This window comes from Coturnix japonica, chromosome 10 (genome assembly GCF_054131305.1).
Source record: "Coturnix japonica strain WE chromosome 10, WE-NBRP24, whole genome shotgun sequence".
NCBI classification, from domain to species: domain Eukaryota; kingdom Metazoa; phylum Chordata; class Aves; order Galliformes; family Phasianidae; genus Coturnix; species Coturnix japonica.
The window spans coordinates 14706500-14777243 of record NC_140672.1 but is presented as its reverse complement, the minus strand read 5'-3'; the positions used below and the strand labels follow the sequence as shown (position 1 = coordinate 14777243).

Below are 70744 nucleotides of genomic sequence, written 5' to 3'. Positions count from 1 at the left end.
GCTTGAGACTGCAGGAGATCCTAGAAACAACTCAGCTGCTCAAACCTGTAGTCTGGCTGAATATTTTATTGTCAGTTTTGGTCAGGAGGAGATGCTTGAGTAAGACAAATAAAAGGTCATGGGTAAGTTGGTCCTTCTTGTGATATACTTCTAGGCTTTCTTCAGGGAAAAGCTTAATTAGTCCAAATAATTATAGCAGAAACATCACACCAAGAACATGTGAGTGATATTTCAAATTTCTTGACGTGACGGTAAATTTTACCCCATTCTGCCATTCCCCAAATGTTTGTTTCCTTATGACAAGAAGAACTTTGCAAAAGTAATTTCTTTTCAGTCTTGTGTGCAACACAAAAAGGGGTAAAATCTAGGAGGCCACCTGAAATGTTTTTTCCATATGGAAGGATCCATTTAAGAGCACCCATGGACCTGGTTATGAACAAGTTTTCTTCTTTGCAAAGGCTTTTGCTTAATTAGCAGATACTGTACCTGGGAGAGGAAGAGGGAAGTAACTTGTTTTGGAAGTCCTGATGCTATTCAAGCATTCAAGGCCGGGCTGGATGGGGCTTTGTGCAATCTGGTGTAGAGGGAAGCATCCCTGCCTACAGCAGGGGGGGGTTGGATCTGGATGATCTCAAAGGTCCCTTCCAACCTACACCTTTCTCTGATTCCTTTGATAATTCTATTTCTCAGCTGCTGGTGTGAGATCTCCAACCTGTCCCCATTGTCTTTCAGTGCGGCAGATAAAGCTGGTGAAAGGTCTGCAGCCCCTGGAATTCCCTGAGAAGGGAACTGTCACCTTTTCGGTGGAGGTGTCCCATGAGGATGTGGAAGGGACTTGGCAGAAGGACGGCGTGCGGCTGAAGCCTGCACCAAATATCACGATGGGTGTCCAGGGGAAGAAACATTCCTTGACACTTTCTTCTGTGACCCTTGAAGATGCAGGACTCATTTCCTTTAAAGCAGAAGGCATTAATTCATCGGGGAGGCTCACTGTGACTGGTATTGGTTGGTGCAAGGTGTCATTATCTGCTCCTGTCCCAGATTACTTGAACAGCAGAACCAGCTTTCCTTCCAGCTGCAAAGAATGTTATGCACTGGGCCATTGCCACCAGAATATCCCTCCAATATGAAGAGGATTGTTGTAACATGATTGTCCCTAGCACAAGTAATGATAATGGGCTCAAAACTGCAGGTTTTATTGTTGTTAATTTCAAGCTCTAATAAGCATGGAGAGTAGGCACTGCCTTTCATTATTCTTTATGCCAGATGCTCCTAGAGACCTCATTCCCAACTAAATACACATCCTTCTTTCTACTTCTCAGAATTGCCTTTGTAAATCAGCAAACCATTGGCAGACATTAGCATCACTCAGAAGGACAAGGTCACATTTGAGTGTGAGCTGTCCAGGCCCAAGGTGGACATCAAGTGGTTCAAGGTATGGCATGTAATGGAATTTTCCTTTCTGACTTCTCTGGAAATGAATGAGAGCCTTTAATTTCACTTCCAAGGGATGCGAGTCTGAGCTTTTGCCTGATAGCTTTTGCACTGCTCTCTTTTCTCTATGGTCTTTTACTTGCCCAGATCAGCACTCTTTGTTATTATGTCCTGAGTTCATTTATCAAGTTTAAATTGAAGTTTGTTTTGGGTTTCTTGTGAACTCCTGAGGTCTTGCTGTACAAAATATTGTTGGTTGGAGTAGAGTCTTGAGCTTCAACTCTAACACAGAAATTGTCAGCCAGGATTTTGTAGCCTTGTTGTGAACTGGGTTTTAGGGTGAAATCTCAGTTTTCTTTGCACCTGACAGTGTGAGAATTTGCTCTGGCACTTTGTGTACCTCCCTGGTGCTCAGTTGTTCCTTCCCTTACTTGGGGATAACGTCATTTATTCAAGATGATGTCCAAACGAGTTTGTTAACAGTCCTCCACAGTGGTTTAAGCTGTCATAGGTCAGCCAGAATTTCTGAATTTTCTATAGCCATTCCTACATGTTGAAAACACTTCACTGTGCTTAAGCTTCAGCATATGTGCCAGTAAGCACAGTTCCATTAATTCTAGGGGAGTGGGTGAATTAAGCATAGATCTGAAGGCTGCCTTTGCCCAGTGCAGAGATGGAAGGACTCATGGAGATCTGACTTGATATTTTCCCTTCTAGGATAGGAAAGAGCTCCATCAAAGTAAAAAAAGGGGGCATTACTTCCCAGGGAAATAAGAGAAGTCTCATTATTCACAAGTGGTGAACTCTCATTTTCTCTCTCAGTCTGCAACCAGGTTGGGTTGCTGTTTCAGTACTGGCTGTTTTATGCAGGAACTCTGCTCCTGAGGTTAATCCAAGTTGTATCCGAGCCCTTCAGAATGAAAGGGAAATAGCAGTACAGAAATATGGTCTGATTCTGACATACATAAGTGCAGACCTGGAGATTTAAAATGGATTGTGTGATGTTCAAGGGATTTTGAAGCAAAGACGTCCCCTGGGTAAGATTTGTGGCTGACATTCCTCATACATAGTGGGCACACAAGCTAAGGAGAGACTAATGATGAGCATGCAGAGAAGCCAATGGTTCAGACAGGTTTGTTGTTTGGAAAATAAAGATGAGGTGATTGGTGGTAACCAATATGGCTTCATCGAGGTCAAGCCATGCCTGACAAACTTGGTGGCCTTTCATGATGGAGTAACAGCATCAGTGGATAATGGGAGAGCAACTGACATCATCTACTTGGACTTGTGCAGAGCATTTGATCCCGTCCTGCATGACATCCTGGTCACCAAACTGGAGAAAAATGGTTTTGATGGATGGACCAGTTGCAGGATAGGGAACTGTCTGGATGGTCACACTCAGAGAGCAGCAGTCAATAGCTCAGTGTCCAGGTGGAGGGTGGTGTTGGGACCAGTGTTATTTAACATTTTTGTAGGCAACATGGACAGTGGAATCAAATGCAGCCTCAGCAAGTTTGCAGATGACACCAAGCTGAGCGGTGCTGTTGATGTGCTAGAGGGAAGGGATGCTACCCAGAGGGAACTGGACAGGCTGGAGAGGTGGGCCCTTGGCAGCCTCATGAACTTGAGTATGGCCAAGTACAAGGCCCTGCACCTGGGTCAGGGCAATCCCAAGCACAGGCACAGGCTTAGAGGAGAATGATTTGAGAGAAGCCTTGACCCTGTTAAGAAGAGTTGGTGTGGAGGGAGGTGTCCCTGCCTATAGCAGGGGCATTGGAACTAAATGACCTTAAAGATTCATTCCATCCTATTGTTTTTCTAACCTTAATTTTGCTTGAAGAGTTTTAGAATAAATGAGATTCTGGTTTCCGTGAAAAGTGTTTGCAGGGAGCTCCATTGTAGCTAGTAAGTCTATCTTTAAGTTCAAAGGCAATAATGCATTTACCGTGTTGAAGAGAGAAATGACTCAGGAATGGATGATGGTTTAGAATAAAACATAATCCTACTTATTTTCCAAGCAAATATGTGTAAGGAAAAGATGCTGCACTCAGTTCTGGAAATACCCTGACAAATATATCTCTAGTGTTTCACAGCTGGAGATATCAAGATTGTTAAACCACTGGAAGATGTGGAAGTGAATGAATATGGGAGTGAATCTTTTGTCTGTGAGATTTCACACGATGAGGTTCAGAGCCAGTGGTACAAAGATGACGACAAGCTGAAGGCTGATGACAACATCAGAATGCGGCAAGATGGTAGGGTGTAAGAGGGAGATCTTTCTCCTGAGTGGGGGGTGGGTTGGAGATCAAGCAGAAAGGACATCTGAAATGAAGCGAAGAAAGTTCAGAAGGGAGTTCCCCTTTTGTTTTGGGACTGAGGTTATGGTGGAACAAGTGACATGGTGGGAAGCTTAGTGTGGGAAGTGTGATGCTATCCCACCATCCCACACTGCCAGGAGCAGGTAGGAAATGAGTGCAGTTCTTTCCAAAGTGGGGGTGACCAGGGCAGTCAGTTCACCTCTCCAAAGAGGTTTTGTCTGACAGTGAGTGTGATCCTTCTGTCTCAGGTACTTTAATGGTGACGGTGGCCGCATTCGGTCAGTCCTTGTAGAAGCCATGTTTAGATTCCACTTTGGTGGGGATGTGGATGTGGGGGAATGGGTGGTTTCATTGACATGAGAGAACAGGCAGTGATGCTGTGAAACCAGATGGGTGATGCTCAGCCTGGCCATGTGCCTCAGAACTCTTTGCTCAAGGAAGCCAAGTGTAGTTGTGGGTTTGCTCTCAAGAGCACAGTTTGGTAGGGATGAGTTGGAGGTTGGACTAGACGACCTTAGTGGTCTTTTCCAGCCTTAGTGACTCTGTGGTTCTCTGCTTCAGTAAAGACCTACTTGCTGACTTACACACGTGTCCAAGTCAATGATGCAGCAGAAATTGAATTTGTAGCATAAAGGGCAGAATCTCGTGCCCATCTTACAGTTAAAGGTAACTATGCTTCTGATGATGATTTCGCTTAAATTATGTTATAAACCAGCTAACATCCTTTGCTTTAATGTCAAGGAAGTTAAACACCACCAGGACCTTTGACAAAAATAAAAACTCCTACCTACCTACCTTTGTGCCCACAAAATCTCCAGCTTGTCTTTTGGGATTTACTTTTGCTAAGTAAAACAGATTATTTTCTTAGGAGGTTGATTTTCTACCTTTAGTCTTCAGATTTGTGTTTGAATGTTGAGGGATAAAAAACATAGCTTGACTTTTTCTTCATTTTCTCTGTCTGTTTCAGAAGAGCACAGGTTTTGGGTTTTTTTTAATATATACAATGTTAGGGTATATATATGATGTTAAGTGTGATAAAGAAAATGGAGACATTTGAGTTAGCACACTACTCAAGAGTTCAGTCCCCAGCTTTGCCACTGTTAGAATGGTAAGGGCAAGAACATCCTGGAAAAGGAATTTCTCCTAAGTTGAGTCATTACATTTGAGCTACAGAGACCTTTACTAGGAGAAAACTTGTTGTTCAGAGCTAAGTTGCTGTATTTAACCAAAGTATTTATCAGTGTTCGTGTTTCATTGAACCTCTTTTCCATTTTGTAATGCGAGGAGTTTGATATTGGGATGGGAAGGTCATGGTTTGATTTGGATGTTGAACTGGGAATCAGAAGATCTGGGCTCTCTTCAGGTTGTCAGTCTTATTGTCTGACTTCTTAACAACATTCCTTTCTTTCTATTATTTTTTAATGATTTTTTAAGGCATTTTGAGCTGATAGGTGTAGTGTTCATGTGCAGTAATGCTGACGTGAGTAAGTAGGGTGATAATGTAAGAGTTTTTTACATTCTTTCTAAATATCTGCTTTCTCTTGTTCCATCCTTCTTAAAGAGCAATCCATTAATCTAGTAAAGGAGCTGTGTGATGAGGATGTGACTGAGCCTGAAGAAGCCAAATTTGAATGCGAGATATCCATTCCTTCTGTGAAACCTCCCAAGTGGTTTCTACGTGGGGAAGTCTAACAGGCTGGCAGAAACTTGATTATGCAGCAAGAAGGACAGCCCTCCCGCCCACGTGACCGCTACTATCCAATCACCGTCTCCGCAACCCCCGCCCCTCGTGGTGCCGTGCTGTCCCGTGGTGCATTGTGCGGTGTCGGTAAGATGGCGGCCGTGAGTCTGAGGCTCGGAGACCTGGTGTGGTGAGTTCAGTGCGCTGCGCTGCGGGCGGAGCGCGGTCCGATCCCATCCGATGGAGTAGAAGGACGCTAAAGCCAAACATGGGGCAAAGCAATGGCAATGGCACCTGCAGCACGGACACCCCGCAGCTCTGCCCGGCCCCGCACCTTCATAGATGATCCCGCATCCTCCCCGCTGGGTGGGCGGGGAGGAACGAAAAGGGATGGGATGGGATGGGATGGGATGGGATGGGATGGGATGGGATGGGATGGGATGGGATGGATGGGGTGGGATGGGATGGGATGGATGGGGTGGGATGGGATGGGGATGGGGATGGGATGGGATGGGATAGAGATGGGATGGGGATGGGATGGGGTGGGATGGGATGGGATGGGGAACTGGAGGGAATGGAAAGGAACGTAAGGGCTGTGCCAGCAATGCCGCCGCCAGAGGCCGCCCAGGCCCCGACCACCGGGGTGCCACGAAGCCACGGTGGCTGCTGGGGCCGCTCCCTGCACAGCGGTTTTGCCCCCAGCTCCTGAATCCCCCGTCGTTGTGTTCCCCCATGAGCCCCTGCCCTGAGTGCTGTGCTTCAGCCTCAGTTATTGAGCCCACTGTTACTGCCTTCTCAAAGGGTTGCCCAAGGAATCAGAACAGCAGAGCTCCCATTGGGCCCAAGGCAGAGTTTTGCTGAGGGTGAAGGAAGGAGGAAGTTTCAGCCCTGGATGGACGCCATTCTGTGCCCACAGAGGAGCTTTGTGCCCTCGATGCTGAAGCAGCACCCAGAGCTGGCGGCGGGTGCAGGACCTGAACTCAGAGCCACAAGGAAATCAGAACAGGATGCAGTCAGTGCTGATTGTCACTGCTTTGACTCGGCTTTAAGACTGTGCAGAGTCTCAGAAATACCCACAGAGTAACAACAAAAAGGAGCAGGGCTGGAAAGGAACAGGGCTGGTTTTAATTGTTGTTGTTTTAAACTGTCCAATCAGGCGATGGTGTTAAGCCGTCATGTCGGACAGGTCCAGAAGGAGCTCATCCACATCCTCAACGTCACATCAGTTTCTCCTTCCAGTTCTTCTGTGAGCTCCATCAGAAGCTCCTCAAGGTTGTTGTCTTCAGTGATGGCTGCTTCCCCCGCCCCTGTGCAGCTCAGCTGCTAATTTTCTGCCCCTTGTGAGGAACATGATGTAGTGTTGGATTCCTCTGGCTGTGCCATGGGGTCTGCATGGCTTCCTGGGAGCAGCTCCAGACTTGTGGGAAGGAAAAGAACAATCTACGTGACATTTCTGAGATGTGCTTTCAGCTCTGAGGTCTGTAGTTGACCCTCCCGCCCCTCACACCCACATAGGGATGGTGATTCGATTAACCTGCGGCTGCCTTTGGAGTTAAGGAAACCAGCAGGTGCCTTTTTCATCTGTTCAAGTAGAGCAGTTTGAGTCTGGCAATCAGGGGCTGGGCTTTGTAGCAGAAACACATTGCCACCCTCAATGCTTTGTCTGTAAACATGTCAAGAAATCTTCCTCTGCAAAATCCTGCTTGCTGGCTGAGGTACTTTTCCCCATGAACTCAGCAGAGGTTTTGACAAAGCAGTTTCAATGATCTCAGATGACCTCTTCCTTTGTTGCATTATGCCATGACACATCTCAAACACCCCATTTTCCCCCAGTGTGAAAGAACTTCTGTCTGATGGGATAAGGGCAATAAGGAAGAACAAGTTGTGGTCATCACCTGCTTGGAAGCTTTATGACTTCGGTGCTGAGCACGGTGTATTCGGGCGGGACTGAAGCAAGAGTCTCCTAGGAAGAAACAAGACAGAGTATGAAGCACAGGTCAGAGTTTCCACAAGTACCTTGTGAGACATCTGCTGCCTTCAAGGGAAACAGAAGAGCTGTAGAACACTTGGAATTTCTTCCTTTTCTTCAAGGGCAATGTAAACCTTTCATATCCACTACTGCTTTTTCCACTGCTCTTACCATTGGTAGTTTTTTAGCTGGGGGCTCATCCGCATCCTCAGCAGCAGATGGATGAATTTCTGCTGCTTTTCGTTTCTGTCTCCGCGTTGGGGGGAAGGTGTTTTTCCAATCAATGGGCCTCACAGAGACCCTGCGCCCACCTAAAGTAAAAGGAAGAGAGAGCTGGTACTGTCTTGCTGCGCCTCAAGAGAGATCAAGTTCTCTTATCAGTCCCACCACCCTTCCACAAAGTTAAATACATTTGGCCAGTGGAATTGCAATGCCCTGTCCGGGATTCTCAGCCATGTTTTGCACACGGTCATCTCTGTGTACCAACAACGCGTACAAAGGAACAAAGAAACCCAATAGCTGCACTCAGTAATAATCCAGGGCAAGGAAAAGTCTGACAGAGAGCAATGCAAAATGACAGCACTGCTTTTCTGAGGCACCGTAACGAGTTCCTCGTGCTCACCTTTAACTCTTTTCTTGCAGGGCGATTCCCCCGCTTTTCCCTTCTCCTCCTCCGACCGTTTTCGTTTAAGTCCAGCCGGGCCATGGGAGGAAACTGGGATGTCAACTGCAAAGAGTCCCGGGAAAGAACAGTCAGATCTCAGTAGAAAAACAGAGCATCAAACCCAGGAGCCTGTTGAGTATCTGTACCTCTCTCTGGTGCCTTGTCAACCTCTGTCTGGTTCCCCAGACTTTTTGCAAGGCCGCTCTTTGGAGGAAGGCCACTGGTGTCAACTTCTGGCAGAAAAGAAACAAGGAATGATTGATGAGCGTCTCTTTGGGGGCAGGTTTGAGCACAGTCAACCACAAGCTTCACATTTTCAAGCACTGTTTGTTACATTTGCCTTCCGCTGCCCAAATGCTGTGCAGTCAGCACAGACCTGCAGTGCATCTTCCTCACTCCAGAAAAAGCCCAGCGCTGCTCTGACAGCCAAAGCACAGACGGATATTTCACTATCACGACTCTCCCCTGCCACCCCAATGAATGGTGACATGCATCCCGCACCCGCTCAGAACTGACATTCAGAATTGAGCCTTTCATGCTTCACGCCATCGGACACTCACTGTGGCTCAGCAGTGCAGTTGGTCTGTTCCCACCGCGTTCCTTCAGGTGACGAAAGGCGCAGTGTGGTTTCTGGCAGCCTCCGGGCTGGTTCTCCCAGAAGCAGGGAATCAAACTGCGCTGCTTCTGCAGAGAGAAGGAAAGGAAGGGCCATGGAAACAGGCACATCAGGTCTGCAGGGAGATGCCGCGCTCCAACAGCCATCAGAAACCATTGTGTGGAGCCTTAGCTCTGTACCCTCATTTCCTGCCCCTCCTTTCACTACTCCAAGCAGCCAGAATGAACTGCTCTGGAGAAATCCAGGATGGAGAAGGCCCGATAGGGCACAACCGAGCCCTGCTGGCAGGAGGGCAGTGCCACTCTCTCCTACCACCCAGCTCCAGCAGCTTTAGGAGGCTGAGCAATGCGAGCTTTTTGCATCTGGGGAGAAAATGCTTTTGGCTCCTAATGCAAACATCTCCCGCTGTGATATACCTAAGGCACTGATTTCTCTGCCTTCTTTACCTCCTCCCAGTCCCCTCTAGAAACAGAAACCAGTAAGATTTTCACAGCAAACATATCCAGCCTGCAGAAGTGCATTCAGCCCAACCACAGCCATGAAAAGTGGTGTTGTAGACTAAGCTGGAAAGCACATCTTTAGGCAAACACTCACATCAATCCTCATGTGACGGAACTTGCAGTTACTCCTCGAGCAGCCACCCTCCATCCACAGTCTGCAGACTCGTTCGCTCCCCAGAGCCGCTTCACAGTGGCGGAAGGGGCAGCTGTCTCCCTGCAAGCACAAGGAAACCACAGGAAAATAAGAGCACAGCCTGAAACGTGTCCATGCCATTAGCCCAGGCTGTTAGCAGCGCTATGAGGGTAACATCACCAGCAGGTCTCCCCTGCTCCACCACTTTCTCTTCAACATGAGGAAATGGAAGAAAACCTAGGCAGAAGAAAGTCAACCGTACCTTAGTGCAGGTGGAGTAGAAGTAGAAGTAGCAGTCGCCTCTTTGCTGAGACATGGTGAAATTCTTAGAGCCCGTCTGGGTTATCTCCAGAGGAATTCCCTGCTCTTGCAAAGAGACGGTTGTGCTCGAACTGCTTGGATCCCCAAAGAGTCCTCTCGGACCGGAACCCTACAGGAAGTGCCTACAAGGGAAGAATCATGAGGAATAAGCATTTTCCCAGCTTTCTTTTGATGCAGTTTGGGCTCTCGAGGAGGGCAATGCCTTGGAAGCAGCTGATTGCAAGAACTGTGCCAGCTCTGGAACCAATGTGTGTCTAAGTGCCATGACTTCCCCAGCAAGTGCTGTTCTCCATCCCACCAGCAGTTATATACCTTGCAGCATACATTTTGTGTTCCTGCCATGAGAAGGACTCCATCATCTACCCTTGCTGCAGCTGCAGTGGATGCAGCGCTACCACTCACACGTTTGAGAAACCTCCAGTTCTGGCTTACCCGGGCACAGCTGCAGTTCTCCTCCCTTCCAGCTAACACACCAGTGCAATGGCTGGGCAACACCGTCAGTGAGAGCAGGTAGCACCAGCAGCCACCACCACCGTCACTGCCAGCCGGGACAAGGGCTGACACAGCGTGTCCACACTCTGCGCAGCACTCACGGCTCTGGCACTCACTGGTGGCAGCCGCGGCCCCAGGCAGCGCTTGTGAGCTCACTGTGCTTGTGATGTCACTGCACAGCCCACGGCCCAGCTCAGCACCTGGATCTCACCAGGACTTCAGGGGGTTCTGTTAAAAATGTGCTGGATCCGGGGGTCAATAAAGCACAAATTGCACTCCATGAAGTCTGTGCTCTCCTTCCCTTCTAATGTCTAAAACAAAGGCTGGGGACCAGCAGCAGTTCTGCAGGGCTGTAGCAGCGATGCTCAGTCACGGCTTGAAGCAGAGATTGAGCACCTGGTGGGATGGCAGGGCCAACCCAGGGCAGCTCAGGCACATGCAAACCCCTCCCAGACATCACTGAAAGGTTGGCAGTGCAGGTGAGGGTGTCTGACTGGAGATCACTGCCTGCCTGAGCCCTTCCAATGGTCAGCAGTTTTTTCCTTCCTTTCTGTGCCCCACAGCTGCTGCACTCGGGCTTATCCTCACCTGCTGCAGCCCAGGACTTTGATACCCCATTATCACTGCTGTGCTTTCCATTGCACTGCAGCATCACACAGGGCAGTAATGGCAGTTCATCATCCTCACCAAAACGTGTGACAGAATCTCACAAGGAATCAATTTCCCCTGCAAACAGCCACTCTGAAGGGCCTCCATTGAGCTGGGAGCTCCTCCCCAGCCCAGCTGTTCTGCTCAGACTCCTTCCAGCAGCCGCCCAGCACCAAACCCAGCTCACCTTATTGGCCTGGTCAGTCCGGGCTGTGCCCAGCTCACACACACGCCGCAGCGGTGCCTGCAGTGGGCTCCCAAAGGATGATCTCCAACAAGGAATGCTCACAGCTCAGTGTCTGTGTGCAGTACGCTCACCAGAGCACCAGCTCTGCTCGACAGCTGGGGGCCAAACCCTCCCAACCCAGCAATGACTGTGACCTCACACAGACCCACATCACTGCTGCTCTTTCATCATAAACACAGGCAGCCAGCACCTCCTAGATCCAATTGTAAGAGACCAACACAAGGGTCACCCAGTGGGGTTATCTGAAGTAAAGTAACAGAGAACTGAGGTGACTCTTGTCACAACACTGGGAATGGGGACCAAACCTTCAGGCCAGGTTTCTTGCAGTTAAGATTCCTCAGAGGGAGGTTTGCAGTCCCAGAGAAGCCCATGAGCTCCTCTGCACGATGCTCGGAGCAGAGCTGCCTCGTGATTCATCAGTGCTCCATTCCATAACTAAGTACATCTCAGATGAAATAATAATATTTCATGGTCACTTCTTCCTTTCTGTGAGACAAGCCTTAAATGTGTCTTTTTAAAGTCGTCGTGCACCGAATCTACAGCATGCTAGCAATATAGGTATAATGACATCACATAGAATGGAGTGTTTGCAGGGCTTAAGGCCGTGAATCACGGGTGAGATGTGATATTCCCACTGCAATGATGCTTTTAGGGCAGGTTTAAGTGCCTTCCGCTTTGTGTAACGTGGAGTCTGTAGGATGACAATAATGATTGTGGAATCACACTCATCTTTGAGCTCTAACTCACATCCACGTCAGGAGCCTTCCCAGAGATCAGGCCCTGGTTTGCCTGCCCTGCTGGGCCCAGCTCAGTGCAGGACAGGAGATGGATTTCTGCTGTCCCTGTGCTCAGACTCCAAAGCCCAAGATAAGCTGCAGCTGAGATCTCACAGAGCACTCTGAGGTTTCTCTGCAGCTGTTTTCTGCTGCTGTTACACAGCACGGAATAGCTGAGATCCCCCAGGCACTGCCCTCGCACCAATAACTCCATTGTGCTCAGGATGTGCCAATGTGCTGAAGTCAAACTGTGCCATGTGGGTTTCACACAGATCGAACGCAGGCTGCAGATCTGCTGGCAGCCCTCAGGAGCTCCCCTGCCCTAATCCCACTCTTGCACTCCTTCCCTTCGTGCTCTTGTGGCCTTTAATAACACTGTGACACCTGACAGCCTCCTCCTGTCTGTAAGCTGTCATTTTATGCAGCCGTTTCTCTTCCGTTTACCCCCCAAACTGAAGATGTTTCCCTGCAGTGAATAAGCGATGAGGTTCTTTTCACCTCTCCTTGGACAACTTCCTTTATTGTTTTTTCGGAGCATTAGGGACTCTGAGACCCTGGAGTGTGTCCAGAGAGGAGCAATGGAGCTGAGAAGGGCCTGGAGCTCAGTGGGGTCCTATGGGGGTGACCAAGGGGACGGCAGGCAGCCAGTTTTCCCTGTTTTTCTCTCTGGATCCATCCCCGCCTCAATGGGGCCATCAAACCCTTTTGCTGCAGAACCCGCAGGCACTTCACCTTGAAGGATCATTACCTACATTGAAACTACTGTTACATGCAGGCGCACAGGAGTGCCCTGGTTTTCACAGGCTCTGGGCAGAGACGTTCAGGTCTGGAGGCGTTTGGGGCATCACTAATTGAGCTGCAAAATGAGCTTATAGCTCCTGACTCCTCCCATCCAGAAATATCGCTCCTATATCGGCCCGCGCTGCCGGAGCTCACGGGACTCGGCTCCCCGCCGCCGGGATTGGGTGGTGCGTGCGGGGCTGGGGGTCGGGCTGTATTGTGCTGTTGTGTTGTGTTGTTGTGTTGTGTTATGTTGTGTGTTCCCGGTGTTCCCCTGCCGCTCTCCAGCTCGGCTCGTTCCGGCCCCGCATCGTTCTGTGACTCCCCCCCCCCCGCCCCTTGGCGGCTCCATACATGCACACGGCGGCAGCGCGGCCCGCACGGCGCACACGGGGATGCCGCAGCTCCGCCCCACCCCGCCCGGCCGCAGCTCCGTCCGCTCAGCGCCGCGTCTCGGTGTCGGGGCGGCGCCGCGCGGCTCATTGGGTCCCGTTGGCGGGCAGAGCGCGGTGGGTCTCGGCAGCGGCGGATTGGAACGGAGCGGATCGGAACAGAACGGAGCGGATCGACGCGGGGCGCAGCGCATCGCTGTGGGGCTGGCACGATGCTGGAGATCCAGCTGGATGATGGCGGCGTGGGGGGGTACCCGGGCAACGACTATTGCTCGGGGTCGGTGATGTCGGAGCGGGTGTCGGGCCTGGCCAACAGCATCTACCGCGAGTTCGAGCGGCTCATCCACTGCTACAACGAGGAGGTGGTGAAGGAGCTGATGCCGCTGGTGGTGACGGTGCTGGAGAACCTGGACTCGGTGCTGACCGATAACCAGGAGCACGAGGTGGAGCTGGAGCTGCTGCAGGAGGACAATGAGCAGCTGCTCACACAGTACGAGTGGGAGAAGGTGCTGCGCAAACAGGCCGAGGAGGTGAGTGAGAGCGGCCCAGCGCCAACGGGGCCCGGCATCCATCTTGTGCGCGGCGCCAAAGGCCGGGGATGTGATGCAATGTGATGCGATGATATGATGCGATGCGATGTGATGATGTGATACGATGTGATGTGATGTGCTGCGGCGGTACCCGCATCGCAGGCGGCACTCCCGGCCCCGCTCCATCTGCTCCGCACAGCCCGTGCGGAGGGGAAGGGGAATGGCTGGGAATGGCTGGGAATAGCTGGGAATGGCTGGGAATGGCTGGGAATAGCTGGGAATGGCTCCGCGTTGCTGCGCTGCCCCAAGCTCGAACACCGGCTGCATGGGGATGACTGGAGGATTCCTGCCGGTTTCGGGTTTAAATGCGGCCCTCAGATGGTTGATGTCTTCCCTGTACTTCCCCTGCCCTGGAGATGGTTCCCTGTCTGATCTCAGCGGCCTTTCCCCGAGTGCTGCGGGTCCCAGATCCCCGGGGCTGCGGCAGGTGCTGGGAGCGGGCGGCATCGGGGCACAGCGCCTCATGCGGGGACAAAGGAGCCGAGCTGAGCACGCTGCTCCGCACTGAGCGCTCGAGTCCGCCGACACCACCGGCATCTTTCTGTCCATAGGCGCGGCCGGGCGGCTCCGGCCTCCAGCAGGGCCGGTCTGCGACGTGCCGGACACATTGGTACCGCTAGAAGTGTAATGCTGTCGTGTCATCAGCATGTCTTTGCAAAGCTGCTGGGAAAGGAATGTATGCGTCTGTATTGGCTGTGTTTTAACACTGGGAGAGTAGAGGGTTTTTTCCGTCCCAGGAGTCTTGCTCAGAGTCGGGTTTTGATTTGCTTAGATGTGGTAAATGAAATCCCTTCATGACTCCAGAGTAAAGCGCCGTGCAGTATTTCAATGGAGGTGCTCTGGGTGCTGGATGGTGAGGACGTGAGCCCAGGACATTTATCGCCCTGTACTAATGCTGGTCAATTTGGGTTTGTAGCCTTCAGTTTTAAGTATGTGTTAATAAAACTTACAGCTGATCTTTTCAAATTCATATGAAGGCAGGGAGGGATTGAAAAGCAATTCCAAGTGTGGGACTTCATTCCACAAGCCGGTATTTTGTAGCTTCTGAGAATTAAATACTTGGAAATGTGCTGCTGCTGGGGAGGAGTGGGGCTCGGGGCGTGGGGTGGAACAGCCCCATGGATGGATCCTGCATCTTTGGACTCGTATCTTTCTGCTCTCAGTTTACCAGGTACAGGGGGTGCTGCTTCCTGCTGTGCCTGCTCCTAGAAGCAGATGTGGTGACAACATTTACGTCCTGCAGGGACGCTCAGACCCACAGCATGGTGCTGTTGGCAGATGTAAAAGCACTCTGTCATCCTCAGGTGCATCTGAGCTGAATGGGCAAAAAAGTATCTGCATAGGGCCTTGTTAGCAGAAAGGAATAGATAATGTGCTTCTATGAGAACAAATGGGTTTTGCCCCCTGTGTAGCCTCTGCTATCAGCTCACGTGTGTGAGATACAGTTGTCATTCCCTTTGTGTGTGACCAAAGCACACCATTACCTGCAGCAGTTTCCTGTGTGCCTCTTCCTGTGCAGTGGATTACGTGTTATGGAAGTGAAAATCTCTTATGCTACAGAGAATTCTGCTGTTCATCAGCTCATTGTAAGCAGAGAAATGCACCCCCCACCAGAGCACGCCTTGCACTTCTGTAGCAGGGGAAGCCCATCTCCGTCCCTGAGCAGCACTCGGCGCTGTGTGCTTTGCCTGTCCTGGGTCTGCAGCTTCCAGCCCCACCTTCAGTGGGGGTTCCACCTCCAGGAGCGATGTTCAATCCCTTGCTGTTGAGTTCTTTGCGTGTATCAATGATCATTTCAACAGCTGCAGCAATGCTGGGGAGCTGGGAGTCGGTGATCACAAAGTAATTTGTTCCTGTATTGCAATATCATGTCATGGGCGTCTGATTACATTGTTAGTTTATTGATGTTAAGTGAACTGAAACCAGCAGTGGATGTTATTCTCTGGCATAAAAGTTGTGTCGTATCCTCCTGTTCCCGCTACTGCAGAACCACCAGATCTTGTTTTACATAAGCGTGCACCCAGCCATGTCCTGCTCCATTGGGGCAGCTTGCACAGCCTTCATTTCCCTTCCTCTGAAGCAGAGGTTTCTGTCTCCATGTTCTGCCACTCATTTCCCCAGGATGGTTGCATTCAGTATCTTTCAAAATACTCTCAGCCAAAAGCGAAGCTTTTCTGGACACTTTGACTGCAGAGTGACTCAATATTTTCCACTTGCTCTAAAATAGGGCAGCAGAAGCACCCGGACAAGAGCACTGAAGTCAGAAGTCCCTTGAAATGAAGCAGTGCAGTCAGTCTGTGATTGCAGGGCTCAGAATGTCACATTTCTTTTCCTTGACCTCCAAAACACTGAAGCTGTGGAACAGCGTCAGCTTTTCAGTATTGCCGTGTTCTTCCACCTGCTTTGCATTGTGTGAGCGCAGGGTAATGGCTGCACCTCTCCTAGAGCCCATTTAGGGGCTGACTGCTGCTGGCAAGGGTCTCTTTCTGGAGATCCCCCCTTGGTGCAGCTTTCCCATGTGAATCCGAGATCTTCTGCTCCAGGTGAGCGATCTTCTTCCCTTCCTTTATAGCACCTCTGTTGTGCCGCTCCTGTCATTGCACAGAGCTGGGGCTGCCCTGTCCCAGTGCAGAGTACAGCACTTCCCTTGTTAATCCTCATGTGGAACCTAATGCACATCCCACTAACTCGTCAAGCTCTCACTGCAAGGCCTCCCTACACTCCAGGGAGCCAGCAGCTCCCACTATTTAGTGACATCTGCAGCTTATGCATAGGACCTTGCATAGGAATTTTCTTCCTGCTCTGTAGCGGGTGTTAGGATGGCACCCACTTGTAGGAGCACAGAACTGGGAGGGACCTGCTGACTCAGCAGCCCATTCCTCAGCACTGCAGGCAGTTGCATTACAGAAGCTGCTTCATAAATGTATCAGGCTTTGTCATAAAGCCATTACTTAAACCTCTTGCGTCTGCTCTTCTAAAAGTGACCTCCTCCTGAATTCCACTTTCTTTTTTTTTTTAACTTGCAGCCTGTTTTTACTGGTTTGTTCTTGTGCCAGCATTGACTTTTACTCCAAGTAACTTCTGCCTCCATGAGATATCTGTGCCTTTGAAGTATTAATAGAAACCAGTCCTGCCTTTGGTCTCCATTGTGTTGGTGGCACGAGCCGAGCTCTGCTCGCTGCCTGCTGGAGGAGGGTCAGGTTGGAGTGCCCCATGGAGGGATCTGTGTGCAGCTGGTTTGGGTGACACTTGGCTGTGCCTGGTTTGATCCCTGGGCGTGTGGGGCTGCAATAGCAGGTGGCTTTCCTGGAAGGCTTCAGCATGAATTGGAGTGTTGCACTGTTCAAAATGACAATGGTAGGATTTATCTGGTGTGATCACCCTGCGTGTTCACCTGTGTGACATCCTGTTGGCTGGAGATGGCAGCACGTCTGTCTGTCTCCTCACACTGTGTTGCAGCTGACCTGGGGCTCATGTTTGCTTTGTGCTCAGCTCCCTTCTTTCAAGTCTTCTCATTGCAGTCACGATGTTTGCATGCCCTTGCCCAGTCCCAGCTCCTCTCTGACCATCAGCATCGCTTCGTTCCTCCTGTGTGATGTTTTGATTCTCTTCATGAGTGGCATCTCCCAGTCCGATCTCATCTGCTGCACTCGAGTAGCACCTCCTGCCCTGTCAGCCCCACTTACCACAAGGCTGCCTTGAAGAGCTCTGTTAGCTGCCCGTGCTCCCTTTGTGCTCCTCTACAGTGATCCATGGTGTGCAGGGGCAGAGCTGTGTCAGGGCTGGGAAGAGCCCATCTGCCTGCCCTGGCTCTGCCATAGCACCAGGCCTGCTTCATGGAGAGCATTTAAAGGGCAGAGCATCTCATTCTTCAAAAAAAGGCTCAGATCCCTTGGAATAGGAATCCAGGAGATGGTTTTATTGATATATGCCAAAATAACAGCATTTGATTTCACAGAAGCATTTGAAGACCAATCTACAACTATAAAGTAGTTAACACATAAAAGATGTGCTTGTGAATCCTTGAAATTAGCAAGAGAAGCAAAAGCCCTTAAGGGCTGCAGTTGTCAAGGGGATGTTATTTCACTGAGGCTGTGTGCTCCTGTGCAGGTGGAGGTGTTCCTTCAGAGGAGTGTTTCCCTTTGGGGAGGATAGCAAAGATTTGAGCGTGGGGTGTAGCTCAAAGCATCTGCCCACCAGGCAGTACTGCGTCCTGCCACCAGTGGGTTCTGCCCTATTTCTTTGTCTTGGCCTCCTAAGACAGAATACTGTCAACGTAACTTCCCGAATTGCCAGTTAATTACTGCCCCAAATTGTGAGTTGGAGGCTGCACAGCCTGCATTGGCTCCCTGGCTGACAGCCTTCCTGCAGGTGGGGAGTGGAATGCGGTGTGAGTCCTTCCTGCCCTGCAGACAGCCCCCTCCTCACAGGCAGCTGTGCGTCCAGCTGTGCATCCAGCTGTGCGTCCAGCTGTGCATCCAGCTGTTCATCCTCCCTGTTCTCCCGGGCAGTGCATCCCAGCGCTGCTCTCTGCCCAGCCGCAGGGTAAGGTGACGGCTGAGCTGCTGCTGTTCCCGTCAGCATGTAATACGTGCTGCCAGCCAGCCCAGATTAAGACCTTATAATAAGATTTCTGCATATATGCACACCTAGCTCACTCTGCCTGATTTATTGTTAATATGATATGATGGTTTCTGACCGCATGCTACTATTTTTAGTCATTTTCTTCCTCTGAAAGCCAGTAATGCAGGAAGCTCAGCCATCTCCAGTGTACCGCTGCTTTGCAGAGGAATACTCGTTCTTTCACTTAAGATGATTTTGTGCTCGTTGTTTTCCATTTAACGATGAGCGTGTGAACCATGGTGCTGGTTGTAACCTTATCCTGAGATGTTAGAGACCAGCGATCCTGCTTGAAATCCAGGGAGAGGCTCCAGCAAGACTAATTTGTATGTGTACAGCAGCGTCATGTTCCATCATTACTAACTGTTTAAAATATATCTGGCTCCTATAACTGCTGGAAAATTATCCTTTGAAAGCAAGTATGAAGGGATTGGAAAAAATAGTAATGCTGTGCTCGGCTTTGCTCTCCCAGGACAAGTGGGAGTGGGCTCTTTGTTCTTCCAGTTCACCCATTGATTTCATTGTAGTGGGGTAGAAAAGAAAGGAAGATTTTCCCTTCAACATCATTTGAATTACCTGTTCCTGAGGCCTCACTTCTTGAGCCTGTCCAGGCTCCATGGCATCCCTTCCTTCTGTTCTGGTGCAGTTTGTAAACATATGTGTGGAAAATAGATAGCTGTGTGTTACTGTCAGTTAACATCTGCAATGTTGAAGTCACCCATAAGGACCAGGGCAGCTGGGTTTCAGGTCTCTCTCAGTTCCTTAGAGAACAGTGCCTCCATGTCCCCATGCTTGCTGGGCGGCCACTCCCACGGCACCCACTTTATTTGCTTGTCTTGACTTTCTGATGCAGGGGGAGACACTGGCTGGGAGATTCTGATGGAGGAACAGCCAAGAAGCGTTTTGGAGCCAGACAGAGTGAGGAGCCGTTGGGTCCCTGTGCCCAGAGCTGGTGTTCGATCTCCGTAGGAGATGGAGCAGGATATTGCTGCAGTGCACTCACCTGAGATGCTCTTCTTCCCTGAGAACACTTAGAGTGGCATTAATTTTTAATGCTGCTGTCTCTGTTTCTTCTCCACGTGGTCGGCTCATTGCTACTTTGCAGTTTGTTTGAGTACTTTGAGGCTGCAAGACAGACAGGACTAAGAAGAGCCTTAGTGTGGAATGTTTAATCTTCCAATCGGTTTCACTAAACTAAACCAAAGCAACGGTAGCAAATCCAGGAATCCTATTAAAGTTGACCTACATAGTGGGAATAAAATTGGTCTCCTGCTTTCTTTTGCTTCCTGTTTTACTGTTGAGAGTTCTGTGAATGTTTTCCTTAGAGTCAGTTAAAGTTTATTGCTACTCCAAGCACAATTCCTGCCTGGCTGGGTGGCACACGCCTGGGTGGGGAGCTGGGAAGAGATGGGCACCTTGTGCCAGGAGAGCTGCACAAGAGTGAAAGCCAAGCAAGTGAGAAGGGAGAGGGATTTAGCGCTGGGCTGTAATTGGAAGTTTGTCAACAGAGCATTAGCATGGAGTGCTTCCAGCAAACCCTGAGAGGGGGCAGAGGGAAATACTGCTTTTCTTAGCATAGCTTCAACCAGTCCAAACCAAGTGAAATGGCTTCTTTAGGCCTGTTGCTCAGTGTGGCTGTCTTGGTTAGAACTTTTTCTTTTTTACTGAATCCCAGAGAAGACTGGCCGGGATTTTCTTGCTGTGAGGTCTCATCACTCACTGCTTCCATTCTGCACCAATTGAGGCATAACTCAACTTACAGAACTGAAAAAGTAAGACTCAAGTTTTTCTTAGCAGCTCTGGAGCTGAATGTGCCATCCTTATAGAATCACCTGTCAAAGTTGCTCTGGTTTTTACCATGTAACTCTCTACCCCTTCTCTGATGTGTGCCTGAAAAAACCTCTGGTCTGAGATCTGGGAAGTGGATTGCAAAGGAGACTGTGAGGTGTGACGGTTGTGGGTTGGTTTTCCACAAGGCTTGTATGTTTCCTGCAAAATTTAGATGCAACATCATTAATAGTGGGAACTTTCTGATGTCTGAAGGAGATTTCTGACGTAGGCACTTCTAAATGCGTGACCGTAGACACAGAATTTGGCTTTTCTGACATAAAACTAACAGGAATCCAAATTCAGCCTAGCATGATAAAGGTGTTGTTGAAGATGATGGAACCGTGTTGGTTTACATAACTTGCATTGGCCAGCAGATTATATCTTAATGATACACAAAGTACATCTTTTACTTTATTTTAGAAGATAAGTATTTCTAGCTTGAGTAAATGCTGTTTTAACTTAAAGCACATAGAAATTCTTATCTCTTGCTTTTTTTGTGTGTGTACATATATATATGTATATATACGCACACATAGTATAGGAGGAGAGAAGAGGAAAAGTCAAATACGTTTAGGTCTGTTCCTCATCCTTGCTTCCTTCTCTGGTTTTTCCCTGTACAGAAGTTCATAGAGTTTGAAGATGCACTGGAACAGCAGAAGAAAGAGCTACAAATCCAAGTGGAACACCTTGAATTTCAGACTCGACAGTTGGAGCTGAAGACCAAAAACTATGCAGATCAGAGTAAGCAAAGTTGTGCACCAGATACGATTATGTAGTTTGCTTTCCATGAGCATATACTTGCAGATATTCTTCATGTGCTGTTTTTTCTTGTTTGTTTTAATGTAGTTTGTGGAAAGCCTGAAATCTGTGGCTGTCCCTTTCTTTGGTATAAAAATCAGAGCAATCTACAGGGTGCGACATATCCACACTAGTGTAGTGCAGGTTTCATTGCTTCTCTTGCATGGAGCATGTCTAGATCTGTATGTTAGCTGATGGGTGGAATCTTTTCTAGGCAGTTTCACGGCTGGAGGAGCGTGAATCAGAAATGAAGAATAAGTATAATGCTTTACATCAGCGTCACACAGAGGTAAGCTGTTGCCTGATTCCTTCCAAATAAACAAACTCTTAGCTTACCCATAAAACCACATCAGAGAATTGGGTTTTTCATCCTGACAGTGACTAGAGCTTCAGAAACTTGAGAGCATCAACATTATCTGAAGGGAGGGTGCAAGGAGGATGAAGCCATGCTCTTTTCAGTGGTGCCCAGTGCCAGAACAAGAATCAGAGGGTGCAAACCGGAACACGGGAGGTTCTGTCTGAACATCAGATAGCACTTTTTAAAAGAAATTTTAAGGAATTGGAAGTAAATGCTGGAAAACAATATTCAAAAAACAGAAATCACAGAATATCCCAAGTTGGAAGGGACCCATAATGATCATGGAGTCCAATGGAGTCTTTTGTTTTATTCTGTTTGCCTCACGTATTTTTTCCTCTTCTCAGATGATCCAGACCTATGTGGAACACATCGAACGATCCAAGATGCAGCAGGTTGTGGGAAATAATCAAACTGAGGGCAGTGTACCTGGGAGAAGGTAGGGCCATAACCTCTCCATATAATGTTTGCCATCCAGGAACTTATCAAATGAGTGCATATTTGCAAGAGAAAGAAACCAAAGGATCTTTCCCTGTGGGCATGGATTGTACCTGAAGCTTTTTGTAATGGGTTGAGGGTGAGTTGTGGATAAGTTCTCTAAGGTTTGACAGAGAGGAGTTTTTTGTGTTCTGTTACAAAGCTTAGACTTCATTGTGCTGCTGCAGATGGACGTCTTCTGGAAAGCAACGTTTGTGTTCTCAGGTATCATGTATAAGACTGATCCATAAAATGGATGGGGATGGAAGAGAGTGTTCATTTGTGTGTGTCTGTGTGCATGTGTGATAGCCAGCGAAACTGGAGTAGTTAAATGCATTAGCCTTTATGTAACTTCTTCCCCAGTTTCTTAAGGGAAGATTTATCTGAGTCAGTCACTCAATAGATCTACTTATGCCCATGAAAGTGCTTTGTTTTTTTCCCCTCTGTTTTCATAGCACCAAAGTGATCAGAGCCAGCCTCTGTTTAAAGGAATGGCAGTAGCAGGAAATGAAGTGCAGTATATAAAACCACTCTATTAAAACCACATATAAAAAGATAATTTCAAATGAAGAAAAGAAGAAATATTCTTCCTATTTTATAAAAATAAGGTTATTTTAGTACCTTCTGTTTAGATCCGTAACATTTAAATACTAGTGTGTCCATTGGGTTTGGGATAAAGAAAGTGGAAGGAAGTGTCAGGTCTTGAAATAAACAATATAAGCTCTCTGGAAGCTGTGGCTTCCTTTTGCTGGGTTGGAGTGCCTGGGAAGGAATTCAGATCATCAAGGTTTTGGTTGTGTATTGTAAAACAGCAGAGGAGAGAGCAAGAGAGACACAAACTGCTCCCCGATTCCTTGCAGACGTGATGTTCCTTCCCCAGCCAGTGCTTGGCCTCCTGCCCGAGCATCGTGCTGTGAGGGGAAGGTTTGGGGGTCAGCCTCTGGTTCTGTGCTGGTGCCTTACTGGTGTGAACACAGGGCTGCTGGGGGGAACGGGAGTTTTGTTCACAGCTGTTGGTAACGTAACATTGTGTTAGAAGGAAGGGAGGATGCTGAAGGAAAATGGGCTCTGTAACTGCAGAACATCCATGTTTGAGACTTCTGCTGGGTTGTGTGCCTCTGCTGTCAGATGTCTCTGTACAAGCTCTTAGGCACACCCATGGTGAAGGAGAAACAGGGTGGATTAGGTCTTTGTTCAGTCCAACTCACCTCTCCCACCTACCTGAAAGGTATGAATGTTTGTAGGAAGAACAGCTGTGCTGATGTGTGCGTTTCTGTCTTGTTGCCATCTCCATGTCTCAGCTGGGAACAGGGGGAGCTGGGAATTGCTGAGCTGGCAGGGTGCAGCATTGCAGGAAGCCAAGTGTCAGTGTGTGGTCCTGTTTCTTTTGTTCTGCAGAGAGCAGCTCAGCTCTCCTGCCATGGAGAATATCCAGCAGTGTTTCAGGGGCAGCAATATAGCAGTTTGAAGCAGTTATACCCTAAACTCCAGAGGCAGAGAGACTTATCTAGGCTTTCTCCTGCACAAACTCTGAAGGACAGCACAAATCTGTAGCGGATCTAAAAGGAACTGGAATAGGAACATTCTGATCTGGCTGAGTTCTTTCCATATAGTAAGTTCTCAGTGCTGTGTTTTCTGCAGAGCAGTAAATTGGTGTCATGTCAGAGAGTGGCTTAGAAAAATAAAACTGATTACAGAATACAGTGTAACCCTTTCCCATCTGAAGGTAATGCTTTTCTAGCAGACCAGTGGAAAAATACAGAAATCTATACAAGGAAAGAAGAGCAGAAGCTGGATGGTGGCCTCTGTAGGTGAATGGAGGCAGGCATGATGGGTATGGAAAGAGAAGATATGGGGTGAAAAGAACCAGTAGGTTGTTAGGATTGTGAGAGTGTGTGTTCCTGACAGCTCCCTCAATAGGTTGTTTCTGTTTTCCTCTGCCCCAAACCAATCCTGATCACAGCTGTAATGGTTGGAGTGTGTTAGGCTGGTTGCCCCCCCACACCCCGTTCTCTGGTATGAAGGACAAACCTTGCACTGAGGATTGTCTCTATGTTGGAGGGATGCTATTCCATGTAACGTGTTGCTAGTTCCTGGAAGAATGGGAAGAAAGAGCAGCTCGCTGTGTCTGTCACAGCCCTTGCCAGGCCTCCATCTGAATCTGTAGGAACAGCAGCTGGGAAGTGGGTCGTTTTCCTTCATTTCAAGCTTTGGGCTGTTCATGTGTGCTGTATTTGTGTATGTTTGTGCCTTTGAGGGTTGTGTGGTCCTGTGTCTGCACAGCTGCGTGTGGGTGAACACCAGCACTTGTGAGTTGGTACACTGATGTGTTTTGGGGGGGATATGGGTGTAATCTCTCAATGTCTTCCTACATGTTTGTGAGTGCATTTGGTTACCTTCACCTGTGGATGTGCTTGGGTGTGTTTTATATGGTAGACTGTGTAAATACATATTTGCATAAGGCTGTAAATGCACCAAGGGTGCTTCCTTGTCACTTGAGAGAAGATGGTGCAAGAACTGCTGAGGGGTGTGTGTGTCTGCTGCCATCTGAGGAGGGGAATGGGTACAGTGCACACCTCCAAGTAGTATGAATAAAAGTGCATGCATTCGCTGTCTCTGATAGGGCTGCATGTTTGCATGACCTTCATTCTCTAATAGTTGTTGTTGTGTTTTTTTGTTGTTTTTTTTTTTGTCTTGCTTTTTGTGCAATTGCTAATTGCTGCTCTGTTTTGGCTGTTACGTTTGTCGCTGCAGTCATCGCCAGTCATGGAGGAAAAGGTAAATCCTACTGCTATTTGTTAATCATAGTTCTGGAGGTTGCTGTTGGGTGGTCGTGGTGTGATGCTGAAAGGTTCTGTGCTGGCCTATTTGCCCTCTTTGTGTACTGACATCTGCATTAGATTCACTCACATGGCACACTTCCCTTGGCTGGTGCAGAGGGAGCCAGCAAGCTGCTACATCAGGAAGGAGCTCATGCACCCAAAGCAGAAGGGGCAGAGGCTGGATTCCAAACTGGGATCATCCCTGTGTGATTGGACATTTGCACTTCACCTTCCAGATTACTTTAAAAAGTTGTCTTTTCTCCTTTAAATTAGAATCATCAAATCACCAAGGTTGGAAAAGATCCCCAATGATCCAAGTGTCCACCTACCACCAATATTTCCCTTCTAAACCATGCCCTGCCTACCGCATCTACACGTTTCTTGAGCACTTCCTATATGAGCACAAAATACACCTCTTTTCTAAGCAGGGCAGGAAATGCGTGTCACCAGTAACTGTCAGAATGCACATCTGACTTTGGCTGAGGCAGTGAGTTCCGCACCCTCAGCCTACAAAGAGGGCTGTTGCCACCTTGCAATGATGGCAAACCTAGTAGTTCTGTTACATTTTCTAAGCTTTAAGGTCTTACAGGAGGAGCATTCTGATCCAGGTTTTGGCTACTGCAAGCCCTTATAGAGGCTTTTGCTGTTTTCCTCACAACATGAGGTGGAACTAACCAAGTGCTCAGAGTCCCCCTGGACCAGAAGGACATGGGTGTATGAAAGTCACTCCAAAGGGCTGTAGTCAGCACTGAAAATTTATAGCAACCCTGAGGATATTCTGAACTACTCTGGGGACTGGTAACACCAACGTCAGGACTGTGAAACTGAAGTTATCTTTCCTGCAGTTTTTCCTTGATGGGGCACAGAAAGCAGCCATTCCAAGCAGGAGCCATGCTGGCACAGCGGTGCAGTGCGCCGTGTCAGCTGGACAGTGCTCAGAATGGAAAGGCTGAGCATTGGTCTCTTCCGTTAGACATTTTGCTTTCACTTTGTAAATGAACTCTTTTCTGCCCCTGCCATGTCAGTGTGTTTGAGTCAGTCCTGGGGCAGCCTCAGATGCAGCTGCAGTTGTTTTTCACCCGTGGTCACAGATCACAGGATCACAGAACAGGTTGGGTTGAAGGGACTGCTGGAGGCTGCCGGTCCCACTGTGTGATGGTGGTAGCTGAGCTGAGTCTTGGTGAAATGATTGCTGTGTCCAGGAGCAGTGCTGTACTGGGCTGGCATGGAGCCTGATGGAGCAGGGAAGCAGATCGGTATCTTGCAAGGAGGTGTTGACTGCTGCCCTGTTTCTGGAGTGTTCATGCTGACAAGCTACTTTCTTTTTTGAGTTTCCACCTCCACTGCTTGCTCTACATTTTCTCCCACTGGAACTTGGTCCCCAAATCTGTGCCAGCTTCCATACTGAGAATCAAATCCACAGCTTGCTAGTCACCTGCACTTGCCAGAAAGGAGAGTGATAAAGAAAAAGTAATACAGACATCTGGCTTTATGAGTGATGCATTTATTTATAAGTTTGTATAAATTCTGAATTTTGAGAAGACTGTAGTTGGATATGGAGGAGGAATCACAGAATGCAAGTATTACTTCTCTTGCTTAGTATTAGAAGTGATCCAAAACCCACTGATTTCTGCTGTTGGTGCAAACCAGGTTTGGGGTGGAATGAGCAGAAGTGGCGTGTAGGTGACTCACTTCAGCCTCTTTCTTCGTTCAATGATGCCCATTTTGTTGTGGGATTGTCTGCTGTGGCGTTTTCCCACGGTGCACCCATTTCTCAAAGGACACATTGGTTTGAATTTGCTCGGTTTCTTTGCACTTTTGCTTTTCCTTCAAACACTGCATGGGGGTGCTGATGTCAGTTGTGCCTGTCCTGGTAACTTGACCCCCTTTGACTTTCTAGGCAGATGGTTGGCTCTACCTGTAGACACTCTGGGTCTGAACAAACAGCACCATGGAGCTGTGGGTTTGGGAATCCACACAACTGCTAAGCTGGGGCAAGGAGTGCTGTTCAGTTTCTAATGACTAACATTTTGCATGAGCTAGTGTGCTGTTTCTTTTGTGTATGAAGCTCGTAAACAGCTAACAGATTGGCTTTCCCTCTCTCTCTGTTTCTCTGTTTAGCAGGAAGGAGCGTCCTAACTCTCTGAATGACGATTATGATTTTCAGCATTATTCAGTCCCGCCTTTAGGTTTTCATTGTCTTGAAGCAGTGCTTTGATGTGCTGACTTTTTTGTGAGGAAACATCAACAATACTTCTGCATACTTCCCAAATCCTTTCAAGACTATAGTTAAAGGAGAGGTCCTGCACAAGATCTGAGATGGAAGAAGTCTGTGACTGAATGCATGCAGAACTAATTTGAGATGTCCCTGGCTCATCTTTTTCACAGTCTGAGGAATCCTTTACACTGACAAAGTCAGTACCGATGGTGTGAAACTCTAAGTGACATTTGTATAATTCATCTAATTTGGTCCGCATTTCTTTTACTTGTGACACTTTATCAATTATACATTCTTTGGCAACTTCTATGTTGTTAGTTAGTTGGGCATTTTTGTTTTCAAGTGTCATATTTATAGATTTCTGTTCATCCAGTTCAGAAGCAATTTCCCGATAGTCAGCTTTACCCTGCAGAATTTGTTCACGGAGGGCATCAGCTGTTTCTTCAGAAAAAGAAAGCTCAATACGCAGGCTTGTTACCTGCTTACTGAAATCTTCTTTTTTATTTTTTTCTCTTCTGCATTGTTCTTCAAGCACAGCTAAATGATGTTCCAAGATTTCAGTTCTTTCCCTCAGTGCTAGTACTTCCTTTCGGTACGTGGAGCACTTTTGCTTCATGTGTTCAATTTTCTTTTGCTCTACAGTGTTCTTTTTCTTTCTCTCATTTACAACTACTGTAAAACAAACAAACAAACAAACAAAAAAAAGGGAAAAGGAATGTAGCTCAGATTGATTAAAATCATTATTACATAGCAGTTCACAACACCAAGTAGCAACTTCTAAGTGAAAAACTGTCGTAATATGCAAGCCATGCCCTCACATCACATAGTATTTGATACTAGTGAAGGAATTAAAGTTCTCTGAACACGTAATCAGGTGCCTCAGATTTCTATACAGAATTAACAGCAAAAGGTTTTCAGTCTGGAAGAACACTTTTACCATGGCACTACTCAAACCTTCCACTCCACACCAGTAGAAAATCTAATTAGATTTAAGAAACATGGGAACGAGATAGATAATTCACAGCTATATTCTTTCTATCTTCCGTGCTTCAGCAATCCCTATAAGGCAGCCAGGAATCACTCCATCTACATCTAAATGGTAGATAAACAGTTCTCTAAGAAATTTCATTCCAACTCACAGTCCTCTTACTTTCAAAAGAAAGATAAAACCCTGGACAAGTTGATCACTTAAGTGTTGATATCTGTCTCTCTTATTCAGTTGATCTCTAAACAAAATATGAGGATTCCTACTTCTGTCCACACTTACTCTTTTGCATATAAAGTTCATTCATAAAGTTGTACAAATTTGCAGATTCAAGTTTCCATAAATATTCCATTAGCTTGGGGCTGTTTTTTTCTTTAACTGGTGAGCAATTAGCTAAAATCACATGCATTTTCTTTCTATCAAAAGCGACTTCTGCTGTAGCGCCCACGTGCAGCCTGCATTACATACAGATTCACATGTACTGCATGGAAACAGCCTCTTAACTCATCTAAGGAGTTTTATATACAGCCCTCAACTGATTTAAAAGTCATACTGAAGAAACAGCAGTGGCATATTCAACCCTAAACCAGGTTTGGGTTTTGATTGCTGCTCCCAGCATCACTAGTGAGGGGAATATGATTTATAAGTAATCTAAACACTTTATGCTGAAAACAACAAGCAAGCACTAAAGCAAGATAAATAAGACTAGGGAGAAGATGTGTAATGTTCAGTCTAGAAGCTCCTTACAGAGGAAGTAGGGAAAAAGCATTATTACAGAGCATAGGAAACAAGACCTAAAAGCTCAGAGAATGGTGTAAATACCCTGAACTTGAAGCTGAGATAACCTAGCATCTCCTAAAACACTTTTGCTCGTGCTACTTATATAACTAATTCTACAAAAGAACCAGCACAACATACCTGTGCTCATTGTTCTACTGTGTATATTTAACATAGCTAAAGAATATATATTAAGCAGTTTTTGAAATTGGATGCTATTAATACTCACAAATAGAAATAAAATTTTAACATGATTGAATACTCAGTACTTCTTAACAGAAAACTTCATGATGACATTGTGACTATCAGCTACCCATTTTAATTCCTATGTGGAGCATTGCTGTCATTAATTTTTAAATGAGAGCTTTGGTCATATGATTATAACAAACCCACTACTATTTGGAGTATGGAGGAGTCCACATCCCTCCCTCAGTCTCTGGTAAGATGCTTATATGTGATGCCATTCAGTGGTCACATTAGGATTCAATATTTATGCCAAATAAAGGCAGCAGGGACAAATCATCCAAGAACAGTATCTCATCCAAAGAAGGCCTTGACTTTCTCCCTTGCACATATTTTGCAAGAGGAATACAAGAAAGGAAGGGACTACAGCTAAGTTTTAGATTTTCCCTTCTACATTGTATATGCCTTCCGTAATTCTAGGAACACTGATGCTCAGCTGTGCCCAGAAGTGAAGTTAAATGCATCAGAGCTTATCCAAACCATTTTGCTCAAATATTGCCCATGAGCGAGCAATTAGCAGGTCGTCAACAATTTTGATAGTTGCTTCAGGAAAAACAAAACAAACAAAAAAAACCACTTGAACAGCTGATGCTACTCAGAAGATCAGCAACAGCAGTTGAAACAATCCTAAAGAAACTGCTTTAAAACTATTACCAAATCTGCAAGTGCATCAACAGATGAGGAAAAAGCAGCAAAAAGGAAAAAAATAGTGCAAAAAACTTTTATTCTTAAGCATTCAAAAATGAACAGCATAGGACCTTCTGAAAAAGGGATATTTACATAACAGTTACTTCTATTTACAGTTTAACACAGTGGCTTTTCTCCTTATACCATAAGGTACGCGCTTCACAGCCTTTTGCTTCCGATTCGGAATAGGAAGCAATTTATTGTTTTGGAAGACACCCTGTTCAACGATGGAAGAAACTGTACCTTTCTTTGGAGGTGGCTCTTCCACAGTAGGCTTATCCTCGTCAGTACTGCGCTTTCTTCCCACTTCCAACTCAGTTTTCTCTTGTTTCAGTGCTTTAACTGAAAGCACTGAAAATTGGCTGCTTTCAGTTCCTTTATTAGTGTTCTCTTCTGCCGGTTCTGCTTTAATGGTAGTTAAATGGTAGGTAGTCTTTTCCTGTATTGATATAAGATCAGTTACATTGAAGCTTAACAAAAGGAGCACTTAAGTCTCAGTAATCTTCTGTAGGCAAATATTTACACAAAACCATACAGCTAAAATATTTACCCGGTGACTCTATAGACATCAGTTACAAATCTCAATAGAAGACAGAACAAGTACACCTTCAGATAATGACAAGTGCAATACTCGGTAGAGTATACAAGGGAAAGCAAGAGCCTAGCAGGTTACAAAGTAAAAGACTTGCACACAATCAAGAGTTTAGCAGTTTATCAAAGAATTTCCTGTTTCCAAGAAGTCAACAAAATTACAAACATGGTCAAAGAGCAAATGGTCAGCTCTCATACAAGTTCATCACATCACACTTCTGCTAAGCTGCTAAAATCACTTTCAGCGTGACAGATATAATCCAACCTTAAAGCTTAGTCAGCTCTGTCACGCATATTTTAGATTGTGTCCTTGACCACAAGTGAAGCTTCCTTACTTACAAGATGACGATTGTTAAGCCATGCTGGCACTGCCAAGGACTGATTATTCATCTTTAGTAACTTATGAAAAGAAAAGCTTCAGAAGTGTTCAGGCCACACAATCTCACAGATAGAGTTGGAGCCTTGTTCTTGGAAGAAGTAATAGGTGAGGACATGACTACTCATCACAGTCAGCTTTAATACCATGGAAATACTAAGTTGCAGTGATGCAGACAGTCAAAGACTAAGAAGGGTCAAGTTGCTAAGCTTACAAGGTTAGAGATCTGAGTGACAGAATTAACTATAAATGTTTTCAGAGCTACTTCAGGCTACCAAACATCAAAAAATGAACAAAAACCACCAGAAGTGGTATGCACACATACTTAATAAAGCTAGTCTTCACATATTCAGTAGCTCGCAGTACATTAGTCAGGATAAAGTTTTATGGACTGCATAGAACGTGGAGATATCCTGAGCATTCATAGCATTTTAAGCTACCACAAGTTGGTATTAAAACAATTTTACACAACATCTTCTTGATAAAGTTACCTCAGTTGCTTCTTTAAGTTGCTCAACAGACTCATCCAATTTAATCACCTGCATTTCAAAGTCTGTAACACACAGAAAAGGTTGTATTACATAAGTAGCCAATAGATAGTTTATTAAGTAATCAATTTTTCCAGATATTCTAATGTTTAGGTAGCTTTTGAACAGATTAATTAATTTGCATGTGGTCTTCACTTATTGGGAGTGATTCAAAAGTTTTCTAAATTTCTTGGAACAAAAACATTGCATCAACAAGACATAAAGAAGAGTAGAGATTACAATATAAAAGTAAAAATCAAGATATAGACATTTAACCCCATACTTACGAAAGTGTAAAGCTGCTAGTTGCAGTTTAAAGGAGAGGGGGGGGAAAAGAAAAGAAATAACCCAAACCCGTGGAATTGCTGAACCTGAATATACACAAGGAACAAACTATCACTTATCTACAGGCTATGGTTCCAAAGGTAGAACATCTCCTCTAATTCCTACTCAGACTGGTTATTTCTCTTTTAGATTAATGAACTATTTCTGTCTTCTACCTTTCACATCGCATAACTCACCTTTGTTCTTCTGCATCAGCTCTTCTTCAGTTTTAAGTAGTTTGGTGTTTTTCTCTGTTAGCTCTTCTTTGGTCTCCATCAGTTCAAAGTTAGTTTTCTCCAGCTGCTTTTCAAACCAGCCAGTATCTTCCTTCGGGTCCCCCAGGGATACAATGGAACTATGTGCTGCCTCAGCTTGCTCTTTAATATCCATGACATCATAATGCACAGAATCAAGAATGCCCTCAGGATCAACACAGGTGTCAGGCACTATGCTATGTTCTCCACCCTGAAACGTAATTTATAATCAGTTAAAACTGGTGAATAGCTGACTACATAATAGCTGTTATTTCTACAGATAGTCTGGATAGCCACTATGAAGACAGCCATACAAGAAGTTTTTAATTTCAGCTTCAAAACCCACCTCACAAATTCACATACAACACGACAGTGATTCGTATGGGGGGAAGATAAGTGGCATTCTAGTAACAGCTAATATATTTTATAGTATTTGATGACCACACTCCCTTTTTTTTTTTTTTTTTTTTTTTAAATATTACCCCAGATTGATCTCCTTCAAATTTAACGTACAAGTTCGGACTCCCCTTTTCTTTGTATACAGCGTAAATTTTCATTTTGTGTTGCAGAAACAAGGAAAACGCCCAAATTCCCAAAGCTTTCTGAAACTGTTCTTAAGGCTCAGCAACTATTCCTGCTAGATGAAGAATAGATGTATCTTGCTCATCATACAGCAACACAGCATGCACTTCTTTGTAAACAGCCTTGTGTTTCTATAAGATGTGCCCATAACATTTAAATAGTAAAAAGGAAAATATTTAATAAAAAAAAAAGGAAAATATTTAAGAAAAAAAAAAAGGAAAATATTTAAGAAAAAAAAAAGAAAAATACCAGGGTGTCATGGTTTAATAATTTTGTAATTTTGCTATCGGTATTCCACATCATAACATCATATAAAGCATGAATAATTTTACTGCTCCCAAACACTTGCAGTATATTGATGATATTGTCTTGTGGGGCCATACAGCAGCAGAGATTTTCAAGAAAAGAAAACAGATAATCCTAATTCTTTTAATTTCTCATGGTGTCCTGAGCAGCAGCAGGCTTTTGAGCAGAGAAAACAAGAGATAGCCCATGCCGTGGCCTTGGGGCCAGTACGGACAGGACAGGATGTAAAGAACATCCTCTACACTGCTGCTGGAGAGAAAGGTCCCACTTGGAGTTTGTGGCAAAGAGCTTTAGGAGAAACCCAAGGCCAACCCCCGGGACTTTGGAGTCGAGCATATAAAGGGTCTGAGGAGTGCTACACTCCAACTGAGAAGGAGATCTTAGCCATGTACAAGGGGGTTTGGGCTGCTTCTGAAGTAGTTGGGACAGAGGTTCTCCCTGTGGCCCCCCTGTCACGGACACAGGTAGATTTTTGTTTAAACCGTGACAACTACCCAGAATGCAGCATAAGGGAATTTTTGCCTAGAACTCTGGAGGACTATTTGTAACTCAGAAAGGTCAGAGATAGAAAGTTCACACTGATTTCTGGGTCACCAGCCTCACCGTACATCAGCATTTTTGGTTTTTAAATGATACATAAAGTTCTCAATGGCACTGCTCTAGTCGGTAGCTCTTTCCCTTTCCGTGCAGCTTGCTCTGTGCATGGCTTGTGAACCGCTATTCAGGCCAGACAGCTGCAGCCCCAAAGACCTGCCATAAATGTACAAATTCTACCAGGATAATGTCTTGGTAGTGGAGAAACAGGATGCGCAGTCATATGGCTCTCACACATACCTTGTACAACCAGCTTGGCTCTGGACTGGGCATCACCAATGTCACAGGTGTACACGTCACTGTCACTTTTCTCCAGATTTTTTATGCTCAGCTGCAGGTCTCGTCCTTTCTGTGCCCTCTTGTATTTCCTGCCAGGCCTGAGCTCAGCAATGCCTTTCCTCCATATGACGAAGGATGCGGCTTTCTCGCTCTGACATGTAAAAAGTGCACTTCCACTTTCTTCAATTTTCACATCTGAAAGTTCCTTGATAAAGTAATTAGGTTTTTCTGGAAGGAAAAAAAAAAGGATGAGGGTGTAGGACAAAGGGATTTGTTACCCCAACAAGTCCCAAGCATACAGAGGTGTCCTGAATCTCCTTTGCCCTCATTTCAGAATATCACATAGAGATGCAAAGAGTCTAAGAAGACCACAGAGTCCACCCATTTACATAGGTTTGATAATTCCAGTAGATATCTGCAAAGTTCAATACCATTATACATGCGCTGGTAGGATCTCATCTGATAAACTGCATATAGTTTTGATTACACATATTCAATATAGACTAATTCAGATTGCCATCTTTTCGTGGCTCACTAACACCCAAGATCATAGAATCATAGAATGATCACAGAATCATAGAGTGGCCTGAGTAGAAAAGGACCTCAAAGATCATCTAGTTTCAAACCCCCTCCAAGGGGTCACCAACCACCAGACCAGGCTGCCCAGATCCACATAACACTGGAGAATCATTCAGTTTCCAGATTATTTTAAGGAAAAGATTTTAATCCATCATATTTTCTGAAAACTAAGAATTGATCCTGCTCAAGGAAACAGAAGAGAAAAACATCACCCACAGGCTGCAGATATTTACCTCGACTTCTCTACATGCCATCCCCAGTGTGCTTTTCAACTCACCTTGCACAGTGACCCTGGCTTTTGTTATGGAGTCCTCTGTCTCACAGGGGTATTCCCCACTGTCCTTGGCAGTAGAGTCATGGATGACCAGAATGGCCCCACTTCCCTCCTGCTGCAAGTCGTACTTCTGGCTTTTTCTGATTGCTTTGCCATCCTTGTACCACCTGATGTTCAAATCCGGTTTTGACAGCTCACAGCTCATGCTGATGTCCTGCCCTGCTGCTGCTGTCTTATCCTCCAGCTGTTTTGAAACCTCAGTAGGTTTTCCTGGAAGAAAACATTGCTTTTTGAGTAACATACACTTAGGGTAGGATGCCTCTCTCAAAATACATGCATCTACATGCTGGAGATAAGTTAGAGAGGCACTTGCAACAGACGCCATCCTACAGCCAGCAGTAATCTGCAAAGTACAGACAATAGAATTCCAGGCAGCATTTATTCTCTCTTAAATCTACCCCATTGAGGATGATGAACCATGTCTGAAAACTGCCTCTTTCTTCTCTCCACTCATCACACTGGGAGCCTCGGATGATGCTCTCAGATGCACATGCTCTAGATAGGAATTTGTTGTACAGCTAGATGGTGTGAAGGCCATCCCTTCAGCTTATAATTAGAGGATATTTGCTCCCACAGTTCCCTCAACAGAGCATTCCTGATTTACTGTTAATGGAACAAGCTGTAGTGAGATGCCCATTTCCAACACTACCCCAGTGCTTTGGGTAGTTCTCACATTTGTGTAAAATGTTTCCTCCTTTTACTTATTTTTAAGAGAAATTCTCAGTGCTTCGAGGTTCAAGTAGAAGGTTGCTATTCACTTTAACCATATTATGAGTTAGCTCTCACGACAATCTTATCAGAAGACAGTTGAAGGAATCAGGCCCCAGAATCTCTCCCATCTCATTACCTTTCACAGACAGAGAGGCTTTGGAGGTTAGACCACGGGCAGTAAAAAACGACTTCCCCAGCGCCAGTAGGAGTCACACTTTTGATAATGAGAGTATATTTCCGACTCACGTTAGAAGCTTTAAATCGCCCACCATTTTCCACTCTGCTTCCAGTCAGTGTCCAGTTGAACTCATTAATGCTTTCATGGGACGGAATGCATTCAAAATTACAATCTTCTCCCTCCTGGATTTCAGTGTTTTTCAGCCGTTTGGTAATGCCACTATTCAGCTCTGGAAGGTAAGAGATAGGTTAGTATGAGGTTTATATGGAGAAAAGGCATTTGTGACTGACATGAGTAGCAGTACTGGTGTTTTAACTCAGGATTTGCAGAACATGGCTGCATTCCTTACTGATGTATTCTCTAAGACATTCTCCACTCAGAATTACCAGAAAGCTATAAAAAAAAAGAGACGTGAATCTCTTGGCTTTGCTCTTGAAGAACTACAATTAGAGTAGCTCAGTCCATGGAGCAGAATGAAGATTCAATGAGCTACAGAGGGAAAAACCTAACAGAGAGGACAACTCTAGGATGCTGCGTGAGAAAAAGGGTTTTGCCTATGACAAGACATTAAATGTTTCTATTAGCTAATTTGTTACCATCCTACCCCTATTGGTGTTCAAACCATTTCTCCATTTTACGGATGTTTAGAAAGGAAATATTTCCAGGACATTCTTGATGTGTTTGGTGATTTTCATGGCAAAATGAGATACATTTACATCAAAAGCAATGGGAATTTTCCAGACATCACTGTGTTAAATTGCAGTAATACACTTCTATTGTAGAAACTATTAAGGCTCGTGGGGGAATAGGTGTAAGACATAGTGACCACACTGAATGTGCTTTCAGCACTCCTTTACTTTCCACAGTACTTACCCTGAATGCTGACCTTTGATTTGGCAACATCAGTGCCAATATCACAGGTATAGAAACCTGCATCTGACTTCTCGAAGTCATGGATAAGGGGACATAGGGTCTTCCCAGACTGTACCAGCTCATACTTGTTGCCAGAAGGGAGCACAACACCGTCCTTCTTCCACACTGGTTTGACCTTCTCTTTATAGAGACTTTGCATTCCAATTTAATCACACCCCGCTCCTCACCAAAAACATCATCCAAGGACTTCATGAAGACAGCAGGCTTCTCTGCAATTAAAAGGGCAAAACAGAACAATGTGATACAGAAGTTGAGACATTTCCAGTTGCTTTCAGATTTTTAAAGAGGGATAAATAAATCTTTACCAGCACTGACGACACCAATATAGAACCTAAAGCGGTTTCATGTGTGTTGACTGAATGCACTTTATGGAATTCTGAACTAATCAGTAGGAGAATACAGGGAACAGGAGGGACAGCCTGCATTGCCGGTGGGTGGGACTGATATCATATGAAGTAATTGGGATGCAGCTCTTCTGAAGCTGGAGAGCTGGAATAGCCCTCACATGGAGCAGAGCTCATACAGCAGGCCACAGGATTAAGAGGATAAGCTGCTGAACACTTTTGATTTTCCTGTTTTATTGACTCCTTTTATCTATCTTCTACTTCACACATCAGATGTTTATACTGGGGAAAAAACTTCCACCAAATGCAAAAGAAAGGAGAAAGAGGAAATCCTTCAAACTCTGAGCGCATAGAGTAAAAGAGCTTAATTGCTGGGGAGAGCAGATTAGAATCACAGTACCCTTAGAATTGGAAGAGACCCTTAAAGGCCATCTAGCCCAGCTCCCCTGCAATAAAAAGGGACATTCACAGCTAGATCAGGTTGCTCACAGCCTGGTCATTAGTAATCCCAGAGGCAAAACACACACTGAATGATCTCTCCCTGCAGTCATAAATCCTTGGAGACAACAGCACTGACACTGCATGTTACTGAAGCAGTAAAAGAAATTGTTCTTGTAACTCTCCTTGTGCTAAATAAAATGATGATAAAAAGCAATGGAATGCTTTGGCAGGACACCAAAACCATCCTCCTTCGTTGGTTTCTGCTGCAATGGAACCTTCCACTGGAAGAAAGCCTCTGATGACTTGTCACCCCAGAGAGGTGAGCTTGAGAAGCAGGACTGCTGCACAATAGAATGAACTGGAGCTCCTTAGCATCTCTTACATCCAGGAGGGGTGTGATCAGACCCACCTATCACCTTCAGGTGCGCTTTCTGACACCTTGTCTGAATTCACTGTCACTGTGCCAGCATCCTCAGGCTTAACCTGCTTCATTGTCAATGTGCAGCAATTGCCAACGTTCTTGATGTCATTGTAATTGTTGGTGTAAAGGAGGTTGCCATTCAGGAACCATTCCATGTCCTCGTCATTATGGGACAGCTCGCAGGAGAAGACAGCAGAGCTCTCTTCTTCAATTTCCACATCCTGCAGGTGCTTCGTTACTTCTACATTGCGGGCTGTGGGGAAAAAATGTGAACCACTGTTACTATAAATCATACTGGGATGTGTTAGAATGGTTGGACTAGATGATCTTTGTGTAATCTTCTCAGTGAAGACTATACATTTATAAAGTTATCAGGAGAGAACGGCAGAAATCAACCCCAAGAAGAGAAATCTGAGGTGAAATAGGACATGGAAGAGGCCACCCTCCCTGCTCATACCTTCAGCTGTCAGCGTGGCCTCAGTCTCTGCAATTCCTGCCTTGCACTTGTACACACCAGCATCATCAGGCTTCAGCTTCAGAATCTTGAGCTCTGCTGAATGCTTATCCCTCTTGATCTTGTACTTCTCAGAGGGCTTGATGAGTGTGTGGCCTTTGAACCATTTCACAACATTTGGAGAAGGCCTGAAGTCACAGGACAGGATGACAGAATGACGTTCCAAAGCTGTCTTGTCCTCCAACTTCCTGGTGATTTCTATATGGTAATCTGCAAAGCAGGGGTGGAAGAGAAGAAAGGATGAAGACAATTGGAAGAAGAGGAAAGTCTCTTGCATGTATTCCATTCCAATTAATGTCATGTTCACAATGGTTTTTTGAACCACTCTAAAGATAAAACAAACGATTGTCTATAGGGAATGCCATTGACTACATTTCTATAAAGTAATACTGTATATTATCTACCAAATGCAAGGTCCAGCTCTTGTTCTGTGCTAATTAAATTGCTCCCAATTGTTGAGGCTTTTATTCAAATAAGAGTGAGTTGAAAATATAACAAATACTTCAGGATGTGAATGCAGACTCTTACGCTGGGGACAACAGCAGATAAAAAGCCTGCAAGTTTCTTTCAGATGAAATCAATGACAAACTGCATCAAATTTAGGTGCTACCAAACTTAACCTTGTCTAGTTCAGAAATACAATTAATTTCACCTGATCTGACTTCTTTGGTACAGCCAAGGACAAAACCTCAGCTCTGTAGATCTGAATAGTAAGCACATCACAGCTATTCAAACAGATCTTTTACTGAGATGCAGCTGTCTCATTTAGTGTCCAATGACTTTGAACTGGAAATGGAGCAGACCCTCCAGACACACACACAATATTTCAAAGACCCCAGTGAAGGAAGGCTGTACGTTAATTAATTCTTCATCTTCATGATGTAAACCAAGCCAGGATATGTTACCTCTGACAAGCAGATTGGCTATGGATTTTGATTTGCCAATTGAGAACTGAATGGTGCTTGTCATATCAGTGGTGGTTTTCGGTATGGTCAGCTGGTGGATGGTGCCTTCTTGCTGCATAATCAAGTTTCTGCCAGCCTGTAAGACTTCCCCACGTAGGAATACCACTTGGGAGGTTTCACAGAAGGAATGGATATCTCGCATTCAAATTTGGCTTCTTCAGGCTCAGTCACATAGTCATCACACAGCTCCTTTACTAGATTAATGGATTGCTCTTTAAGAAGGATGGAACAAGAGAAAGCAGAGATTTAGAAGGAATGTAAAAAACCCTTACATTATCACCCCACTTACTCACGTCAGCATTACTGCACATGAACACTACACCTATCAGCTCAGAATGCCTTGAAACATCATTAAAAAATAATAGAAAGAAAAGAATGTTGTTAAGAAGTCAGACAATAAGATTGACAATCTGAAAAGAGCCCAGATCTTCTGATTCCCAGTCCAACATCTAAATCAAACCATGACCTTCCCATCCCAATATCAAACTCCTCGCATTACGAAATGGAAAAGAGGTTCAATGAAACACGGACATTGATAATTACTTTGGTTAAATACAGCAACTTAGCTCTGAACAACAAGTTTTCACCTAGTAAAGGTCTCTGTAGCTCAAATGTAATGACTCTACTTAGGAGAAATTCATTTTCCAGGAAGTTCTTGCCCTTATAATGGTAACAGTGGCAAAGCTGGGGACTGAACTCTTGAGTAGTGTGCTAACTCAAATGTCTCCCTTTTCTTTATCACACTTAACATCATATATATACCCTAACATTGTATATATTAAAAAAAAAACCAAAACCCTGTGTTCTTTTCAAACAGCAAGAGAAAATGAAGAAAAAGTCAAGCTATGTTTTTTATCCCTCAACGTTCAAACACAAATCTGAAGTCTAAACATAGAAAATCAACCTCCTAAGAAAATAATCTGTTTTACTTAGCAAAAGTAAATTCCAAAAGAGAAGCTGGATATTTTGTGGGCAGAAAGGTAGGTAGGTAGGAGTTTTTATTTCTGTGAAAGGTCCTGGTGGTGTTTAACTTCCTTGACATTAAAGCAAAGGATGTTAGCTGGTTTATAACATAAGATAATTTAATCAAAATCGTCATCAGAAGCATAATTACCTTTAACTGTAAGATGGGCACACGATTCACGAGATTCTGCCTTTTCTGCTACCGATTTTATTTCTGCTGCATCCATGACTTGGACACGTGTGTAAGTCAGCGAGTAGCTCTTTCCTGAAGCAGAGAACCACAGAGTCACTAAGGCTGGAAAAGACCACTAAGGTCGTCTAGTCCAACCGCCAGCTCATCCCTACCAAACTGTGCTCTTGAGAGCAAACCCACAACTACACTTGGCTTCCTTGAGCAAAGAGCTCTGAGGCACATGGCCAGGCTGAGCATCATCCATCTGGTTTCACAGCATCACTGCCTGTTCTCTCATGTCAATGAAACCACCCATTCCCCCACGTCCACATCCTCACCAAAGTGTAATCTAAACATGGCTTCTACAAGGACTGACCAAATGTGGCCGTCGTCACCTTCAAAGTACCTGATACAGAAGGATCACACTCACTGTCAGACAAAACCTCTTTGGAGAGGTGAACTGACTGCCCTGTTCACCCCCACTTTGGAAAGAACTGCACTCATTTCCTACCTGCTCCCGGCAGTGTGGGATGGTGGGATAGCATCACACTTCCCACACTAAGCATCCCACCATGTCACTTGTTCCACCCTAACCTCAGTCCCAAAACAAAGGGGGAACTCCCTTCTGAACCCTCTTCACTTCATTTCAGATGTCTTATATGCTTGATCTCCAACCCACCCCCCACTCAGGAGAAAGATCCCCCTCTTACACCCTACCATCTTGCCGCATTCTGATGTTGTCATCAGCCTTCAGCTTGTTGTCATCTTTGTACCACTGGGTCTGAACCTCATCGTGTGAAATCTCACAGACAAAAGATACACTCCCACATTCATTCACTTCCACATCTTCCAGTGGTTTAACAATCTTGATATCTCCAGCTGTGAAACAGTAGAGATATATTTGTCAGGGTATTTCCAGAACTGAGTGCAGCATCTTTTCCTTACACATATTTGCTTGGAAAATAAGTAGGATTATGTTTTATTCTAAACCATCATCCATTCCTGAGTCATTTCTCTTTTCAACACAGCCAATGCATTATTGCCCTTGAACTTAAAGATAGACTTACTAGCTACAATGGAGCTCCCTGCAAACAGTTTTCATGGAAACCAGAACCTCATTTATTCTAAAACCTTTCAAGCAAAATTAAGGGTAGAAAAACAATAGAACTGACTGAATCTTTAAGGTCATTTTGTTCCAGTCCCCCTGCTATAGGCAGGGACACCTCCCTCCAGAACAACTCTTCTCCTCAGGGTCAAGGCTTCTCCCAAATCATTCTCCTCTAAGCCTGTGCCTGTGCTTGGAATTGCCCTGACCCAGGTGCAGGGCCTTGTACTTGGCCACACTCAAGTTCATGAGGCTGCCAACGGCCCACCTCTCCAGCCTGTCCAGGTCCCTCTGGGTAGCATCCCTTCCCTCTAGCACATCAACAGCACCGCTCAGCTTGGTGTCATCTGCAAACTTGCTGAGGCTGCATTTGATTCCACTGTCCATGTTGCCTACAAAAATGTTAAATAACACTGGTCCCAACACCACCCTCCACCTGGACACTGAGCTATTGACTGCAGCTCTCTGAGTGTGACCATCCAGACAGTTCCCTATCCTGCAACTGGTCCATCCATCAAAACCATTTTTCTCCAGTTTGGTGACCAGGATGTCATGCAGGATGGGATCAAATGCTCTGCACAAGTCCAAGTAGATGATGTCAGTTGCTCTCCCATTATCCACTGATGCTGTTACTCCATCATGAAAGGCCACCAATTTTGTCAGGCATGGCTTGAATTTGAGGAAGCCATGTTGGTTACCACCAATCTCCTCATCTTCATTTTCCAAACTATGCCAAGGAGAACTAGACAGAACTCTACAATGTCGTGTCACTACAAACCTGTCTGAACCATTGGCTTCTCTGCATGCTCATCCCTAGTCTCTCCTTAGCCTGTGTGCCCACAGTGTATGGGGAATGTCAGCCACAAATCTTACCTAGGGGACATCTTTGCTTCAAAGTCCGTTGAACATCACACAGTCCCTTTTAACTCTCCAGGTCTGCACTTATTTATGTCAGAATCAGACCATATTTTTGTGCTGCTATTTCCCTTTCCTTCTGAAGGGCCTGGATACAACTTGGATTAACCTCAGGAGCAGAGTTCCTGCATAAAACAGCCTGTACTGAAACAGCAATCCAACCTGGTTGCATACTGAGAGAGAAAATGAGAGTTCACCAAAGTCATGGGACAGGACAGATGTTCATGTTCATGCTAACAATGAACCCAAGTGGCCACATGAGGACAGCATCTAGTAGGAAATCAGAAAAAAAGCATCCTTTCAGACGTCCCTTAGGAAGGTGGAATCTACCAGTGCACAGCAGACCTGTGTGTTCAGTAACCAGTCTGATGCTTCAGAGCCTGGTGATGAGCTACAAACTGGGGTTTAACCAATGCAACACATGGAGGGAAAATATGTCTTGAGCATAAAGAAGAAAGAGAAAGGTATCCAAAATGACTAACCAAGAAGTGCCCAAACTGCCCATGAAGCATTTCTTCAGGGTAGCTGATGTCTTGTCTTCAGCTGCTTGGCATGTGCATGTTCCCTGATTTTCATATTCTCACTAGTGAACAATAAGACTTCTCTTATTTCCTTGGGAAATAATGCCCACTTCTTTTACTTTGACGGAGCTCCTTCCCATCCTAGAAAGGAAAATATCAAGTCAGATCTCCATGAGTCCTTCCATCTCTGCACTGGGCAAAGGCAGCCTTCAGATCTATGCTTAATTCACCCACTCCCCTAGAATTAATGGAACTGTGCTTACTGGAACATATGCTGAATCTTAAGCACAGTGCAGTGTTTTCAACATGTAGGAATGGCTATAGAACATGCATAAATTCTGGCTGACCTATGACAGCTTAAAGCACTGCAGAGGACTGTTAACAAGCCTGTTTGGACATCACCGTGAATAAATGATGTTATCCCCAAGTAAGGGAAGGAACAGCTGAGCACCGGGGAGGTACACAAAGTTCCAGAGCAAAATCTCACACTGTCAGGTGCAAAGAAAACTCAGATTTCACCCCAAAAACCCAGTTGACAACAAGGCTACAAAATCCTGGCTGAGAATTTCTGTGTTAGACTTGAAGCTCAAGACTGTACTGTAGTTCAACCAACAATATTTTGTGCAGCATGACCTAAAAAGTTCACAATAAAACCAAAACAAACTTCAATTTCAACTTGATAAATGAACTCAGGACATAAAAACAAAGAGTGCTGATCTGGGCAAATAAAAGAGCGTAAAGAAAAGAGAGCAGTGAAAAAGCTATCAAGAAAAAGCTCAGACTCGCATCCCTTGGAAGTGAAATTAAAGGCTCTCATTCATTTCCAGAGAAGTCAGAAAGGAAAATACCATTACATGCCATACCTTGAATCACTTGACGTCCACCTTGGGCCTGGACAGCTCACACTCAAATGTGACCTTGTCCTTCTGAGTGACGCTAATGTCTGCAAATGGTTTGCTGATTTTCACAGGCAATCCTGAGAAGGAAAAAGAAGGATGTGGATTTAGTTGACAACTTAGTTTTGTTCATAACCAGGTCCATGGGTGCTCTTAAATGGATCCTTCCAGATGGAAAAAACATTTCAGGTGGCCTCCTAGATTCTACCCCTTTTTGTATTGCACGCAAGACTGAAAAAAAAAAAATTACTTTTGCAAAGTTCTTCTTGTCATAAGGAAACAAACATTTGGGGAATGGCAGAACCAGGTAAAATTTTCCTTCACGTCAAGAAAGTATAAATTTCACTCTCATGCTCTTGGTGTGCTTTCTGCTATGATTATTTGGACTAATTAAGCTTTTCCCTGATGAAAGCCTAGAAGTATATCACAAGAAGGACCAACTTACCTATGACCTTTTATTTGTCTTACTCAAGCATCTCCTCCTGACCATAACTGACAATAAAATATTCAGCCAGACTACAGGTTTGAGCAGCTGAGTTGTTTCTAGGATCTCCTGCAATCTCAAGCTTGGAACACACACTTGTCTTTTGACTAAGTGTCTCTTATAGTGCAGTAAACAACAGGTTTTCACATGGCTATTCCTCATTTACCTTGCTCTGAAATCATTCTCAAACCATGCGGGATAGATCCAGGGAGAAGGGGAGGAGAGGGAAAGGGAAAGGGGAAGTCAGGTCCTCTAAAATCAGGCTTCTTAGCCTAAAGCTCAACAGCAAATAGCAGTCCACTTCCCCACATTGCTAGACTCCGAGCATTTAAAGAACATCAGCTGACCTCATGATGAGCTCTAACATAGCCAAAGGAATTAATATATTCAAATATTCCCTCAGGGGGAATTGTGGCTGTTCCATGCCCACAGGGTAGAAGACAGCCAGTCTTCCTCTAAGCCACATAAACAGCTGCTTAGTGCTCCCAAAGCGAATGCTCACCAGTTGTTTCCAGCTCGAAGGTCATCTTCTGGCCAGCAGCCTCGCAGATGTATTCTCCAGCATCTTTCTTCTCCAGCTGCTCCACAACCAGACGCCGTGTTTTGCCCACAGATTCCATTCTGAACCTTCTGGAGGAGGCAAGCAGTTTTCCATCCTTGTACCATTTTGCTTCGGTTGTATCCTGTGCTACTTCACAGCTGAGGGAGGCACTTGCTGCCAGGGCAGCACTCACCTCTTTCTGCACCTTCTCCTGGTTTATAAACACAGGTTTTGGCTCTGAGGGAAGAAAAGAAAAAGTATTGACTGAGGGACTGAAATGAGACCATCTTGCAGGTTTGTATGTACAGGTTGGAACAGGTTTAGGTTACCACTTGTGCCCAAACTAATAGCCTTCATAGAGAATATCAGCTCTTCTGTTGAAACAAAGTGTCAAATCTAGGCAAGAAAGAAGCTAGGAACTGAAGGAACCAAGAGGGTCCTTGAACACCAGTCCCATGGTTGCAAGTCACTATGCAAACATATTGAACCCAATCTGTCCTGCAGGCAACCAAAACCTGAGTTCCTTTTGCTTAAGACCCACTGTGAAACATCAAAACACATAAACATGTGATAGTCAAACCACTGGCTGCCTTTTCATGACCCAGAACAGTACTCCTGGCTTCCTGAACAGACTCCTCATGGCCTCTACCATTGCCACAACTGTGACTGTCAAAGGCACAAAGGAAATATGCTCACCAACGCAGTCCTTTGTTCTTTGTGTGTGATTTGCAGATATCTATCTTACTTTGAGCTCTGGCAATAGTCAGCTCTACCAGGTCTCTTACTGTGAGTAGCAGACTCACCTATCCAGATGCAGCCTCCAACATAAAGGCATAGTAAAAAGGCAGTGTACTACTAGGAGAAGTTCCTGCTTCTCCTGCCATGAAAGGCTGCACGTACAACATGCACTCCAGCCTCACTGCACATACTTCTCTTAGTCAAATGTTTCGGTGAACAAGAATTACAGTTTGGGATCTCAGGCACAGGAGAGATTTGAATAATATCTTGAATATTGCTTCCACTGTACATATATTACTAATTATTGTTCTACAGACAGACTGAAACAGGTCTTTGTGTCATACTGAAACCAAATACTTTCTACAAACCCAGGCAATCAAGCCTAGGGAAAAAACCTCAGCACAGACTACTGCACTGCATAACAGAAACTAGATTTTACTTTACTGTTCTCTGCTGTATTTCAGACAACACCTGTCTCACCTGTGACATGAATCTTGAAGGTGAGTTTCTGGCCAGCAGCCTCGCAGCTGTACTCCCCTGCATCTTTCTTCTCCACCTGGCTCACCACCAGCCGACGCTGTTTGCCCTCTGACTCCACCTTGAACTTCTTGCTCGAGGTGATCAGTTTCCCCTCCTTGTACCACTTCACCTCCGTCTTCTCCTGGGCCACCTCGCAGCTCAGCGTGGCATTTTGAGTCAGTACAGCCTTCACCTCCTTTTGTACCTTGTCCTTGTTTGTAAGCAGGTCTTCTTTCTCTGCAGGGACATCACAACAGTCACACCGTTTTGCTGTAGTCTGCTGCAGAGCTTACTCCAGTTCCCCATTTTCACTATACTTGCCCTTCACATTGAGCATCGTGATGCCTCATTAAGACAGGAAAATACTTTCCCCTCTATTTTACCGTGGGAAATTATAGGCATATCAGTTCATATCATATCATATCATATCATTTCATTTCATTTCATTTCATATCATATCACAAAGCTAAACATTTTGCAGTCTGATAGCAGATTTGGACATGAGATTTAGAACACCTGCATGCACAACTGAACCTCCTCCCTTATCTTTTTTTCTTCTGATGTCTCTCTACATTTCCAGTAAATCAGAAGGGAATGGCCCTCTAGAACAGGTTGCCCAAGGAGACTGTGGATGCCCCATCCCTGCAGGCATTCAAGGCCAGGCTGGATGTGGTTCTGGGCAGCCTGGGCTGCTGGTTGGCAACCCTGCACATAGGAAGAAGGGGGTTGGAACTGGATGAGCACTGTGGGCCTTTGCAACCCAGGCCATTTATGAGTCTGATTAGTGGCATTTTTCACCTAATTGTGTCATTCAAATTTTGTAACCAGTTCCCTTCAAACACCTCCTTTTTTCTCACTCCTTGCATGCCTGGTGTGCTCTTGCACTGTAACCCTGCAGACACCAGCTGACTACAAGAGCTGGACAAGTTACTCCTTGCCTATTGTTTGTTGCAGTAATTCATTCCTGGATGGAAAAGCACATGTAGAAAAGTGTTGCTATGACACTAGATGACAAAGAAAGTCCTATAGCCAAAATGTTTTGCACCAGAGAGGCTGTCAGTTGATCCTCCCAATGCAAGACACACAAAATGAAGCGTTCCTTTATCTCTGGGATTCCAAGCATTTTCTCACCTCTGACTTTCACTTGGAATGTTGCTTTGTCATCTTTTGTTTCACAGCTGTAGCTCCCTTGGTCTTTCAGGGTCACATTTTTGACCATGAGCTTGCGGTGCGTCCCCTGGGAGATGATGGTTGTCCTCTGGTCCTGCTTCACCTCTGTTTGATCTTTCTTCCATACGACAGCTCCGCTTGCAGCTGACACCTCACACACCAGCTCCAGGTCTTCAGAAGGACTGACTGATATTTCTGGAGTCGTTTTGGGCTTGTTGACAAAATTAATGGCTTCATCTGAAGAAAAAAAGAGAAAGTGGTTTACATCCTGACTCAGGCTTATTCAGCACAGCATTAAGATACAGTTAGAACTGATTGTAATGTCTCTGCTCATTACATTTGAGTGATCAAGTATCACCTCTGGAAGTACTAACATACAAACGTGTGCTTGATTCTCCTGTGTAAGGAAAGACTAAGTTCTATGCAGACAGTTCTTATTTCTTTTAATCAATTCTGTATTCTGCACGTGTTCTTCTGAAGCTAAAATGAAGGCAGCTAAGTAACGTGTTTGCAATACATGAACAAACCTATTTAACACCTTGTCTCTAAGCTAACAAGCAGCGTTTGATGAGCACATCAGTATTTCATGCCCTTCATTCCATCCAGACAGAACCTGCCTGAGGAGCAAGCTGATGGCTGTCAGCTACAGGCAGACCTAGCTTAGCATTGCATTTCTTAGAGCAACAACTGTTGCTTTCAGTCACTGAATATACCAAGGCCAATTGCTATGCCAGGCACATTTACGGCATCAGCGCACAAATAATTCATCAAAAACTGTAATAGACAGGAGCCATCTATTCTTTTAAAACTAGGTGACCAAAGAACAACAGTCCCTCTAGAGTCAAGCTGTTAAGAACTAATAGCATCAAGCAATATCACATAGATAGATTAATTCCCTGCCCTAAGACCATCTTTTGTCTTAGGTGTCTTGATACTATTTGGTGTTCCTAATAAACCTCCTGATGGCTTTTTTGTCTGAGCCATGTGACATTTTGTGATAGGAGTTACTGCTAGTGTTCCCTTAACCCAACACCAAAGTAGGAGGTATCCATTCTCAGGGAATCATGCAGGCTTCCTCTGTATTTGATGCTCAGAGACAGCCCCAGAACTTTTTAAATCTTAGCTTAGCTCTCATCCAATAATGTTCATCAAACAGTGCAACTTGTCCTTTGGGAATGCCTTTGTTCTGCATCAACCAGTTCCAACGGAGTCTTCTTGGCTTGTTTTAGATCAGTTTTTCAGCAGATAAAGCCAGGGGCTTTGAATTACAAAGTGAAATTGCAGAATGCATGATTCTCAACCAAACAGAACAGGAGGTGGGATTCAGGGTGAATACCTGAGCCAACACCACCTGCAAGCAATCCTTCAATATCTTAGGAATCTCTAGCCATCCCAAATCCAGTGTTGTGCTTGATCTATCATCTCTGCTGAGTTTTTAGCTAGCTGATGGTGAGCATCATGGTGGTGATGGGTGAGCAGTCAGACTAGAGGGTCTTAATCAACCTTAAGGATCCTGTAATCAGAGGAACATTAATGTCCTGTTAAAGGTCACAAGCGCTGCACTGCAGCATGAGCATACACAGCGAAAGGCTTTCAGTAGAGCTTCAGTTCATAAATGAGGACTGGGTTATGGAAAATAGGCTCAAGATAGAAACCAGAAAACAGATCTTAACGCCAGGTTCTGTGAATGCAACCAGCTGAATTTCACAGATATTGAATTTCAATGACAATTTCTTGTGTTATTTTACCCTCCAGCTCCACCCTGAACAGGAACATGTCAGTGACAAGCATTACTCCTCCAGGCTTGACCTGACAGTGCTTTACTTGTACTATGAGCTAATGGCTGTGCTTACAGCACCTCAGGGAGACACCTCAGAGATCACAACGTCCTTCGGGTACAGCAGGAGACACTCAACTCTCCAAATGTGGAGTTTAATTTGTCAAAAGAGGAGACAGGATTCCCATGCTGAGAACTTAGGGCCATTTCAGTCATAGGTTTAAAGATGATGTAAGTGCTGAGGCAATACATGAACTAGATGAATGAAGCCCAGATGTCAGGGCTCAAGTCGTGACTCCAGCCCCAGCTGGAGCTAAGGCTGTCCTGAATTCATCACAACACAATTACATTATTTGCTCATCCTGTGGATTTGCATAGGGACAACAGGAAGGTCAGAATTGCTTCAATAGAGCTATGCAATCTTTGTCCTAAATACTGGAAACCCACAGCGTTGGACAAATAAAATGAATTAAGTCTGAAGTGCTTTACATGGATTGTGATCCTATGTTTGCCTCACAAACTTACCTGAGACTTTCCAATCAAAAATCAGAGTGTCATCTCCAATTGTGTAGATGTATGTTCCCTCGTCTTCTTTTGTTACAGCTGAAGCCACAAGCTTATGCAATTTCCCTTTATCTTCCATTGTGAATTTCTTACTGGTCTTGATTTCTTTGCCATTTTTGTACCACTTCACCATGACATTGGCTTCAGAGGTCTCAGAAACAAATTCAGCTTGTTTTCCAGCAACGGCCCTGATTACTCCTCCACTTGTCTCTTTGATTACGAAGTTTGCCAGTGCTGAAACAAAATATGAAGACACAAAATACATATGATGGTAAAGAACTGCAGGGACATTGGTGACCATGAGGCATTCATTTATCATAAGATCAAACGTGCACGTTTAATCCTAGTTCTAATTGCTAGATTCTAATTCAGAAGCTGGCAAATTGGCAGCTTTTATAAACCACGTACCAGATTACCTTATCTCCACAAGTTGAAGGACATACACTGTACAGGGGACAGAGCCAAAGGAAGAAGCCCAAGGCTTCAAGAAAATGTCTAAAATAGGAAAACTGAGGAAAGAATTGGAACAAGCAAACTAGAAGGAAATCAATGGAGGGGGTATCTATTACTGCACTGTAACACCCTGGCAAACAAATCGAGCCTAAAAGATAGAGATATCACTTAGGACTGAAAAGAAAAACAGAATTCCTTTATGGAAATTAATTGGAGCGCAAAAGTTAGATGATGAAACTGGCCCCTATTAACACACAGTGGAATAATTGACTTTAAAGATTCAAAATCTCACCACTGTCTTAGCCAAAAGTTTAAGCCTAAGTCCACGGTCCTATTTTACTGAGGGTAATTGAGCTTGTTTTCCAACTTCTTGTTAACATATCATTTCAAAACAGCGCACACAACTGAGTTGGGTCTGTTGAGACAGCACAGTCAGAGCTGCTAAAATCAAAGTCTGGATTATGCATGCATTTGTTCTGAAGTTCCAAGAACACGCATGTATAATACAAATTCAACAACGTTCTACAGAATGCCTGTCTCTTAGGAGCTCGAGAGCCAGCTGATGGACACTGGGATGACTGAGATCCTGTAAATACATTTAACTCCGTCCTATCATACAGTCAAATTTCATTCATTTTTTCAGGAACTGTCTCTTATCATTGTAGTCCCCTCACCACTGCTGGATGTGAGTCCAGCCACACAAACGCAGCTGCTGGTTTTCACTGCAGATACTGCAGTAAGGAGGAACAGCCTCCAGACTGGACCAGCTGAGCGTGGCCCTACCAGGATTTGCTCCAAAGGTCTTATTACCAGTAGTGCTTCCTGCTGGAATACATGGGGGTCCTCGTTTGATTCCAACCTCAACCCACCCCACCATGCCCCCTGATAACATCCATCAGGGCCACATCTCGACAGCTCCTGAACACCTCCAGGAATCCCATCACCTCCGTGGGCAGCCTGTGCCAGTTAATTCTGGGGGCAGACCTGCCAGTATGAAATATTATGCTAACATGACAAAGAGAGAGAAGAAAAGCAAAATTAAGACTAGCTGACAAGCCTTGGCAGGAAGTTCTGCTCTCCATCAATTTAGTCCCATTATTCAGTTCTGTTTGGAGCTGTCTCCATGCCTCTCTGGAGTTTGTTCTTTGAGAAGAAGCAATTAAGTAAGCTCTCCAATGCCAAAGTGCATACACTACTCTAGGGCTTTGTTGTTTCTCCATGGATCAATAACGGTGACAAGCCAGCAGAATATGATGAAGAGCCTCATGCATACTCAGTGTAAAAAAAAAAAAGGCAATTGTTGCTGGGAAGAAGGTGCATTTGCATTTGTGTCATCTGCAGAGGGTACTGCAGAAATGGAAAGTCTTCCACTGGAGCAAACAAAGGGCTCTCATTTATTGCAATCAAGGCCCAGCGTGTGGATCTCAGAGATCAGACCTACACCCTGCAGCAAAACAGAGACCTGCGTGGGAAAGTTCAGTTTCTCTCTCCATCTGTGTCAGAAAAAGCCCACCATGGAATGACAGCTAAGTAAACATCCCTGTGACTCTTCACAGGTCTCTTCTACATTTGGGATCACTGCTACAAAAAGAGCTGTTGACATCATCTCTCGTGGCCAACCTGAGAGAAGAACAGGAAGACTGGGATGCTCTTTTGCCTATCTTTCCCTTCATTTCCTCTACATTCATCTTAGGGACGAATCACAGGACAGAACACGGAAATCAAATGGCTCTACAAAGCAGATTGGCCAGTTCAAGTCAAAACAGCCACTGAAAACACCCCAGATGCTGTCTGACAACAGCTGGACTGTCGGGGACTCAGGTGAATGCAGTCTGCTGGCCCTGGGCAGGAAGAGGACAGCCCAGACTGTCACATACCTTTCACTGAAAGCTGATAGAGCATTTTATCCCCCTCACAGATGCACTGACAACTTCCAGCATCATCCATTGAGTCGTTGTGAATTTTCAGGGTGTGTTTCTTCCCCACAATTTGCAGTTCCTATTTTTCACTGGCCTTGAGCTCCTTCCCATCCTTCATCCACTCCACAGTAGCACCTGTGTCTGAAAGCTCAGCCTGAAGTTTGGCTTCCTCACGCAGCTGAGCGGAGATCTTTTCTACATCTTTGCTCTTATTGGTAAATCTCACTGCAGCACCTGTCAGGAGCAAAGGCCTCGTTATTTCAATTGATAACAGGCTAACGTGGTCAATGTTTGCTGCAAGATCTCTAAAAAAGTATCACCTTCTGTTCCTGCACTCATCATTGGGTCAGTGCTGAGCAATTCAAGATATTTCATTTGGTCTTCTTGCCGGATTTACTAAGTAAAAATCAACCAAACATCTCCTTCTACTGATTAATAATGCTCTAAACATGCTTCTGCAGAGGTTTCCACCCAATGACAAACGGGCCCTCCAATAATGAATGTTTATTTGTTCTATTTTGTCATGCAAAGCTGATTGATAGAGATATTATTGGAATGATTGCTCCCCTACTTCTAAACTATTCCAGTGCAATCAGAAAGGCTGTCTGAACCTGGAGCTGAAAGTACTGCTCTATGGTGATGCAGTGGTAAACATGGTGACTGAATGCACTGGCCAATAGCTGTGAACTGCAAACATTCATCAGCTGGCATGAAGCAATCTGGTTCAGATACCAAGCAGCTGGGTAGATTGGCTTACCCTACACTCAGTGCTATCATGTTTAGGTCATTACCAGGACTCACGTCAGTCCATGGGATGCAATTTCAGGTATTTGGTACAGTCAGTGAATGCCTGCAGCCCCAGTTCTAATCATCAGATCACAGCAACTATGCCGTGACTGTAAGAGGAAAGGAGAAGGATCAAAGCAAATACCTCTCACTCTCATCTTGGTGCTGACATCAACGTTTTTGGCAACAAATTTCACTTCTGCTCTATCATCGTTCTTGGTGACGTTCTTTATGATTAGGCTGTGAGTAGTTTGGGTTCTCTTGATGATCCAGGTCTCGCTTTCCTGTAAGACTTTACCACTGAGGTACCAAGTGCCGCAACACATTGTTGTAAGGTCAATAGTAAACATGGCATCCCCTCCAGGTACAGCTTCACCAGTTGTTAGGGGGGATTTCACAGCCAGGACTGGGTCTGAGGAAGAACAACATGGATGTCTTAATGCTCTTGAGATGCAAGTCTGGTATCTCATTTAGAGATGGAAGATTACATCATAGGTACATTTCTACTTCTCCCTCTGCATGAGTGCTGGAAGAAGCACTTCTATGCTTAAGATCTGTTACAGAAAGTTCTGCCTCTTGCACATGTGAGATATCAAAAGATAGGGATATTCATGTCTCTGTCACAGAAACACAACTTGTATCACCTCAGTGGTAGCTGGAGGTTGATAGGAGATAGGAGAACTAGGAATAAAGGAAAGCCTTTGGTGTGTTAATGCACTACTATCCTTAAAGTCAAAGGAAACATCTTTAGGGAACTAACACAGCTGCTGATGGGGTTTTAGTGCTTACCAAGGTGCACGCTCCCTGGGAATTCCAGAGACGGGCTCTGTCCATGAGCATTGACTGCAGACACTTGGAACTGATCATCAGCCTCTGCAGACAGATTTACAGCCCCTGCACAGCTCTATATAACACTCTTATAGAACTACCTCTAGTAGAAGCAATCTCCACACAGAGATCCTTTCCCAGCACACTCCGACACAGGGGGGGGCAAAACGGGGAGGGGGCCACATACACACACAGCGCCGGGGGGGGCCCGTAACTGACCCCCACCCATCCTTTAAAGGGGTGGGGGGTCCGTTTTAATGGGGGGGGGCCCGAGACCACCTTCACCCCCCCCCATCCCCACCCCATCCTTTAAAAGGGGGGTGTCCATTTTGGTGGGGGGGGGGGCAGTGACAATCCCCCCCACACCCCATCGTTTAAAGGAGGGGGGGTCCGAGACCACCCCCCCACACCCCATCTTTTAAGGGGGGGGGTCAGGGGCTCATGGGGGGCAGCACAACGTGCACAACTTTGAGAGGGGGGGGCTTTATAAGGGGGGGGTATAAAAAGCATAGCTCTCAACTATAGATGGGATTGGGGGGGGCTCAATCGATGGGGGGGCCCCTTCATGCAGGGGGGGCACAGCGTAAGGCAGCGGCTTTGAGGGGGGGTGGTTGGGGCTGTTTGGCCTTTGGGGGGGTTATTGTGTGCCCCACCCCCACCACCCCCACACACAATGGGGTGTTAATGTGGGGGGGGGGGGCTTAGATTAGTTGCGTTCCCTATAGCGCTGCCCCCCCCCGTCATTAACCCCCCCGCTTTATCCTTACGGCTGAGCCCCCCCCCTGACAGCTTGATGGGGGGGGGGGGGTTTGTCACACGACCCCAGCGCGGCTTACGGCAAATCGTCGACCCCACCCCCACCCCCCATAACCCCACCCGGGGGGGTAGGGGGCGATGTGGTGAGTGGGGGGGGGGTTCCGGAGTTGGGCCTGGGGGTGAGCAAAGCGCAATATAGGGGGGGGGGGGGTCCTATAACTGGAGGGCAGCGGCTGCACAAAGAGCCCGCGGGGGTCGGAGAGCAGCACTTTTGCTGGGGGGGGGGTCCACGGGGTCCGGGGGTAATGCTGCCCCACCCCCTCCCCCACCCCCCACTGCCGACCCCCCCCCGCGTTGCCCCCCCGCCCCAACGTCAGCTCCTGCGGCAGCTCCTCGTCGCTCTCCTCCTCCTCTTCCTCGTCTGGGGGGTCAATATGTGGAGGGGGGGGGGTCCCATCGGGCAGAGGCAGCTCCGCCGGCTCCGATTGGCTGAGCCGCAGTGCGCGGGAGCGGCTGTTGTGTGCCGGTCGGTGGAGGGGAGGCTCTTCATGGAGCTGCCCCGCAGCCAACAACAGCCTGAATGAGATCCTGGAGTCCCAGACGCTGGAGGATGAGCTGGGAAAGAGCAGAGGCTCCCCACAGAAGGGCAAATCACGTCTGATAACGTGAGTGTGGAGCACAGCCAGCCCCTTCCTCACATGTGTGGGGCTTCCACGTTCCTCTGTGCCCATTGCAATGTGCCACCCCAATCCTGCTGCCCAGCCAGGAGTGGATGGGATGAGCAGGTTGGGATGCACAGAGCAGTGCTCAGACATTGCTGGGACATTTGTGCACTGCTGTTGAGCTTCCCTTTGTGCAGCAGGGGAGAGGATGGAGGTTTACAGGTGGATGGTTGTTATTTCTATGGCATTGCACAGGTGGTAGAACCTTGTCCATTCCCAAACTTATTCCAGGGCATGCGGGAATTTGTGCAGTTGTAGTTCCTGAATTGTGCTATTTAAAACCCTCCTGTAAATGGGGATGTTTTGTAATGCCTGCTGGGGCTGCAGGCAGCATTGCCTTCCTCCTTAGGGGGCAGGTTTAATCACAAACCTCCCTATTTCCTCTCACAAACGTCCTACAAACCATATCTGGGCATTGCTGTCTCGGCCTGGATCTCAGCTCCTGAGACTGTCAGATGTGAAGCAGCAGCAGCTGGGACAGGGCTGGCTCTGTGTGCCCTCTCTGGGTCTGTGGGCACAGAGTGGGGCAGAGGGATGACTGTGAGAGGGAGGAATTGCCCAGCCACTAGAAAGAGGAAATCAGCTGAAAAGGGGAGATTTTAGAAGCACTGAGGCTGTGGCTGCTTTGACAGTAAGAAGAAACCAAGCTGTCACTGTGCAGATGGGAACTCCAGTAGGAGAGCTGTGGTGGCTTTACAGATGGCAGACAGCAGCTGGAGTGTAGAGCCAAGGGTAGGGGGGGGATCTTCCTCTTAGCAATGCCATGCAAAGAATGATGCAGACTCCTGCAGGGTCGGCTTTGCTGTGTGACCCTGGGTGGAAGCAGCTGGAAGGTCTCAGCCCTTCTGCGTTATCCCAGGAGCTGGGGCAGTGCTCGGTCTCATCCCACCTCTGCTAATAGCAAATGCAGAATCCCTTATCTGAGTGCCCTTTTCTCTCATGTAGAGTCACCAACCCTGGGAAGTTCACAAAAAGTTTGGGTGTTGTGTTGAGGGATGTGATTTAACTGGGAAGTATTGGTGATGGTTGGACTGGATGATCATAAGATCATCCAGATCATAAGATCTGAGATCATAAGATCATAAGATCATCCAGGTCTTTTCCAACCTTGAAAATTCTATGGAGTTGTAGCAGATTGTGGGGGTGTAGGTGTGGTATATATATGTACACAGATGGGAATATCCGTATGGAAAAGATAGATCCATGTGTGTTCTGGGCTGCACTGAAAAAGGGGTGGCCAGCAGGAGAGGGAGGTGATTGTCCCCTCCTGCTCAGCTCTAGTGAGGCCATATTTGCAGCACTGTGTCCAGGCCTGGGAAGGATGTGGAGCTGTTGGGGGGGGTCCAGAGGAGGGCCACTGTGATGATCAGAGGGCTGGAGCAGCTCTCCTATGAGGAAAGGTGGAGGGATCTGGGCTTGTTTAGCCTGGAGAATGGAAGGCTGTGGGGAGACCTCACTGTGGCCTTTGAGTACTTGATTGGAGCGTATAAACAGGAGGGGGAATGGCTGTTTATGAGGGTGGATAATGATAGGACAAGGGGGAATGGTTTAAAACTGAGACTGGGGAGGTATAGGTTGGATCTTAGGTAGATGTTTTTTGCTCAGAGGGTGGTGACGCACTGGAACAGGTTGCCCAAGGAGGCTGTGGATGCCCCATTCAAGGCCTGCAGGCATTCAAGGCCAGGTTGGATGGGCTCTGTCCATGAGCATTGACTGCAGACACTCGGAACTGATCATCACCCTCTGCAGACAGATTTACAGCCCCTGCACAGCTCTATATAACAGTCTTATAGAACTACCTCTAGTAGAAGCAATCTCCACACAGAGATCTTTTCCCAGCACCCCTTTGTGACATCATAATGCCCCTCTGTGACATCATAACAGCCCCTTGTGACATCATAATGCACCTTTCTGATGTCATAATGCCCCTTTCTGACGTCATAATGACCCATTGTGATGTCTTAATGCCTCTTTGTGACGTCATAATGCCCTTTGTGATGTCATAATGCCATTTGAGACGTCATAAGGCTTCTTTGTGATGTCATAATGCCCCTTCGTGACGTGATAATGCCTCTTTGGGACGTCATAATGCCCTTTGTGACGTCTTAATGCCCCTTTGTGATGTCTTAATGCTCTTTTGTGATGTCACAATACCCCTTTGTGATGTTATAACACCCCTTTGTGACGTCATAATGCCCCTTTCAGACGTCATAATGACCCTTTTTGACATCATAATTCCCCTTTGTGATGTCATAATGCTTCTTTGTGATGTCATAATGCTACTTTGTGACGTCATGACGTCCTTTGTGACGTCATAATGCTCTTTGAGACGTCATAATGCTCCTTTGTGATGTCATAATGCTCCTTTGTGATTCATAATGCCCTTTGTGATGTCATAATGCCCTTTCTGACGTCATAATGCCCCTTTGTGGTGTCATAATGCTTCTTTGTGAGGTATCTGTGGTGCCATTGATAATGAAGTGTGATGAACTGGAAGGCTTTCAGTAGAATTGCAGCCCTAACATAAACAATGACTTGAACTCTGGAATTCTGTGTAAAATCATTAGCTAGCTTGTGGTCCGGGTCTTCAAACCAAAGGCTGTGAGGTGCTGCTCTTGTTGACACAGGCTGTGAAAGATGACTTGAGCTCTAAGAGTAATTTCCCTTCTGCTCTTTATATGAACGTCAAATCCACAATTAGAATATTAAGAAGATAATATAAAAGTTTGTGCTGCTGGACTGAGGACTTCCATTAGCTGTTAGCCATAGTTTGGAACTTGCAAAGCAATCATATTGGAACCTTGCTGGGCAACCTGCTCCAGTGTCTCACCACACCCACAGTAAAGCATTTCTTCCTAATATCCAATCCTAATCTACCTTCTTCCCATGTAAAGCCATTTCCCCTCATTCTGTTGCTACCTGCCCTTATGAAAAGTCCCTCCCCAGCCTTCCCTGTAGGCCCTCTTCAGATACTGGAAGGCCACTCTAAGGTCTCCTTGGAGTCTTCTCCAGGCTGAAGAGCCCCATCTCTCTCAGCCTGTGCACATAGTAGAGGTGCTTTCAGCCCTCTCTGATCACCTTCATGGCCCTCCTCTGGACCTGCCTGAACATCTCCAAGTCCTTCTTGTGTTGAGGGCTCCAGAACTGCGTGCAGTGCTCCAGATGGGGTTTCAATGAGAGGAGTGTGGAGGGGCAGCACCACCTCCCTAGACCTGCTGGTCATGCTTCTGTGCTTTAAGCTTATGCTTTAAGGTCCTATATGCTTTAAGGTTTAGATAGTGCAGTCGCCTCACCTCTTCAGGTTTATCTGTGAAGGTCCCTTCCAAGTGAACCGTGCTGATCCAGACAGTTCGGACTGCTCATTAAAATGTTTTAGTAAGTTGGGCTGGTCCTACGAAGCAGTATGACTGCAGTAAGCAGTGTACATGGTGCGCTGTGAGTACTGCACACATTCCTCTTGGCAGCTTGTGGAACAGAAATTGTGCATTGTTTGGATTGTGTAAGTATTCCTGTTGGTCTCTTGTGATGCTTACCTTCTTAGAGCACCTTTCCTCGTTTGGCTCTACATATTTTGCTACCTTACTTGTTCTGTTTGGCTTAGCAGGGAAGGTCTTCTTCTGAAGCATCCTCAGTCTTGGTCTGGGCAGCATACTTAGAAATGACATGGACGTTACATGAGTGGGTGGTCAAAGGGGGGAAGAACTCACCTTTCTGATCTGTTTCCTTTTAGAACACAGTCCTGGAGAGGATTTGCTTTCCTTGTTTCCTGGAGACTTGGATTCTTAGATGGTTTTGACTGCAGCTATTTCTGATGTTAATTCCTTTTTCTGTACTTTAGTAGCCAAGTGCAAGTGGAGTGCTTTGGGAATTGTCTGAAGTTGCCAGGTTGTGTGTGATCACATATGTAACGTGGAGTTATGTGTGGTGCCAGTGATAATTAAGTGTGATGAACTTGAAGGCTTTCAGTACAATTTCAGCCCTAATGTAAACAGTGACTTGAACTCTGGAATTCTGTGTAAAATCATTAGCTAGCTTGTGGTCCAGGTCTTGAAACCAAAGGCTATGAGGTGCTGCTCTTGTTGACACAGGCTGTGAAAGATGACTTGAGCTCTAAGAGTAATTTCCCTTCTGCTCTTGATATGAACGTCATATCAACAATTAGAATATTAAGAACATAATATAAAAGTTGTTGCTGCTGGCCTGTGGACTTCCATTAGCTGTTAGCCATAGTTTGGAACTTGCAAACCAATCTTATTTAGACTTTAGTGGTGAAATCTTCTGATGAAATCTTCCTTCTAATTCTGCAAAAGAATCTCGGTGGAACATTTCTGTCTGAAAAGGCTCTGGCATATGAAGATGTGCCAGACTGCAGCCATGTGCCAGATGCGTTTGGATCCATGGAATTTTCTGATGTAGCTTCAGTGTTTGAAGAATCTCCACTCGATCTAAATACTCAGAAAACAAAGCAGGTGTGTGAAGATGTACAGCTAGTTTCTTACAGAAAAAATACAGCTCTTAATCTAGAAATCTGCTTCTCATTGTATCTAGTGCTTACTCCATATTTAAGTATCTAGTGGACCTTGACCAAAGGAAGATAAAGATAGAGCAAAGAAGTATGTTAAGCATAAATTTTGTTGCCTTCTACCTGTAGGCCATGGTTGGTTTGACGTGATCCCTAACTCCAGTGTTTGGTTTGCACAGAAACAGCAAGCAAGGGAACAAGTAAAGGAGTCAGTGAGGATTTTAAAACACAATGGGAAGAGATAAGGCACAGTTAATAAGATTCTGGAGTTAGGCTGGAGGTAGGCAGAGGTTGAAAGGTATCGAAAGAAATTCAATCTTACTGTGTTGGACAACAAAATCCACTGTGATATTATTCAAATTTTTAACTAAACCAAGTGATAATTCATATTTATGTTTAGATAAGCTGGTGAAGGTTAATCCTCAATGGAGAACTGAGATGAACAAATAAAAAAATGGTGTTTGACAGTCTATAAGAAACGAACTTATTCTTGGAGAGAATCAGAGTTTTCAACTGTTTTGTTCAATAGCCAAATAATGTATGATATTTTTATAAGCATTGTGTCTGACCTTCTCAGCTGTTAGAATTTCTTTGACAGTAACTTCTCCGGCTGTGATCAGAAAACCTTTTGTTCCGTCTCTGGCAGCATTCGAGGCATGATACTCAACTGGGTGATATGGAATTCACACTGTCAACTCCAGTGACAAGAAAAGTGGCATCTAAGAAGCGTGCAAACACAGAGAATGTTGATGCAGAGTCAGCGTTAAGAAATGAGCTGCCCTTTGCATTTCCTGCTCCAAAGGCCTTCTTTTCGAAGAGCCAGACAGAGAAGCAAGTAGAAGGCATATCCTTTCAGGCGCCTACTTCCAAAGGTATGTTGTATCTAACAAATGGAAACCTAGAACATGTGTAGCTTAGGAATTTTTTACTTTAAATATGAATGCAATACTTGTAGATCCTAAAATTCTGAAAGGTTTCAGTGTGGGGTTTATTTGGTCACAGCACATACAGCTGCCAGCCTGTACATCTGACAGTGTACTGCAAGCGGTTTAACCATATATCAGGGCACGGTACACGTCTGTTAATGATAGAAGTTCTCACAGTTTCACAAGGAGCATGCCTTGAGATGCATTCAGATAATGAGATAAGCGCTGTGTTCCTAAAACTAGCATGTGTCTCCACTCTCCATTGAGATCTAGTAGATAATTTCTTTAACAATTATGATGAGGGTTTTGTTTTGTTTTTATTTTTTTCTGGGCTATTATTTTGAGTGAAAGAAAAGGGTATGCTTTTATTTAAGCGAGCTTTTGATTGCATCATGCTTCTAAATTAAATGTAACCTACTGGATTCCTCATGATAGCATACGAGTACTTGCGTGTATCTGTTCTCCCTAATAGAGGGAGAAGAGACTCAGTGAACCTGGACAGTGTTACCCAGGGTTGTGAGAACAGCTGAATGATTGTTGAGAACTGGTCAACTCGTGAGCCTGAGACCTGGGATCCTCCATCCTAGGGTGGAACTTTACTGGAGCACGTGGGTGCCACAGCAACAAAAGGACTGTGTACAATAGACTGAGAGTTTGCTGAGTTTCTTGGTTGACAGAAAGCACAACTAACTCAGCAGCAAGTGATGTATTTGGGATAGGAGATGACAGCTGGACTTTGAACCTTAAGGACTGCCAAGAAAGAAGCCATCTGCTCAACCCCTGAGCTGCAAACTGCCAAGGAACTCCATACGTTGCCAGGAATGACAGGAGGGTGCCGACCATGGATACACAGCTACGGACTGATGGTAAACTTGAAACAGCTTGAAGTGAGTAAGGGATATCCAGGGTGCACTGGTGCTCAATATTCAAGAAGCCCATCAATCTACACTGGGCCAAAGGATACCAGTTTTAATATCTCATGCAGTGTTTACTGTATTGGAGGCAAAAGGGGGACATTGGCTTTCACCCCAAAGATTCCCGAAATACCAGGCCATCCTGGTAGAGCAGGGTGATATAGAAATAATTGTAACTACTATTGCCAACCCAGTATCTTTCCTTAGCGGAACTCCCCTGGTGGAGAACCAGGATGACATCACTGCTTTGAAACAACTGATGCTGCACATTACATCCAGTCGGTCGGAGCTGAAGGACGAACCCTTAGAAGATGCAGAAGACGCCTGGTTTACCAGCAGCTGCAGTTTTGTGAGACAAGGAGGCTGTAAGGCAGGACATGCAGTAACTGCTACTGAGCAGGGAATGGAAGCACAACCATCAGCCGTGGGGACTTCCCCTCAGAAGGCTGAAATAACTGCCTTGACGAGAGCCTTAATGATATGGACAGATGCTAACTATGTGTTTGGGGTGTCACACGCTCATAGTACCATCTGAAAAGAGCAAGGATTGCTCACACACAAGGAAAAGAGCATGATGTAAATGTACCAAGGGCTATTCTATGCTGTAGGGCACAGTTCTCTATCCAGGCCCAAGTCTGTGTGGGTGTCTCCTCTATCCACAAAGCTGCTCACACTGCAGGAGGCACAGGCTGAGAGGAGAGGCCAGAGCAGCTCTCCCACTGTGACACGGAGCAGCAGGATACAAGTAAAGGAAGGCCCCGCAGCTGTACTGGGAAGATTCCACACAGTCATCAATTTTTCATCTGAAAGGTAAAGAGGAATTCTCTTTTCTGCCCCTATCATCATTGGTCAGGTGAGTAGCAATGATGCCCGGTGTGCTTCCATCAATGGAGCAGAATAGGCGGAAGGCTGGGGTGCAGGCTGACCTCTGCTGAGGTGAGTGGGGGCTCAGGGTGTTGCCCAGTGGTAGATTTGTTCACACTGAGTTCTAACAGGAAACTTGCTCAACATCGAAGGCCTTGCAAAAGTCTGGCTGAGTGATGTCAGTTGCTTTTCCTTTCCCTACTGATGCTGTCACTCCACTGTAGAAGGCCACCAAAGCGACCAGGCTGCATGTCTCCATTTCCGCTGTTTCTCCATTTCCTTCTTGTTGCTCCCTGTAACCAGCAGGTTCAGCCATGCTGCTTTCCTGCCTCCTCTGCTGTGTTTCGTGTGGTCGGGATGGAGCTCAGAGCTCCAGCTCTGAGAAAGGTTTTCTGAGAAAGTTACCATCTCTTTTCCATTCCTTTACCCCTAAAAACAGTTTTCCAGTGTCTCTCATGCAAGAATTCTTTGAACAGCCTGCAGCTGACTCTCCTGAAGCTCAGGGTCCTGACTTTGCTTTTTGCCAGGCACACATTCCTTGAGATGAGGAACTCTAGGAGGGCATGGTCACTACAGCCCTGACCACCTCCAGTCTTAACCCCTGCTGTTCAGCATGTCCAGTAATGCTTCCCTTCTGCTTGGTGTGCTTAATGCTTGGCCCACAAAGTTATTGTCAGTGCACTCCAGCAGGCTCTCAGACAGCTTGCAGCAACTGGGATTGGTGCTGGGTGGTTGCTGGGAGGTGTCTCAGCAGAAAAGCTGGGCTGGGCGTGCTGTGTCAGTCCTCATCGCAGCTGCCAGAGAGAGTTAGAGGAGGGTGATGGGTGCTGCCTGCTCTCAGTGCTGCTGCACTGAATTTGGGGCACAGCAGCACACTGGTGAGTGAGCTGGGAGGGAGACGGACTGCTGCTGTGCATGGCTAGGCCAGAGCTGGAGGATTGTCAAACACGTGAGTCATGCTGGTGCAGCCATTGCAGCTGCAGCAGGAGTAGAAGACAAAGAGGTTTTGTAGAGGACAGAGGGTGGTGACTCATGGTTTGATGTCCAGGTGAAGGCTGATAACAAGTGGAGTCATCCAGGAGTCTGTCTTGGGACCAGTGCTTTTTTACATGGTTATCAGTGACACCAATGATGCAATGGAGTGCACCCTCTGCTGTTTGCTGAGTGGTGCGGCTGATGCAGTGGAAGGAAGGGATGCCATTCAGAGGGAGCTCAACCGAGAGGTTGGCCTAGGTGAATTTAATGAGGTTCAACACAGCAAAGTGCAAGGTTTTGCACTTGGGCTGGAGGAATCCCAGGCATTTCTACAGACTGGGAGGAGCAGTCCTTAAGAGAAGCCCCGCAGAGAAGGACCTGGGGGTCCTGGTGGATGAAAAACAGAACGTGAGCCATCAGCGTGCTCTTGCAGCTCAGAGAGCAAATGGTCCCCTGGGCTCCATCAGAAGAGGGGATGGCCAGCAGGAACAGGGAGGTGATTGATCTTCATGATCCTTGAGGTCCCTTCCAACCCGGGCCATTCTATGATTCTGTGATTACACTCGCTGTCAGAAAGAACGGCAGCTGTACAGAAGTTGGATATATTTTGGGACAGTTCTTGTAACCAGCTGATTTTAAGACCTTGCCCGAGTCAAGAGTCTAAATTGAGTGTCAGAAGAAAGCTGGTAAAGTGGCTATTGCTCATTCTTTTTCATTTGCTGATTCTTTCATTCGGGTTCCTTTTCCAAAGGAGATTCTGGTGATGGAAGCAATTGAAGAAAGAACCAAAGCAGCTCTTGCCAAGAGTGCTTGAAGTCCCTGTGGAGAGAAGCAAAGAACTTGGGCTTCCTCTGGGATGCTCCCCACCATGTCTCAGGAAGGAGACAACTGCTGTTCCACTTTCTGCTTTGTGTGTGGAAAGGTACATCTGGGTTTTCTTCTACCTGTTTTTCTTTCTTTTTCTGGCTTTGAAGGAGGAGAAGGGGTGGAGCAAGGGGAGACCCACTGGTCATTTGTTACCTCAAGAACAGGATGGATTCTGCATTGACTGTGAAAAACCTGGGCTAGTAGCATGGGCATGTTTCAGGCTGGATTTTTCCTTCTTGGTTTCCTTTTGGCTACAGGGAGACAGCTGTCTAAAGGTGTGTTTTCATACCCACTCTCCAAAACCATGTTTCATTGTTGCAAGTGATTCAGTGTGCTCTTGCAGGGTAGATGCTGTAGTTTGCTGTAGAATCTGAATGGTTTCTGTTGTTATGGGAGGACTGGGAGGAGGTAGTGAGAAGAGAAACCATCCATCTTGGATGGTTTTAACCATGATATCTGAAGACATAGTTTCCATCAGAATGATCCCAGCATTGTGCAAGTGTCTCAGATGTCTGAGAGCACCCGCCTCCTCCAGCTGAGCCATAGGAAAGCTAACTGTGCCCAGTAATTACAGCTTCTGCAGATTGAATATGCTTCCAAGTGTTTTCCTTAGTGATCAATAATGTCCCAGCACTCTGAGATTCCATCTCTGGCACAGTCTGGAGCATCTCTGCAATCCTTGGGTGCTGGAGGGCACGTGGTGAGTGCGTGGACAGGGTGGCACAAACGCGTGCGTGTGCTGAGGAGTTGGGTTTCACATAGGGGCACACAAAGGGGTGTTTGTGGAAGGTGTAGGCACGTAGGTGTTCCCAGGGATGGTTTGCGCACGTCTGTGAATGCAAAGGAGGGCACACGATGCAGTGCGTGCATGGGGGTGTGCAAAGCAGGCAGGGTGGTGAATGGGTGTGCGTTTGCACATGGATAGGGGAAGGCTGGGGTTACAGGTTGACCTCTGCTGAGGTGAGTGGGGGCTCACGGTGTTGCTCAGTGGTAGATTGGTTCACACTGAGTGCTAACAGGAAACTCGCACACCCTTTTTGTTTCAGCTGTGCCAGCGCTGTGATCCCTTGCTGCTGGGATGTGCTGTTGGAATGATGGTGTGCGTGCCAAGCTCCCATCTCTTGCAAGAATCAAGTGTAGAGCAAAAGGGATGTTTGGGCCAGGTGACTGTAAGAAGGCTGGCTGCTTTGAATGGTGGCAGCTGATGGAAACAGGTGCTCTGGGGACCGTTCAGCTTTTAACAGAAGACAGGGGTCCTGCAGCAAGAACGACTAGGTTCTCAAATGGCTTCAGACGTGCACACCGAGTACATCCCCGCAGACATTTACCGGTAGTCGGCTCTTGCAGAAGAAGATTCAAGCAGCAGAACCTTTTGCTCAGCTACAGCACACAAATGCTACAAAAGCAGGAACAACCTGCAAGCTCTGGGTCTGTTTGTCTTGCACAGGCATGAACCAACTTCATTTGATGGTACCCCCCATCCTTGATTTCCTTCCCTGCTTCTTGTCTGATGACGCTGCTGAGCCAGGAACAAGCTGCCCAGTGTGGCAGAGCATGGTGCAGAGCTGTGCTGGGACCTCCTCCCCTTCATCTGCTGCAGATCAGTGCCCCACACGTGCCATTGGGATGCTCTGGCACGGGATGTGCCTCCAACCCAAAGCTCCTTCCCACCTCCCAAGGAAAAACAAAGCAACCCAAGCATCTCCAGCAAAGCTGCCCAGCAGACAGCAGGGAATGCAAACAGCTTCTGGCTGCTCCCCTGCACTCCCGTCCTAAGTAAGAGACCCTACGAGGACTGGCTGGGAAATCAGTGCATGACACATGTGAGTGTGCACAGGATTGTGCAAAGCAGTGGGGTTCCACGAGTCTGTGTGTGTGTGTATCTCTGCTGTTATGAAAGCATGGGAAGACTTACTGAGTCCCAGATAATTACTTATCCTCAAATGATTTTTCCTGGCCAAAGTTAGAGCCTCTCACAGGTAATCGAGACCAACAGGCTGTTGTTGCACAATCAACAGGCACAATCTAGATGATCAGCTGAGGAAAATAAAGCATCATGCCAAGGGTACTAGATAAGTGAGCAGCTTGAGATCTGCACATTTATGTGATACTCATGGTCTTAGACAATATTTGCCTAGAGAGGTCACATTGAATGAAAGCAAAATCTAAGATGAATGAAAATATGCACAGGAGAAGAAGCCTCTGAGGCTTCTCAAGTGTTATGACCAGAAGACATAAACTCTGTTAAAGCAAACGTTTCTCTCTATTTTTTGTGTTATTCCAGGCAGGCCTTGATTACCACCTGAACACATGCTGTGGAAGCCCAGCTTATGCAGCACCAGAGCTAATCCAAGGCAAAGTGTCTATTGGCTCAGAGGGATGTAGAGCGGTATTTGTTTTCCCCTCTTTCCCTTCCCTCTCCATAGAGCATTTAAAGGCAGTGGAGCTCAGGTAGGCTCTCTTGGTTTCCCTTCTGAATTCTGCTAGGTTGCATCGCTTGGTAGCTCTCAGAAGCTGTCAGTGGCCACAGACTAGAAAAGTGCAATTGGTCTCAGTTCACACAGCTGGCTGGTTTGTCTCTGGCTAATCCTGAACTGCCTCAAGCGACTGCTTTGGGGCTCTACAGAACAGCAGCTTCAGAGATCTCTTTCTATTACTAAGTGTTTGAAAGAGCAATTTGCTCTGTTAATTATCCATCATTTCTGTGCAGTCTGTTTTGTCAGACTTGTCTTTAGCTTCCAAGTTGTATGTGAAGAATTGTTTCCGTTGTAATGCACAATGTACTAAAAATTGAGAGATGTAAATGCAAAGAGTTTTTCCAGCTTTGATTTCATGTCTGGAATTTTGGAACCCACTACTTGCAGTTGTTAATCTGTCCAAACTGGTCTGGTTTGGAATGCCCTCATCCTTCTTGAATCGCTGTTAAAGGCGGAGCAATTCCTACAAGTGCCATGGCCCCACTGTTGTTCTAATTCTTGTTTCTTTGTTTTCCACACACTGCTTTTCAAGCCTCCTTTTTCTTTACAGTCAAAGTGAGAATTGCACTGTGAGGTGTCTGAACCTTGTTGTGCCTCTACATAAATAGAACAGCAGCAAAGCCAGACAGGTGACTGTGCTGACAGCTCTCGTAGCCAGTAACACGTAACTGTGCTAAATCCCTTGTGACGGCTTTGATTTCATTTTTGCCAGTGAAATCCTTGTAAAAGGAACTGCAGCAGTGTGATGAGCTAAGGTGAAGGTGCTGGTTTTAGTAGTGCTCTAAGCTGAGTGGAAGGGCAATTGAATTAGGGTTATATGCTTTCTCTGGGACGATAAGGGTTTTTTTTCCTGAGGGAAAGAGCCAGCTTTTCATGGGCTATATGTGGGCTTTGGCAAGGGCAGACAGCACAGTCTGTCAGGAAGCCATTTGAGGTGCTTCAGGTTTGTAAGCTTGTCTTTTTGTTTTTCAGGCGGATATTTGGAGCATGGGTGTAGTGCTGTATGCTCTGCTGTGTGGGTTTTTCCTTTGGATGATGACAATATGATGGCACTCTACAGGAGGATACCAGCGGGTATCAGTGGTGCTAGAATACACTGAGAAGGGAAATAGCTGAGTTTGACAAGAGGCCTTGCTTTTCGGATGGCAGAACATGCTGAGCTGTGGCTAGAAAGACCTGTCCGCTGAATATTGTCCCTTTTTTTGCTGCTTTGTCTATCAGTATTTTGTGGATTTGGTTCTATGCTTGGTTGGTCTATGTGGCACTGTAGCCTAATTCTGTACCATGATAGCATACAGAATTTAAGGAGAAGTATTTTCTTGCCAATGGGCTGGATTTTTTGTATCTGGTTCTTCAACTGACTGCTCCCTATACTATCTGTAGTAAAAATAGAGACACCTCATTTGATTTACCAGAAATGAATGTTCCTAAATGCCAGCTCTTCTCATGTCTACAAAGATCAAAGTTCTGCATTTGCTATTAGAATTTCCTCTTCCAGAATCAGGAGGTAATGTAGGACCCCACAGATTGCCTTCAGAATCCAACAGTTGGTTCTGTTTCCTTTCGGAGTGCATAACAACCTGAGCACATGAATTGAATGGCGTGGCTTTTTAGTCTTGTACAAACTCTGCTGTACACTGAAACTTGGTCCATTTCTAAGCAGGACTTTGTCCATTTTGCAGGACAGCAGAAAACCCTTTGTGCTAATCATGATGCCAAGAAGCAGAATGCGGCAAATGGCAGATGATCCAACTGCTTCAGGTGTTCATTTCCTTAAAACTGTGAATAGTTTTGGGCTGAGAGTTTGTAAGCAGAACGGAGCTTTTAAAGCTGTCAGAGACTATTTCTGCACTGTTCAGTTCTATCTGCATAACATACATAGGATCTCAGAACTGCGTTGCTTGAACTGGTGGAACTTGTTGAAGTGAACTGGGATGAGCAAGTTTTAGAACTTAGTCAGAGTGCTGTAAAAATGGATAATCTCATGGGTATTCAGGTAACAGGCTTGCTATTACTGCACTGAATTTGTTTTTATTTTACATGGCTGTGATCTGAAAGTTGCTTGAAACGCAGGCACCTAGGCACTGTTGTGTAACTGAATTTCACACATGATAGGTCCTGAAATATCCTGGAATCAAAAACTCTGACTTGTTTTAAGTCTGCTGCTTGAGTATAATCAGCGTCATAGTGTCTGTGTGCAGTGTTTCTTTCCCTGTAATGCTCCACATCATTTCATTTTGGGAATATTGAAGGAAATGGACTATGTGCCATAACTGTTGTTAGAACAAAGTATGCCTGGTGTGATCTTATGCATAGGTTCTATAACTGCTCTTCACAGCTCAGGTGTTTGACCTTCCTTTTGGTGAAGTGATGAAATACTGCTGGTTTCTATTTGTGCTTCTAGGCACCTTGAAGCTCTTAGGAATAGAACAATTGTCTCCAGTTCTTTTCAGTGATATCAGTAACAGCTCGAGTGCTGCTGCCCACTAGGTAGACCCAAAGAAGCAGATTACAGTGAAACAACACACGAGCTGGACCTGCACGAGGATCACTTTCAAGACAGTGGCTCTGTTGCTTGAAGCGTATTTGCTTTGTCCTGCCGCCACTCTATTACCAAGTATCAACAACCTCTTTCATGATTCAACTTGCAAACGTTTGACACTAACCCTTGTGTTTCTATGCCTTCCTAGGTGATTTGAGCCTTTGTATATCCCAAAGATCCAAACCAAGTAGTGATGTGCAGTGTGTTTCCATCAATGGAGAGTTCTTATTAAGCACGAATCGCTGCAATTCGGATGACAGCCTTCCACATGGTATCAGTGATGGACACAAGGGGCTCATCCACGTTCATGCTCTCATATCTCCTGGCTCTGCTGAAGCTCCTGACCTGAGCCTGCCAGACACAGCAGTCACCTGCCTGGATTGCGACCCAGCACCTTTGCAGTGCTGCCCATCCCAAGCACAGCCCGAGGGCCCCAACAGCAGCACCACCATGCAGGAGCAGGGCAGCATCAGTGAGGTGAAGCTGAGCATCTTAGATGGGGACTTAGAGTCAGGCTGCCAGTCCCAGGCACCAGGCAGCAGCACCAGCTCTGAGCCACTCTCATCTTGACAAGAGGAGTCCCATCTTCACCCTTGACCTCTCAAGCCCTCCTGTCTTTTATTGAATAAAGTCACTCTCATGCTCAATCATCGCCTCGACTGCATTCTGAGTCTTCATTCACAGGGATTGGGATGAATGCAACAAACAGCAAGGCAACTCAGTTTGCAATGCTATGGCTGTGGGGTTCGTGCAGGCAGAGCTCTGGGTTCCCATTTTGCCTGGCTTTGGGATGTCTGCAGCAAGATCTCTACCATTTTGTATGGGAGCAAATAATCTCTAGCATCCAGGTTGCTGCTCATGATAATCCCAGTCTTCCTGGCTGTCGCTTTGTGATACCTTTCAAAGCCTTTTGATACTCTTTGATGCCTTGGCTGCTCCCTAACACCTCTGTCCTCCTGCCATGTTGACTCATGTCTCCCACTTTGAAGCTGGCTTTGCAGATCATCTCCAGCCCTGTCATCATCACGCTGCAGCAGGAGGTGCTCACCTGGCCCAATGTCTGGCAGTACTGCTTGTTCTGCAGATGAGCAGCTGCCTCCTCATCTCTTCAGCTACAGTAGTTTTTCTCAGGGCAGTTAGATGCAGTCATGCTCCTCTGGATTTGGTGTGTTAAATCCATGCTGCATGGCAGCAGTCAGTGCAATACAAAGGTGTTCTGTATGCCACAGCATTTCTCCAGGGGCTGCCAAAGGTAGAAACACAACACAGCACCATCCTTCTGACAGTAATGTCTGTGAGTGTTAGACATGTGAGCACTGCATCATCCCCAGCGTGTCAGTGCTTTTCCACACCAACCTGACTCTCACACACTCTGCACTGAATGTAACTCTGCTCTTGTGGAGACAAATGCTTTCTGTCACATGCTCCATCCCTGCAACCATTTGCCGGTAGGCAGCTCTTGCAGAAGAATCAAGCAGCAGAACCTTTTGCTCACCCTATAGCATGCAAATGCTATGAAAGCAGAAATAACCTGGCATGCTCTGGGTCTGCAAGGCTGCACAGATGGGAGAGGTAGATTGTGTTTTTGCTGTGGAAGTTTCCAGCATTTTCAGTACATAGTGTAGGCTCTAACTGAATGTATGACCCTCTTGTAAAACAGCTGTGTAAGTAGTTTTTCCACCAAGAAAGTTGCTGAACAGAGTTAAGTTCAGACTGGGGGCATTCTGACATGGGGAGAAATGAGACAAGCACAAGATAAATACACAGGGTGGGTAGAGCCCAGCACAGGACAGAATGAGTGTACTGACTTTTGGAAACATTGCCCTTCTCTGTCCGCAGAAAAGTACAAGGCAGACCTAAAAACAAGAGGTTGGTAATTGACCTTATATGGAAATGAATCCTAGCAACAGTCTCGAGGTGTGTGTGAGCCTGAGATGCTCAACCAATGAGAGCCATGAGAGCATTACCTGCATTGGGTTTAGGGCACAGAACAGAATTGATTTCACTGACTGGTGTGCAATTTCTCCCTTGCCAATAGGGGATGTGCGCGCAGTATTGCAATAATGAATAAGCACTGCTGCTATCGCTGCCATCTTTGCCTAACTAGAAATCTTTGACTTTGAGAGTTTCTCACACAAGGGGAGAGGTAAGAAAGTAAAGAGGCACAGAAAACTAAGGGAAACTGCTCTTCTTTATATTATC

At 45.9% G+C, this 70744-nt stretch overlaps 3 protein-coding genes across 4 annotated transcripts; all 3 read right to left on the bottom strand.

Moving 5' to 3' along the window:
• Nucleotides 1–7165: 7165 nt before the first annotated feature.
• On the bottom strand, nucleotides 7166–10410 carry LOC146759430 (uncharacterized). 2 transcript variants are annotated; one of them, XM_085510662.1, is made up of 8 exons: nucleotides 10069–10410; nucleotides 9578–9758; nucleotides 9277–9396; nucleotides 8627–8750; nucleotides 8213–8299; nucleotides 8025–8129; nucleotides 7574–7713; nucleotides 7166–7396 (listed from the first exon to the last, which is right to left on the bottom strand). In XM_085510662.1, exons 2-8 carry the CDS (start codon nucleotides 9629–9631, stop codon nucleotides 7325–7327), a joined length of 702 nt encoding a protein of 233 aa, XP_085366788.1. In that variant the 5' UTR covers nucleotides 9632–9758; nucleotides 10069–10410; the 3' UTR covers nucleotides 7166–7324. The 2 variants fall into 2 exon arrangements, with proteins under 2 accessions (XP_085366788.1, XP_085366787.1); XM_085510661.1 differs by lacking the exons at nucleotides 7166–7396; nucleotides 7574–7713 and having other exon boundaries at nucleotides 7743–8129.
• A 15145-nt stretch (nucleotides 10411–25555) lies between these two features.
• LOC146759429 (kinesin-like protein KIF20B) lies at nucleotides 25556–29806 on the bottom strand. The gene is made up of 3 exons (XM_085510388.1): nucleotides 29617–29806; nucleotides 26748–27353; nucleotides 25556–25695 (listed from the first exon to the last, which is right to left on the bottom strand). The coding sequence occupies exons 2-3, from the start codon at nucleotides 27295–27297 to the stop codon at nucleotides 25556–25558; spliced, it is 690 nt and encodes a 229-aa protein (XP_085366514.1). The 5' UTR covers nucleotides 27298–27353; nucleotides 29617–29806.
• A 5055-nt stretch (nucleotides 29807–34861) lies between these two features.
• On the bottom strand, nucleotides 34862–36225 carry LOC146759428 (obscurin-like protein 1). The gene is made up of 2 exons (XM_085510297.1): nucleotides 35882–36225; nucleotides 34862–35237 (listed from the first exon to the last, which is right to left on the bottom strand). Exons 1-2 carry the CDS (start codon nucleotides 36078–36080, stop codon nucleotides 34963–34965), a joined length of 474 nt encoding a protein of 157 aa, XP_085366423.1. The 5' UTR covers nucleotides 36081–36225; the 3' UTR covers nucleotides 34862–34962.
• Between the last annotated feature and the right edge of the window lie 34519 nt (nucleotides 36226–70744).

Bases quoted from the DNA above. Each gene is read 5' to 3' on its own strand.
- LOC146759428 (XM_085510297.1), bottom strand. From the start codon at position 36,080: ATGCAAAGTCTCTATAAAGAGAAGGTCAAACCAGTGTGGAAGAAGGAC. The intron at 35,238-35,881 runs GTAAGTACTGTG...CTTACCTTCCAG, and splicing joins ATCAAAGGTCAGCATTCAGG to AGCTGAATAGTGGCATTACC.
- LOC146759429 (XM_085510388.1), bottom strand. From the start codon at position 27,297: ATGAAGCAAAAGTGCTCCACGTACCGAAAGGAAGTACTAGCACTGAGG. The intron at 25,696-26,747 runs GTCTTGAAAGGA...CTGCTCCATCAG, and splicing joins GGACCTCTCCTTTAACTATA to GCTCCATGCCAGCCCAGTAC.
- LOC146759430 (XM_085510661.1), bottom strand. From the start codon at position 9,631: ATGTCTCAGCAAAGAGGCGACTGCTACTTCTACTTCTACTCCACCTGC. The intron at 9,397-9,577 runs GTACGGTTGACT...TTGTGCTTGCAG, and splicing joins TCTACTCCACCTGCACTAAG to GGAGACAGCTGCCCCTTCCG. The intron at 8,130-8,212 runs GTACAGATACTC...GACTCTTTGCAG, and splicing joins TGACAAGGCACCAGAGAGAG to TTGACATCCCAGTTTCCTCC.